The sequence below is a fragment of the Arachis ipaensis genome, chromosome B7 (genome assembly GCF_059453495.1).
Source record: "Arachis ipaensis isolate K30076 ecotype BB chromosome B7, ASM5945349v1, whole genome shotgun sequence".
NCBI classification, from domain to species: domain Eukaryota; kingdom Viridiplantae; phylum Streptophyta; class Magnoliopsida; order Fabales; family Fabaceae; genus Arachis; species Arachis ipaensis.
Genome location: NC_142442.1, coordinates 127623985 through 127695803, shown reverse-complemented (window position 1 = coordinate 127695803; position 71819 = coordinate 127623985). Strand labels below are relative to the sequence as shown.

Below are 71819 nucleotides of genomic sequence, written 5' to 3'. Positions count from 1 at the left end.
TTCAAGTTTATGTGGATGACATTGTGTTTAAATTGGCTAATGAAGCATTGTGTGCTGAATTTGAAAAATTAATGACTAGTGAGTTTGATATGAGTATGATGGAAAAACTCACATTCTTCCTAGGACTCCAAATCAAACAAACTACTAGTGAAATTTTTGTGCACCAAGATAAATATGCCAAGAAGTTAGTAAATAAATTTGGTTTAGAAAACTCCAAACCAATGAGTACACCTATGCATCCAAATTCCACACTTGAAAAGGATGAAATAGGGAAAGCTGTGGATGAAACAAGATATAGAGAAATGATAGGATCTCTCATGTATCTAACTTCCTTTAGACCGGACATTGTTCAAAGTGTTGGAGTGTGTTCTCGATTCCAATCTCATCCAAAAGAATCACAATTTTCTGCTGTAAAAAGGATCATTAGATACATTAATGGCACTGCTGATTTTGGACTTTGGTATCCCAAATCTGATGAATTTTGTGTAGTTAATTATTGTGATGCAGATTTTGTTGGAGACCGAGTTGATAGGAGAAGTACTTCAGAAATTTGTTGCTTTCTTGAGCAGTCCTTAAATGTGTGGTCTAGCAAGAAGCAAGCTACTGTTGCATTATCCACTGCCGAGGCTGAATACATAGCCGCTTCTTCTTATTGTTCACAACTTTTATGGCTTAAAACACAATTTACATATTACAAATTGCAAGTCAATATTATCCCTTTATTTTGTGATAACATGAGTGTAATAAACATCTCAAAAAATCTAGTTTTGCACTCAAGAACAAGCAAATGGAAGTGAGATTTCACTCCATTAGAGGACATGTGCAAAAGGGTATAATTGACATAAAATTTGTGAAATCTGAGGATCAATTGGCAAAATTTTTACAAAATCTCTGTGTGAAGATAGATTTTGTAAATTCAGAACTGTATTAGGGATTGTTGATATTGATTTTTGAACTAAATGTGATAAAATTGTTTTCTGGTTGTTTTTGTCTCTCAGGTCAATAGGAGATAAAACTGAACGAATGATGACTCCCTTTAGATTCCCTGAATTTCAGACCAAGTATTGGTTAAATAAATTAATCTGGGACAAGACTAAGTCTTTGGTGGTTCATTGTATTTTCTTAAAACCACCATTGGGTTCAAGAGGAATAAATTATATTTTATGAAATGGGCCTTATTGTTTGTTTTCATAATTCATATCAAAAGGGTATTTGCTTTTAGGGTTTTCATTCAAGTCAAATCAGTTTCAATTTTTTCAAACCTTTTTCTAACTTGTCCTTTCAACTACCTACTTTATTTTAAAATTCAAAATTCTTTGAAACACCTTTTCATATTATTTAAATAACATTTTGTGTTTTCAAAAAGAGAGAATTCAAAAGCATTTAAAGCAGTTACTCTCTAAAACCCTTATCTTCTCCAACCTCCTCTACTCCTACAACCGCATTCACCAAGTCACATAAAATGAGAAAGAAAATTTCCACCTGTAGAGGCTCTGGAACATATAGGGCTCCACAAAATCCTCCTTCCAAGGGTCAGGCACACACTCACATTCACATACACTCTCATTCTTCCTCACATTCCTCTCCTATACCCAAACATATGGCAAGGACCAAAACTACTTCTCGAAGATCCTCTTCGGCACCACATGAAGCAGGAACTTCTAGGGAAAATGCTGTGAAAGGAAAAATACCCATGATAGATGAAGAACCACCAACTTTTTCTCCTCCTCGTTCATCCTCTCGTCCTCAAGGATGTTCAACACCTTCTAGTCGCCCCTCCAAAGGTAACAGAAGACCTTTCTTTAACTTATTGAAAGAACCTGCTAATCCTAATCCAGTAGGTTTCAAATCTCAATTTAGTAACCGCCCTCACTCTCATTATGATCCTCTTCGCTTTTCTTCAAGTATGAATTTGAGTTTCATAAAGAAATTATTTTCAAATTCATCTTATGTGGCTGACCTAAAAGCTTTGGCCATAAAAGGAATTGATTTTGTTGAAAACTTTATTTACTTGGATTGAGAAAAACTCTTTAAGATTCGAAAGGCTGTTTACCCTGACTTAGTTAGAGAGTTTTATGCAAATATGTACTACAGTAAGGAATCTGTTTACTCATATGTAAAAGGCCACTAAATTTATTTAAATAACGAATCCATTAGTGAAATCCTTGATTATTATGATGATGGCGTTAATGCCTACATTTCCAAAAAATGGAATAATAATATGGGCATTTCACACAAGGATGTATTGGCTAACATATGTGAAAACTTATCACTCATGGATGGCGTTACCCCCAATCATAGAGTCTTAGGTCCAGTCAAATCCCCACTTCACTGTCTTATCCCTCACATATTCATGCCCCAAAGTAGTTCATTTCAAAAAGTTACCCTCTGTGATACCTTGGTCCTCTATGCTATACTTAACAAAACTGAAATCTCATTTGCTTACTTGATGATGCGCCATATGCATGACTATATCAAAAGCGATAAAAATATTTTTCTTTCATATGGCATATTTTTAACTTGCATCTTTGAGTATTTTGGTGTTGATCTGAGCAATAAGACCCAAGAAAATACAATTTTATATCTTAAGGGCGGTGGTGCAGTAAATCAATCAAAATAAAAGGACACAAATGCAGCAAAGGACATGGTTTTGAAAGAAAAAGAGGATGAAAGCATTTTTTCTCCATCTGGTGCAGGAACATCATCCTCTCACAAGTACTTAACGAATGGCATTGTCAAGGACGTCTTACAAGAATTTGTGAATCTCACTAAATAGATGATCAACTCGAGCCAACAAGCTAAGAAACTAGAAATTCAAAATGAGAACTCCTTTTGAAAGTCTCAAAGTCAAGTTAAAGTGCTAATCAAATACATAGATTCCTTGGAAGATGATCAAGCAATGTCCGAGCAAGAAGAAGATCTCATTGGAATCGAGGATGAGGGATTTGATGTCTAGCTCCTATTTGATGCTGCAGCTGTTTAAAAATTTGTTGTTATGAATTCTGATATTTAGATTTATTGTTTGAATACTGTTCACTGTTGGATGATTGTAATAGTCGTAGGTACTTAACATTGACACTAACACAATTACCCGTTTTGCACTTATGGTTTGTATATTAAACTATTTTTTTGTGCAAGTTTACCCTCCTTGATAACAAAAGGGGGAGTAAGTGCTGTGAACATGAATTGAGATTGTTATGATGCTTTGAGGCAGGCTGTAGTAACTGTTTTGAAATCATTATTTGCAGCTCTGATTGTGAATATTGATTATACTTGCTTATTGATCATAGCTCTATTTGGTATCTAATATTTTGATTAAGTATCTCTAATTAATGTTTGTTTTAAGGTTGTTTGATGATGCTTTTTTGAACAGATAAATAGCCCTGTAAATATTAGCTAATGATCAAACAAGTTCTCTCATATATAAAAGTGTTTGTAAATTTTTGGATGTTTGGCATTATTTCTATGTAAAGTTTGTTGATTTCAGGTTGAGAAATACAAGCATTCAGGAGAAGCCTAGTGATTAAATGAAAGGAGGAGTTTCACATCAAAGTAAATATCAAAGGGAAGTTCCTAAAACTCTTATTTCTTTTTTAGTTTATTTCATAATGTTTGTCATTAAGGGAGATATTGTTGAGTTAGAAGAACTAACAACATATTATAGATGATGACTAAATATTATTATTGGATTAAAAGTCAATTATGTGTGTGATTAGTTTGTTTAGTGTGTAGGAAATTAATTTAATCACACTGGCCAAAGAAACAAGAAAACAGGCCCAACAAACTAATGAAGTCCAACATTAGTTCAGTTTAAAACAAAACACTCATATCATCATTGTTTAATCCAAAGAATGAGTGCCTGAACTACAAGAATGAAGGAAAGAAAGAATTGGCCCAAGAACAAGCAAATGGACCAAACTAAGGATCCAAGCGGATTCACTTAGTTGCTAACTAAGAAATTGAAATTCATTCCCATCTGAACTAAACACTAAAGCAAAGCAAGAAAAAGAAAGCTCTGAGCTAGGAAAGAAATCAAGAAACCAAAAGGGGGTTACAAATTCAATCAAAGAAGAAAGAAGTCAAAGAGGCTAGGGCTAAAAGCAAACATCACTTCTGAAGCATCATCAGAGACATATTTTCACATTTATACTTCATTGAAACTTGGTGAAGAAATCTTCTCCTTGCAAACACAGAAGTGGAAAGTTGAAGATGTTGAAGATGGTGACACTTTGCTGTGAATCAATGTTCAAGAATCAAACTTGGAGTCAAAGCAAGAATGAAGGGTTCAGATTCAAGAAGCAATTTTGAAAAAGGATGAAAGAGAAGATAGAATGTATGGATGAATGTATGATTCAATCATTGCTTCTGCTCTATCTCTCCTCTGTGACATTGCCGCTGCTACTGATTTTTGGGAGAAGAAGTCCAATGTGCTAAAGAAAAGTTTCAATCATTGGAAGCTTTACTCCTCCATTAAAGGGGTAAACGGCCAAGGGTTGGAGTAAGGAGTGAGAGCACTAAGTTTGGGTTCCTATAGCTTACACAGCTATTACCATTCTTCTCGTTCATGGTTCTCGTTGAATATCTTGTTTTCTTAGTCTAGTCTTTCTTTGTTTTCAATGGTAAATGGCATAATAGTGAGGTATGTAAGAAAAAGCCATTGAGTAAAAAAAGGCAAGAGAGTTAGACTTTGAGAAAAGATCAATGTTTATTTCAGAAATCTTTTGTAAATTTTTCTGTTTGTTGTCATGATCCTGAGGAGATTCTCTTGCACGTTGGGTGAGCACTTTGTTGTTCAAAGCTAGGGTGAGTTTCTAGTTAAATCTGGTTTGGGTTAGAAATTGGATTTGTCCTAGATAGGATTGGATAGAATCCTAGAAAAAATTGGTGAATGTAATCTTGTTCAAAGATAGTGAAATTCCATCATAGTTGTGATGGAGACTGGATGTAGGCTACATTGCACTAAGTAGCTGAACCGGGATATATGGCCGTATCACTTCTTCTTCTCTACTCTGTTTCTGGTTTTCCTATTCAGGAGACAAAATAAAATAATCTCCTTCTTATTCTATCCAGCTAGACTTCACAGCTATATGCGTTGCTCGTATTTCAGTTTTGGCTCCTCTTTCGACAAGAGACAAAATAAAATAACCTCTTATTTTTCACCTGAGGCAACACTACATAATCCAGAAGTTCTATCCAATTTCAAGATTATTCAAACAAAGTAAAAGGAGACCAAGATTCATCCCTCCTTCTCTTACCCACTAATATTCATCAACTATATTTATTAAAATATTATTCTTTTTTTTATATATTTTTTGTTATACATAAAATAACCTATATATTAGACTTTTATAAATTTTCAAAATTTAAACATGAAATTATAAATTATAAAATCAATTGATATACAATAATATTAAACAGAATCATTACAAACATACTTGAATTATTTTAATACTTTATAATTTTATATATATATATATATATATATATATATATATATGATTGTAGAATATTATTCAACGACAAGAAATGTTTTTAGTGATGTACACTTTTTATAAGTCAAACTTTTTTTTAACTTAAATATTACTTTTGTATTTATTTGTTAATCTTTTTCTTCAAATCTAACTTATTTATCAAAATCAAATAGGATAAAAAATTATCCTTTTTTATATTTTATCAAAAAATTCTCCTTGAGTAAATATTTTAATATATATAATAAACTGTCAAAATTAATTATATTATATTATTATTATTATTATTATAATTATTATTGAATTATACTATAGAATTTATTATAATATAATATATAAAATCCAAAATTTCATTATTATTTTAATTATCTAAAAGATTGTGTACAAAAATTTTATACCATTAGCATGTATTAAGCGGGGTATAAATCTAGTTACTGTAATTTATTGGGTATAATGATAAAACTAAGATTTTATAGAAATATATAAACGCTGTTACTTTGCTTAAGCCTTAAAATGACACGTTTAAGTCTAAATAATTGTTACATTTCAAATAATTTTTATCAAAGTAATTTTTTTATAGGTCTCAGCATCTCTTCTAGAACATAATTATTATTGCACAATATTATAGAATTTACCAAAGCATAAATAAACAATAGTTGTTGACAAATTAAATCAGATAAGAATAACAAAAAGGATAATACGCATCATATTTAATTTTCCAGCCATATAAGAGGTTTGAACAATTTGATATATATATATTTTTTTTGAACAAGAGAGTTCAACATAATAAATGGAGTAATAACAACAACTTAATATTCATTTGAATTATTTGATCTTAGATTCGTTTCATCAATTGAATATAACCAAACAGCTTGATTCAAACGAGAATCCAATTGAAATAAAGCAAAACGAACATGAGTTGAGATGTGAATACAACAATAAGGAAATTAAAACAAGAAGAATGCAATCATTGCGAGACGAAAATGGCAACTATGAAAGAGATAGCGATGGCAATGATCGGAAGAGATGAGAATGACAAAATTTTGGTGAATCAGTGATCTGAGAGAGACATGAACCATAATGTTAGTTTAATAGTTTTAACAAATATATTTTCTACTTCAGTAGTTAAAAGGAGGCATTATATACTTCAAAGCATGGGTTCAAGTTCCATGTTATGCATTTAAAATTTATTTTCTTTTGTTCTTTCAATTTTTTTAAATAATTTTTCTATCTATTATTATATAAAAATACTTTGGTTTATTTAAAATTTATTTTCTTTTGTTCTTTTATTTTTTTTTATAATTTTTTTATCTATTATTATATAAAAATACTTTGGTTTTTGTTCGGTAGGTCGGGTACCGGACAGTTCGGGTTGGTACTTCGATTGATGAGAGGGGGAATCACCTGGTTCTGGGTTGCTGGGTTGAAGGGAGCGCAGCCGACGTCCCGAGCTCTTCGTATGGAGATGGGGAGGGAGGGGGGGAGGGGGTCACCTGCAAGGACACTTCGACGCTCTAGTCAGTCAAGTGTACAGGTGAAAAAGGGTTGAATGATATGTGACGTATCTTGGGGGAAGGGTAGGACCTTCCCCATATATACCATGTTAAAGGTGGGTAGGCAATGACAGGCCCACTTTCTTCGATACTTCCTTCGCACAGCTGTAGCAAAGCTGTCAGGGACGCGTGTCCGGGTCGGCAACTGGGCGCTTCGATCCTGACCGTCCGGGTCGGGTGGTGCTCGGGTCGGGACGGCCCGCTAGTGGTTTGAGTCAGGCCGTAACAGTGCCCCAACGCGCCAGCGATGATCGTGAAGGTGGTTGGTGGCGCGTTATCTCTTATTCCGTGTGTTGTCACCAGGTCGGCCGCCCGTGGGGGGACGTGCCTCTTGCGCGCGTGTCTGTTTGTTTCTGAGGCGGCCGTTTGTCGCCTCATTCCTCGCGGAGCATTAAATGCTCATAATGGGTTGGAAAACCCTGTGTGCAATGACCATTTTGCCCCCAGGCCCTTCGCGCTTCTTGAGTGGCAGTTTTAAACAGTTCTGCATTTCGTTCCCTTCTCATATTCTTACTCCAACCATTTCCACCATCTTCTCCTTCTGGATTCTCAGAGTGTCATTTCTGCATTCTTGCGCATTCGCTCTTCCTCCTCTTCCTTCGAATCTTCATAATCAGTTCAGGTAAGCATTCTTTTTGTCCTTTGCTTCATGTTTATTGTTTGGTCTTCTGTGTGCCTGCTGTTTGCTTGGTTTTGCATTCTGTTTGCTTGGTTTTGTATGATAGATGGCTTTTTAGTGTCAAGTAGGTGCGTTAGGGGGGTTACCATTCCAGGGTAGGCTTTGTTTGGATTTAGCTTTTAGCCATGCTTGATCTTAGCTATTGAATAGGACAAATATAGTTTCTGGGTTTTTTCCAGACTCCTGACCTCATAGACTAACGGAGTGGTACCCCACTGTAGGTATGCCTCGCATCGTTTCTCGGGCCTCTCCCTCCGCCGCAAATTACGACCTCTACGCCTGGGTGACTTCCGACGTGAAGGACTCGCCAAATCAGATGGAAGAGGGGGAGCTAACGGAGTTTTGCCAAGGCGAGTACTTGTGTGAAGGGACAGACGAGGAAGCTAATTATGACGTCTTTGTTCCTGCCCCCAATGAACGGCTATATGAGCTTAACTTCCATTCCCCTCGAGTCCCCGATTGGATCTGGTTTTATAAATACATGTTCACCCAGGTGGGGGTTCGTATCCCGTTTTCTCCTTTTCAAATGGCGCTTCTTAACGAGATCTCTGTGGCGCCGTCACAACTGCATCCGAACAGTTGGGCTTCTATCCGCTGTTTTGAGATGGTGTGCGAATATCTGGAGTTGCCGGTATCTGTTGATGTCTTCCTTTTTTTCTTCAACCCCACGAATCCTTCAAAGGAGGGAAAAGCGAGAAAAGGATTCATGTCCTTCCGATCTGCCCAGGGTCGGAGGATCTTCGAGTTGTTCGAGGACTCTTATCATGGGTTTAAAGATAAATATTTTAAGGTGCATCCGGTCAAAGGTCGTCACCCCTTTTGGTTGTCGTTAGAAGGGGAGAGCCTCATTTCGACGTACTGGAGTTTTGGGGCGGGATCCAACACATTCATTAAGGTGTCGTATAAGGGGATGTCTGCTGTGGACAAGAGGGTCGCCGACGTGTTGTTGGCAGTTTTTGGGAAGAATCATGTGAATCCCCACCTCTTGATGGGTGACCGGGAGGTCGCTAGGAATTATGTTTGTGAGTTGTTTTGCCTTGTGTTTTTGCGTTTTTTATTCATTTGCTTGGCTGTGCCGGTTTCACGATTAACTTTTTTACTTGTTTGTTGCAGTGGAGATGTCTGCTTCCGTGACAGGGCTTGAGGACTTGTTCAAGACTTTCTTGGCAGACAACAATGAGGAGAAAACGGAGAAGGTTGACGGGAAACCGGAGGGCCCTTCTGAGGATAAAGATCAGGCGACGCCGTCTCCCCGTGACGCCGAGATGACGGATAAGAATTCTGACGGGGCGCACATCTCTCCAATCCGTGAGGAGACGGTCGTCCCCGAGCACTCGACCTCCGCTCAGCAAGAGGATGACGATTTGAAGCTTATCCCCACCCCCAAAAGGCAGAGGGCATCCTCCAGCCCGGAAGGAGCTCTCACCGTGATGGAGAGAAACTTCGATGCTGGGGCTTTTATAGACTCCCAACTGATCCCTGGCACAGAAGATCACTTTCTCGGTACCAAGCGTGTGGGACAGGCGAGGTAGATGTACCGAACGCTTCTCCGCGGAGCTGTCATAGCTCGGAAGGCTGAGTTCGAGTTGTCGGGGATGCAGTCACTGCGCAGGAAGCTCGAAACTGCTGCCAAGGCCAACAATGAATTCAAAGCCCCAGTTGAAACACTTCAGGGGCAGTTGTCTGAGGCGGGGAAAAAGCTTAAGGTTGCTGAGGAGAAAACTGCATCCGCCGAGGAGAAGCTGAAGGACTCCGATGACACCGTGTCCCGTTTAACCGAGCGAAAGATGACTCTGGAAAGCCAACTTAATGCCACGCAAGGCCAGGTGGTGGCTTTGGAGAAAGAGCGTGACGTGGCCGTCTCGTCGGCTAAAGCCGCTCAAGCTGAGGTTGAGGAGCTTAAGAAGAAGCATAAGGTGACCAGAGAGCAGGGAAAGAACGTGATCTTCATGACTGAGGAGGCCCTTAAGGCACAGGTGAAGATCGTGGTTCCCGATTTCGACACGTCGGCAATTGGAGTTTTTAAGACGATCAAGGATGGCAAGATTGTTGACATGCCCAAAAAATGAGCTCTTGTACCTTATGTTTTTGTATGGATTTGCGATTTTGTTGTAGAACTTTTGAAGCTTTCTTCGTTATATATTAAGAGTCGCTTGGTCGGCTTGTGATTATTGTCTTTTGCCTCTGATAGTATTTTCATTTTGTTTTGTTAACGTTTTGTCGGTATGAGCTTTCCGCCCGTGTTTATTTACCGTTGTGTTGGCAATTTGGCGAAGCCAGGTCGTGGCCTCTTGTTATCGTTGCAGCCGTTTGTTATGGCTTCAATTTAGATGGCTCCCGGGGTGATCAGTCCCGGGGTGCCGTATCGAGGTTCCGTTTAATGCGTCGTGGAACTTGTTGTCGTGTGATGTGTAGGTAGAGAAAGAAAAGACAATAGAAGTAAAATTGGTAGAAATGACAAGTAAACATTAACCGGTAATTAAACGAGTTTGTTACCATGGCAAATAGAAAGGTAAGTGATTAAGTTCGCTAGATCGCCTGGTCGGCATGCTTGAGCTAGGGGTAAAACCTTCCCAGGTTACCCGCATTCCAGGTTCTCGGGACCTCCCTTCCATCAAGTTTCTCCAATTTGTAGGTGCCCTTGCCAATCGCTTCTTTGACCCTGTAGAGGCCTTCCCAGTTCGCCGCTAGTTTGCCTTCTCCCTGGGTCGGTAGGCCGATATTATTGCGCTGTAAGACGAGGTCGTTTTGCTCAAACTCCCTCTTGAGCACTTTGGTGTTGTAGCGCAGTGCCATTCTTTGCTTTAGTGCTACTTCTGACAGGTGGGCCTTCTCCCTGGTCTCATCTACTAGGTCCTTCTCTACAGCTTCTTCCACCCCCTTGAGAAGTAACCGTGGGCTCGACTCGCCGATTTCTACGAGTATCATTGCGTCTACCCCGTATGTCAGGCGGAAAGGGGTTTCTTCCGTGGCGGACTGCTCGGTTGTACGGTAGGACCAGAGGACTGAGGCGAGCTCATCAGCCCATGCTCCTTTCTTGTTGTCTAGCCGCTTCTTGAGGCCTAGCAAGATCACCTTATTTGCGGACTCAACTTGTCCATTTGTCTGGGGGTGTTCTACTGAGGAAAATTTTTGTTTGATGCCCAGGCTGGCAAGGAATTCTACAAACTTCTTACCGGTGAATTGCGTCCTGTTGTCTGAGATGACGAGTTCCGGGATGCCGAACCGAGTTATCACCTGCCTCCACATGAACTTTCTACAATTGGACGAGGAGATAGTGGCCAGTGGCTCAGCTTCTATCCATTTGGTGTAATAGTCGACGACGACTATGAGATACTTGACTTGCCCTGGGCCAACCGGAAAAGGTCCCAAGAGGTCGACTCCCTGCTGTGCGAAGGGCCGGGAGGATGTCATCAAGCTCAGTTCGGTGGCCGGTGCTCTGTGAAAGTTAGCGTTCTCTTGGCACTTAACGCATTTTTTTACGAACTCCTTGGAGTCCTCCATCATTGATGGCCAGTAATATCCAGCTCGGATGAGCTTCCTTGCTAGGGCTTTGCCCCCGATGTGGTGACCACAGCACCCTTCGTGGACTTCTCTGAGTACGTAGTCCGTCTGGTCGGGGTGTAGGCACTTTAGCAAGGGTTGACTAAGTCCCTTTTTAAACAGTTGGCCTTGTATGATCGTATATTTGGTAGCCTCCCTTCTCAATGCTTTAGATTTCTTCTCACCTACAGGGATTTTGCCGTTCTGCAAGAAATCAGTGATGGAGTCCATCCAGGAGGGGCTTATCTTGGTCAGGTGGAGGGTGACTGCTGGTTCTTTCGTGATGCCTTGAATGAGGGATCGATTGCCGGTTCCAGGTTTCGTGCTTGCTAGCTTGGATAGGAGATCTGCTCGTGTGTTCCTTTCCCTCGGAACGTGTTGGACCGTGACCTCCTCAAAGTGTTTGCTCAGTTCTTTGACCCTTTTCAAGTACTTCTGCAAAAGCGAGTCCCTGGCTTGGTAGCTTCCGTTTACTTGCGACGTGACGATCTATGAGTCATTGCATACTTCTAGCCTCGTAGCTCCGACTTCCCCAGCTAAGATCAAGCCGCCTAGAAGGGCTTCATATTCTGCTTGGTTGTTCGATATAAGAAACTCGAACTTGACCGATTGTTCGTAGATGACTCCGGCTGGGCTTTCCAAGATGATCCCGGCGCCACCGAACGTCTGGTTGGAGGCTCCGTCTACATGGAGCTTCCACCGTGTGTCCATGTCCTCGGTTGGGTCTCCAGTTACTTCCACTAGGAAGTCTGCCATTGCTTGCGCCTTAATTGCATGTCGAGGCTTATATATTAAATCGTACTGGGATAGCTCGATGGCCCAGGTCATCATCCTTCCCGCTAGGTCGGGTTTTTGGAGCACTTGACGAATTCCCTGGTCCATTCTTACTACCACTTGGTGACCCTGGAAGTATTGCCGTAGTTTGCGGGAAGAGGTTATGAGCGCTAGTGCCAGTTTCTCCAACTTGCTGTACCTAAGTTCTGCTCCTTGCAACGCTTTACTCAAAAAGTAGATCGGTTGTTGAACTTTCCCTTTTTCCCGCACCAAGACCGCTGCCAGCGCTTCCTCTATTATAGCTAGGTACAGGTAGAGCGGTTCTCCAATCACAGGCTTACCGAGCACAGGTGGTGTTGCAAGGATCCTTTTGAAATGGTTGAACGCTTCTTCGCATGCCGGGGTCCATTCAAATGCTATTCCCTTTCTCATTAGGTTGAAGAAAGGTAGGGCCTTTGCCGCCGATGCCCCAAGAAAGCGAGATAGCGCGGTGAGCTTCCCGCCAGTCTCTGGACGTCTTTGACACAGCCCGGGCTCTTCATTTGGAGTATTGCCTGGCATTTTTCAGGATTGGCTTCCACCCCCTTTGGGTTATCATAAATCCTAGGAACTTCCCGGCTTCCATGGCAAAGGCGCACTTGAGAGGGTTGAGCCTCATGCCGTGTCGTCGGAGGGCCGCGAACACGTTTCCCAGGTCGCTTAGGAGGTCTTTGGTTCGGGTGGTCTTAGCGAGGATGTCGTCCACGTAGACTTCCACCGTTTTGCCAATGATGTCGCTGAATATCTTGTTCATCAACCTTTGGTATGTGGCCCCCGCGTTCTTCAGGCCAAAGGGCATTACCTTGTAGCAATAGATTCCTCCTGGTGTTATGAATGCTGTTTTTTCTTCGTCTGGCCGGTGCATCGGTATCTGATTGTAGCCGGAATAAGCATCCATGAAGCTCAAATACCGGTACCCCATCGCCGCGTCGACGAGTGCATCAATGTTGGGTAGGGGGTAGCAATCCTTGGGGCATGCTTTGTTGAGATCGGAATAATCCACGCACATCCTCCATTTCCCATTGTGTTTTCTTACCAGGACTACGTTCGACAGCCAGGTCGAGTAGTCAAGTTCCCGGATAAATCCTGCCTCGAGGAGGCTGGCCGTCTGCTTGGCCACCTCTTCTGCCCTTTCCTGTGACATCTTCCTCCTCCTCTGGGCCACCGGTCTGGCCTCTGGCTTGACGGCCAAATGGTGTGACATGTGTTGGGGGTCTATCCCTGGCATGTCGTCCGGTGTCCAGGAAAATAGGTTACCATTGGCCCTGATCATTTCAATTAAAGGTTCTTTCAGCTCGTGAGGAAGGTTTCTGTTCACGAAGGTGAACTTCTCCTCCGTGTCGCCGACTCTAGACTTTTCCAGGTTTCCTTCTGGTTCGGGTCTCGGCTTGTCGCTGACTCTGGCATCCAAGTCGGCGAGGAACACTCCTGATGCTTCTTTGGATTTCTTTCTTAACGAGATGCTGGCGTTGTCGCAAGCGACTGCCGTTTCCAGGTATCCCCTTACAGACCCTACTGATCCTTCTTCAGTTATGAACTTCATTATCAGCATCCTTGTGCTGATGACTGCCCCTAGGTCGTTGATGGTTTTCCTCCCTAGGATGATGTTGTAGGCCGTGGAGTCTCGTAGGATCACGAACTCTGCCATTACCATTCTTCTCCCTTGGCCTTGTCCCACAGAGGTCAGTAGAGAGATTATCTCGTCCGGCTTGATGAAGTGGTCGCCGAGCCCTACCACACCGTGCTGGTGGGTTTTTAAGTCGGCGTCTCGTAGGCCTAAGGCGTCGAACACATTGCAGAACATGATGTTCGAATCTGCCCCGTATCTACAAGGATCCGCTTGATGAGTCTGGTTCCCACTCTGGTCGTAATGACCATGGGAGGGCTTTCTGCGACCTCATCAAACCATTGGTTTTTCGGACCGAATGAAATGGATGGAAGTTTCTTAGGGCTTCGCGCAGAGGATGTGGAAACCGCCAGGACTTTGGTGTCTTTCTTATGTGCTGATTTCGACCTAGGTGCCGCGTTTCTTGCTGTTACTACGTTCACTATGGTAAGGCCATGGTCGTTGTCCTCCGGCTCTTGGCGTCGCTTTGCTGCTCGAGCCTTGTCTTCACCCTCGTGGTCACGATTCCGTCTCCTCGGCTCCCTAATGAGGTAGGAAAACTCGGCTAGCTTTTCATCCCTTGTGGTAGTCACAATAGAGGCTCTTGTTCCCCCCCTGTTCGTTCCTTCAAAGGTCGGGGCTTCGATAAGATCCCCTTCTCGGCTATTTGTTGGTAAACTTCCATAATCGGCGCGGTGAGGGGAGTGTAATTAGTGAACTTCCCGACTCGAGGAAACGGTTTGGGCGTCTTACTCGGACCGCCGTCCCTGTCGTGTTCCTTTTGTCTCTCTCCATTCCCGTGATGCCGTTTATTGGCAGCCACGACCTGGCTGACTTCTTCGTCGTTAATGTACCTCCCTGGCTACACATTGGATCTCCTGCATTGTCCACACCGGCTTCGTGGTGAGGTGCTTTCTGAAGTCCTCGTTTAGAAGTCCGTTCGTCAAGCACAAACTTGCAACCGAATCCGTCAGCCCGTCGATCTCCAAGCACTCATCATTGAATTGGTCTAGGTATTTCTTGGTCGGCTCGCCGGATCTCTGGGTCACTCCAAGTAGATTGATTGGGTGTTTTGCCTTTGCGATTCTGGTTGTGAATTGGGCTAGGAAGGCGCGGCTGATGTCCGAGAACCTGGTCACCGAGCCCTATGGGAGGTTATTGAACCACCGTATTGCCGGTCCCGCTAAGGTGACCGGGAAAGCGCGTCACCTTACCTCGTCTCCCACTCCCTTCAGGTTCATTCTGGCTTCGAAAGCCGTAAGGTGCTCCTGCGGGTCTTGGGTTCCGTCGTACCTCATGTCCGTTGGCTTGTCAAAGTGTTTTGGCAGCCGGACCTCGAGGATGGAACGATGGAATGGGGTTGCGCCCATTATCACTGGTCCCCGCGTTCTGGTTGTTCTTCCCTCGTCGTCCTCCCGACGAGCGTCCTCGCGGTTTCGCTCTGTGGTACGCATGTCGTGCCTGGTGTATATGAGAGGGTCGTGGTGTCTTCTCGCACGTCCTCCCTCCCTGGCGCTCTCGGGCTCAGATTGTGGGATAGCTGTTCTTCGGGAGCGGCTTCTCGAGACGGAGCGGGAGTAGCTCGATTCGGGAGTTTGTTGACGATGTTCTCGGTCTGCCAGCCGGCGCTCTAGGTCTTGCATCCTGTGGCGTAGTTCTTGCATTATTCTGGTGCTGTTGTCGGGAGATCGTGTGGTTCGTCTTGGAAGGGACCTCGTGCGATGCCCGGGAGAAGCCGCGGAGGCTTCCCCTCTGCGCTCGTTCTCGCGGCCTATTCCTCCTGGGCCCAGTACAACGTCCATTCAGGCGATTATTCCCACAGGCGGCGCCAATGTTCGGTAGGTCGGGTACCGGACGGTTCGGGTTGGTACTTCGATTGATTATTCCCATTATCACAGGCCCACTTTCTTCGATGCTTCCTTCGCACAGCTGTAGCAAAGCTGTCAGGGACGCGTGTCTGGGTCGGCAACTGGACGCCTCGATCCTGACCGTCCGGGTCGGGTGGTGCTCGGGTCGGACCGGCCAGCTAGTAGTTTGGGCCAAGCCGTAACAGTTTTTATAATAATTTTTAATTGAATGTAATAAGAAAATATATACATAAAAATAAATTAGATTAAATTTTATTTTGTATAATTTTAAAATCAAAATATATTAAGTGAATTATTTATTAATATAAATATATCTTATATATTATATTCATTAATTTATTTTAAATACATATATTTAAAGTATTAGAAAAATAAATTTATATTATTTATGTTATATCTTTTATAATAAGAATAAAAATTCAATTTTTTGTAATTCTTCTATCTATTATTATATAAAAATATTTTTGTTTTTATAATAATTTCTAATGGAATGTAATAAGAAAATATATACATAAAAATAAATTAGATTAAATTTTATTTTTTATAATATTAAAATCAAAATATATTAAGTAAATTATTTATTAATATGAATATATCTTATATATTATATTCATTAATTTATTTTAAATACATATATTAAAAGTATTAGAGAAACAAATTTATATTATTTATGTTATATATTTTATAATAAGAATAAAAATTAAAATTTTATGAAAAAAAAACTTTGATATAAATAGTTTTTTTAAAATTAATTTTAGTTTAAAATAATATTAAAATATACAATTATTTTTTTTATTAAAACTTTCAGTTTTAATATGACACTTTTAATTTTTTTATTTCCAGTCCCCTCTTTATAAGATTTCTAGATCCGCCACTGATAAAGGGGTTAATCGCTAAAAAAAAAAGACAGTGTGGGAGTGTGTGATGTAGGCATCTAAAAATAGTTTTAGGGTCGCTTGGTTGGGACATGGTTGGAGAAAGTATGCCTAACATTTTTCTTGCACTATTTCCATTTTTTCCACAATTATTTTTTTTTTACAATTTAGGTCATCCATTCCCACCTATCATGCGTTTTACCACAATCCAAAAATCTAAGCCTGTAAGCCTTGAAAATGTTTTTTCCCCTGGTTGGTTTAAGATTAGTTTCAAATTAACATTTGTAGGTTTTTGAGTCTATAAATGGCATAAATTAGAAAGAAAATACATAAATTAATTATGACAGAAGTGTGCCTTCGGATAAGACTGACATTGGTTTTAATTGTGCTCTTCGTGATGCCACCGGCAGGTGGGTGAAGGGAGCTGCCGACTACATCCCAGCTGAGTTTGTTTACGGGACCGAACTCTGCGCGATTTTGGAGGGGTCTTTCTCTTGCGAAGGAGTGTGCCTGCCATCAGCTAGTGTGAGACTGACTACTTGGATGCATTTCTCGTGGTGACGTCCCACCTTTATGAGGTGTCTTTGGTAGAGGATGCTAACTACTCGTGCAAATTAGAAATTTGCTTCAGCTGAGTTGGAAAGTTCAGTTTAGCATTATCTGAAGAGAATCTGATAGCTCTAAAAATAAGCCCCATTATTGACTAGGCTACAATTGAGAAAATTGGGCCAACTCATGAAATTGAACCAGTGCAAACAGCAAGCCCAAACCAATGAGAATCAGAAAAGTCTCATCTTAAATGAAGGACTTTGTTAGTAAGTGAAAAATAGGGTGCAAAATAGGGGGATATTTCTCAAAGCCGAGAGGAAAGGAATCAATTCTATGACGTAAGGAATGTATTGTGATTTTGTTCTCAAAGAGTTCATCCCTGACACGAAAAGGGAATTATCTTTGACACTCTCTATTCTATCTATTTTCATTTTCATTCAGTAATAATAATAATTTATACACGTCTTCTTCTACAACCTAAATAATTACATTTCTATATTACTCTGCATTAGCCATTGGTTGCCTAACATTTGGTGCTCTCGTTAAGAGGAAACATGGCTTCCGATAAATTCTAGCAGCAGGAAATCGTTGCTCTGCAATAGAATCATGTGGAGGTTATAAGTCACGTCTCCATGATGGCATCACGTATGGACAGACTAGAGGACTCGGTGAGAGAAATTCGAAGCGTGCTGTCTGAAGCACTAAAACTGAAGTAAGTGACTCCGATCTATGATAAAGGCTCTTCACATCCTCGACACCAACAACAATTCTACCAACTTAGAGGTACAAAAGTTGATTTACCCATTTTTGATGGGGATAGTAATGTGAATGAATGGGTTTTTAAAGTGAAATAATATTTTGAATGGTTTGTGGTACCTGAGGAGATGAGACTAACTAAGAATGAGTTTCTTCCATTCGTTGGGAGGTCAATAATAATATTGCATATACTTGGAAGTCTTTTTTGGATGCATTACTTGTCAGGTTTGGACAAAATCAGTACTATGATCCCAAGGCTGCCCTTAAAGAGTTGAAGCAAATCGGTACCATAGTAGAGTATCAAGGACAGTTTGAAGATCTTACCAATCAGGTTACTGGACTCAGTGAGGATTGGGGGTGTCATTATTCATTGCTGGCCTTTAAGAGTACCTGAAATGTGAATTATTGTTAGCTAAGCTGACGTCGTATATTCATGCAGTTTCATTAGCAAAGATATATGAGCAAAAGTATACAGTCAATTCAAATCTGAAATCTATCATTCACACATCACAAAATCTCACCAAACCTATCCAAACTAGCTCCAATAATCCCTTCCTAAATCGATACCCGACAAACAAGCCATGCAACCTTAGTCCTATTTCTTTCTCCAACATACAGCCAAACACTAATACTAGAAATTCCACATCAAACCCCTCTTTAAGAAATTATCAGCTGCTGAAATTAAGATGAAGAGAGACAAAGGCCTCTGTTACTATTGTGAGGAAAAGTGGTCACCAGGACATAAATGTAAAACTTCTTATTACTTGTTGGTTGGAGAGGAAGAAATGCACGAGATCTTGAAAGAACCCGAACCTGAATTGATTCAACCTCTGGGTGTGCAGAGGCGCCGGTTGTAGTGGATGCCGTGTAACCAGAAATTAGTTTGAATGCCATAGTAGGTTAATACCAACCTACCACCTTTCGCATGAAGGGCACGTACAATGGGCAATTGGTTATGGTGTTGATTGACGAGGATGTTCCCATAATTTTGTGAAAGCAAGTGCGGTGGAGAGACTCCACTTTTCGATTTAGCAGATCACACCACTTCAGGTACTAGTAGGCAATGGAGATGTGATTGGTTGTAAGGCGTATTGCGAGAATATTCCCTTGGTAATGTAGGGGTATCAATTCTACATTAATACTTTTGTGTTGGATCTTCAAGGGGCTGATATAGTTCTCAAAGTTTAGTGGCTGATGTGCTTCGGCTATGTTACCCCACATTATGGATTGCTTATTATGGAATTTGTGATGAACATAACGTTGTGGTAAAGTGATGCGTGAGCATATTTCTTATATTTTCTTAGTAAATTTGCTTGTGAAATTATTGAATTAAATTAATATTTAGGTGTTTTAAGCCACCATGAATGCTACTGAGTTATTTTACAATTTGACTTATTACAGGTGGCATTCGGGCGAGTTTGACAGAATTCGTGTAGAAGAAAAGGAAGAAAGTGGATGATGCTGTCAACTCTGACCTCCTCGCACTTCAATGTGCATAACTTGAGATACAAGGGTCGAATTAACCTGGTCCTAGCGGTATTAAAAAGCCAACTTCTAGAGCTTTCCAACGATATATAATAGTCTATATACTTTTCTTCTGGAATCAAGGCGCCAAACGCCACTAAGGTGGTGCCAAACTTCATCCAACCCAAGTTTGGTGCCAAGACTCATAATACGCCATATTTGATGCAGCCTTGGTGGGCCCAAACTTGATCCAGCTCAAATTTGGCACCAAGAACTCATAAAGCTCTTATTAGATGCGGTCATAGTGGCACTAAACTTGGAATTCTCAAGTTTGGTGCCAGACTCCTGCCCTAGAAGACCTCCGCGTGATCTTTTTAATTCCGTTTGATTTAATTAGGTTTAGAATTTAACTTTTAAATTAAGAAAAGATATTTAAATTTTAGAAAAATATATTTTACATTAATTAGGATTAGATATAAAAGGAGAAGATATCTTGACCTCTTCCTCTTCTTTTCCTCTTTCGCACTTTACACTTTTCTCTGCTAGGGTTTATTTCCTCCATGAGCAACTAAACCTCCATTGTTAAGGTTAGGAGCTCTGTTTATTTGGGTGGATTAATACTATTATTTTCTACTTCTGATTAATGCATTGATTTACATTCAAGAATTAGTTTTGTTCATCATCCTACGGGTTAGACTATATTGGAAAATAACTCTTTTCTAACTTGAATTCTTGTTGATTCTTAGAAAAGCTACATCATTTGAATTATAAGCTTGAAACTAAATTCTCATGAACCTCTGATTATTTGAATTTAATGTGATATGTGACATATAATCATATCATCGTTGAGTCTTTAGGGTTTTGTGTGGCTTTAAATTAGGTTTTGAACTTAAACCCTCTAATGAGATTAAGTGACCAAGGAATTGGTAGTTAATTGAGTTAGAGGGGGATTAAATTACCAAGGAATTGGAGTCTAATAACTTAAAGTTGCTGTGAATTGAATCTTTGCATGATCAAGGTAGTTAATAAGAATTGTTAATCTGGAAGTCTAAATATCTCTGAAATCTTAACTGTCCTCTCACATACTTTTCATACCAATTTTACTGTCTGCTTCCTAAATCTTCTGATTTATTGTTTAATGCAAATTGAATCCCAAAACACAATTTTCTGCTCGTCTAACTAAGTGAGTCATTCGACTATTGTTGCTTGGTCCATCAATCCTCGTGGGATCGACCCTCACTCACCTGAGGTACTACTTGGTACGACCCAGTGCACTTGCCGGTTAGTTTGTGGATTATAAATTCTATACCAAGTTTTTCGCGCCGTTGCCGGGGGATTGACTATGATTGACAACTAACCGTTGTTTGATTTCTTAGATTTGGCATTCTTAATTTTAGTTTTTATTTGTTCTTGTTCTCTAATTTTTTTTGAAAATTTAGTGTTATTTTATTTAAAATTTTTCTTGTAATTTCTGAATTTAAGTTTGGTGTTCTCTTAATTGTTTTATTTTTTCCTAGTTATATTTTTATTTACTTTTGAAATTTTGTGTTCTATTTTGCTTATTAGTTGTTTGAATTTTCTGTTTAATTTATTCAGTTATTTTATTTTATTTCTTTTACACATGTTACCTCACTGGGAATTCTTTCCACTCTGATGTAGAGATTTTCACCTTTTTTTATTTTCTGTTTGTTTATGAGCAGGAACAAGAACAAAGAACCTCTTCTAGACTTTGATCCTGAGATTGAAAGAATCTTGAGAAGGCCTTTACAGCAGGCTAAAGCTTACAAAGCCAGTGAAAATCTCAAGGATAATTTTGAGAAGGAAGTTAAAGAGCTCATTATGGATCGCAACAACAACAATGTTATTAATCCTCATGTTCTCAATGGTCCTAATATTGCTGAGCAACCTAGAAGGACATTCGGGTCATACACTGCTCCTAGTCCTAATTTCTATGGGAATAGTATTGTTGTACCTCCTGTGATTGTTAACAACTTTGAGTTGAAGCCTCAGCTCATTACTTTGGTACAATAAAATTGCCAGTTTCATGGACTCCCGCAGGAAGACCCAAACTTGTTTATTTCTAATTTTTTGCAGATCTGTGACCTGTAAAGATCAATGGTGTTCAGCCTGATTTTATAAGTTGCTCCTTTTTCTGTTTGCTGTACGGGACAGAGCCAAGCAGTGGCTTGATACACAGCCCAAGGAGAGCTTGGATACCTGGAATAAGTTAGTCAACAGGTTTTTGACCAAATTCTTTCCACATCAGAGGCTGACTAAGTTGATGATGGATGTTCAAACCTTCAAGCAGAGAGAGGGTGAGTCTCTCTATGAAGCCTGGGAGAGGTACAAGTTGATGCTCAGAAAGTGTCCTCCTGATATGTTCTCAGACTAGATTCAGTTGTAGATATTTTATGATAGAGTCTCTGAGACCGCCAAAATGTCTCTAGATAATTCTGCAGGCGGATCCCTTCACATGAAGATTCCTGAAGATGCTACTAAGTTGATTGAGATGGTTGCCAACAACCAATATTTATATTCTTCTGAGAGGACCTCTGTGAAGAAAGGAGTCATGGAATTAGACGCTTTAGATGTGATTCTTGCTCAGAATAAAACCATGTCTCAACAGATAAATGCCATTACTCAACACTTGGGTGGACTACAAGTTTCAGCTATTAATATCCAAGATGCTTCCTATGACATGAGTGGTGGATTCCCTCAAGGTGGGCCTTATAATTATAGTCAATTTTTCTCTGAACAAGTTAATTATGTGGGGAATTCCTCTAGACCCCCCAATAATGATCCTTTTTCCAAGACTTATAATCGAAGGTGGAGGAATCACCCAAATTTTGGATGGAAAAATTAACCACAGAGGCACTAGAGCTTCAATAACAATCAGGGTCATCAGAATAATTTCAATCAGAGTAATTTCAACAACAACAATGCACTTTCTCATTTTTAGAAATCTTCTGACTTAGAATCTATAGTTGTAGAGCTCTCCAAGAGTACTCTTAGTTTCATACAGGAAACCAGAACTTCACTTATGAACTTGGAGTTTTAGATGGGCCAAATAGGCACAAAAGTTGCTAAGATTGATCAGAGGACCACTAATACCCTTCCTAGTAACACAATTCCAAATCCAAGAGAGGAGTTCAAGGTTATCACATTGGTAAGTGGACCAATGACAGGTAAGGAAGCACAAGTTACTCAGGGACTAGTTGAAAAAGAAGCTCCAGAGAAGACTGAGGATGCTGTAGCACATGCCCCTCCAAGGCATCCGGATAACCCTTTTTCAATTGATCTTGAGAAATATCCGGCATTGCCTAAGGCACTAGAGTACAAGCCAAAGATGCTATATCCTCAGAGGCTTCAAAAGGAGACTAAGGACAGGTAGTTTTCAAAGTTTTTGGAAGTTTTTTGAAAGTTACAAATCAATATTCCTTTTACTGAGGTCTTGGAGCAAATTCCTCTCTATGTCAAGTTCATGAAAGAATTACTTTCCAAGAAGAGGACTTTAAAGAGAGATGAGACAGTGATCATGACCAAGGAATGTAATGTCATCATTCAGAGCAAATTGCCAAGAAAGATGCAGGATCCGGGAAGCTTTCAAATACCATGTACCATTGGAAGCACAACCTTTGAAAAAGCCTTGTGTGATCTAGGAGCAAGCATCAATTTAATGTCCTTGTCTGTAATGCAGAAGTTACAAATCAAAGAGGCACAACCAACAAGGATAGCATTACAAATGGCAGACAAATCTCTGAAACATGCTCATGAAATAGTAGAGAATATCTTGGTCAAAGTGGATAAGTTCTTCCTCCCAGTTAGTGACGGACCTAGAATATTTTAAGAGATGGGGAAAATATATATATATATTAAAATAAATTTTGTTGAACATTGCTAATTATATTAAAAATATAATAGAGATATAAAAATTAAAAAGATTTAATGAATATTTTCATTCTTAAAATACTATTCATTATATATAATTTATAAAAAAAATATTTCTAAAATTTGAACTTAAAATATTTTAATTAAATTATAGATAATTTGTCATCCTGACTAATTTTATTTTTATTTATTTTTATATACATTTAATAATAAAAGACTGAATCAATTGACACGTTAATACCTATTAATACACTAGCATTTATAATTTAAAACTATAATTATATTTAAATGCCATAAGAAAATAAACCGATATATGAAAAATATGTTTATATCAAATAATAAAAATTTAATTTACAATTATTTTTCTCTCTTTCTTTTTAAGATAATTAATTTTTTATATATATTTTTTAATTTAATTTTGATATACTATTAGATTAAAAAATTTATGCATCTATTTAATTATGTATTGTAATTAAGAATACCTTTTATATTCATTACATAAATAATTATCTAAAAGAATAAATATAATTAAATGACTATGTAAAAAAATATACATATTTTAATATATCAAAATTAACTTCTATGCTTTTAAACAATTGTTCTACTACTCGTTATAATTTTCAAATATTAATTACCTCATATTCAATTAGGAAGTTTATTTGTTATAATATTTATGATATAAAATACTTTTTAATCCAAAATAGTTATTACAAGTAAAATTATTTAAGAGATAAATTAAAAAGTATTATATAATTTTAAAATAAATAATATTAATTAATAGATAACTATTTTTTTATCACAATTAATTTTTTTAAGACAAAAAAATACTAAAAATTTTACTTTATATTTAAAAAATTGAGATTTAGTTTGGTAATTATATAACTAGTTGATTAGATTTAAAAAATTATATTATCACTATTTTTTAATTTTTGTATTGAGTTAATTTATTTAATTATTTTTAATTTTGATATTAAATCAAATTTAACAAAATAAATATTGTTACATACGTTAAATTAAATTCAAAAAATTATTTTTAACATGAATCTCAAAATAAAATTTTATAAATTATTGTGGGACAAAAATATAATTATATTGAGATAAATATATTAATTTATATAGAATTATTACTTTTTTTTCTTAAATTTAGTGGGGACAAGTGCCTCCTCCTCCTAAATTTAGGTCTGTCCCTGTTTCCATTAGACTTTGTAATTCTTGACATGAGGAGGATGAAAACGCTTCTATCATCATAGGAAGATCATTCCTAGCCACAGGGAGAGCTCTAATTGATGTAGAAGAGGGTGAATTAGGGCTTAGAGTGCATAATGAGCAAATGGTCTTCCATATCTTCAAAAATATGCATTCATCAGGTGAAGAGGAGAGGTGCATTCAAACTGAGCTTATTAATCCAAACCATCAAGAAACCCCTGATGATGCACAACAAGATCTTTAGTTCAAGCCTCCTTTGGTGACAATCAAAAAAATTCTCCCTGACATCAAACCTAAATTTGGTGTTAGGAATACATCATCCACCAAGGAGGAGGTTCCCAAGAAGAAAGTACCCAGAGGATGGAGAAACAAAAAAAATCCCCATTGAAGGTTTCTCCCCAGGAATGAAGGTGGTGTTGACTAGCAATCTAATATTGACTTATACAGTAAATAGAATAATCTCTTGAGCATGTTGAGCTACATTATGGGGACTCAGGGAGAAAATTCCCAGTGAGAGGGGAGGAGTTGAAATACTATGATCAATTGCCGCCTTAACAAGAAATCAACTGTCAAGCTAGTGACGTTAAAAAAGCGCTTGTTGGGAGGCAAGCCAATAATCCATATCTTTAGATTTTCTATTTATTTTGATTTCATTTAGTTTGTTTTAATTTTTTATAGTTTTTCTTCTTTTTAAGTGTGTTTTAATCATGCAGAGTGTTTAAAACAGGAACAGGTGCAATCAGAAGGAATTTCAGACCACCCTGGAGAGGAATACATTTGGCCAAGGTGGTGCCAAACTTGAGAGTCTCAAGTTTGGTGCCAACATGCACGCATTCCTCGGAGAACTTTGCTGGAATGGTGGTGCCAAACTTGGAAATTTGGAGTTTGGTGCCACATATGCATCATTGAGAGAATTTCTTGCGGAGTGGGTGGCGCCAAACTTGGTGTTCCTCAGGTTTGGGGCCCAAAAAAAATAAAAAATAAAAAACTTTTAAATTTTAATCTTTCTTGCGTTGTTATCATTCCCTTCTTCTTTTGCAATATTTTTATTTTTACTCCTTCATGCGCTTTTTATGTCCCTCCCCATTTTTAGTTTTTCTTTGCTTGGGGACAAGCAAACTTTTAAGTTTGGTGTTGTAGAGCACACTCTCTGTTTATCTTATCATCAATGGTACCAAAAAGAGGTGAATCATCTTGAAAAAGGAGCATAGCCTGAGAAATGAGATGGCCACCAGGATAACCGAGGTGGTTGAGTTCCTTTCATTCTATTTTCCTTTCTGCTCTTATTTTGTTATCTTCTATTTTTTGTTGCTTGTCTTTATCTATTGTTGTCTTTATCTGTTGCATGATCTGCAATACTTTCAATTCTTAGGTTTTAGTTTGATTTAGTTTCTATTCTTAATTTGAAAGGATGTCTCATGTACCACACCGCTCATTGAGCTTGAATAAAAAAAAAAGAAGTGATGTATTGTATGAGAAATTGAGTTTATATTTAAGAGTAGTCTTATTTGCTTAGATGTGGTGGTGTTTATCTGTGACTTTGAATGCATAATATAAACAGTGCATATTTGAATTTGGATCAAAGGATGTTGATGCATGATGAATAGAAATTTAGAGAACTATTATGAATTCTCTAAATTAAACAAGAAATTAATCCTTGAAGTAAAAGAAACAGCAAAAAGAAAAAAAATAAAAGGCAAGGCCCAAGACTTTGAGCATCAATGGCTAGAAAGGTTAAGAATGATCAAAAGCTCAAAAGAGTTATTTTCCTAGCCATATGCTTATTGTGTGAATGTGTCAAGAAACTCTTGAGACAGAGTACTTAGAGTCAAAGTCAAGTGCAATAAAGAGTATGCCAAAGGCTCTGAGCACCACTGACTGAAAAAACTCAATAGAAAAGATTCGAACTCAAAGAGTTCCCCAGTCAAGTGCTTGTGGTGTTTATATATCAAGCAAAGCTTGAGACAAAACATTTAGAGTCACGGCTAGGCTCAATGTGCAAAGCACCAAAGAAAAGACAAGAAAATGTTGTGTTCAAGGATTAATCCGAAGTAAAAATCAAGAGAATTTATAATATTATCTGGATTCTAATTCTGAATAAAATTAACATTACTAAGCTTCAAAGGATAGTGAGATGCCGAAACTATTCATGGTCACAATGTTGTTAACCCCACTCAAAAAATAGACAGGAGCTTAATTAAAAAACTAACTCTCATGCAAATTCACATTTCAAGTTTATATTGTTTTCGGTTGCTTGAGGACAAGCAACAATTGAAGTTTGGAGTTGTGATGCGTTAGCATCTTTCTTATCTTTTCTTAGTGAATTTGCATGTGAAATTATTGATTAAATCAAGATTTAGGTGTTTTAAGCCAACATGAATGATACTTTGAGTTTTTTTACAATTTGACTTATTACAGGTGGCATTTCGGGCGAGTTTGATAGAGTTCGTGTAGAGAAAAGGAAGACAGAGGACGATGTTGTCAACCCTAACTTTCTTGCACTCCAATGAGCATAACTTGAGTTACAGAGGTCCAATTGATGCGGTTCTAGTGGCATTAGAAAGCCAACTTCCAAGTCTTTCCAACAATATATAATAGTATATACTTTTCTTCTGAAATCATGGCGACAAATGTCACTAAGGTTGCGCCAAACTTCATCCAACCCAAGTTTGGCGCCATGACTCATGATACGCCATATTTGATGTGGTCTTGGTGGCGCCAAACTTAATCCAGCTCAAGTTTGGTGCCAGAAACTCATAAAGCTCTTATTGGATGCGGTCATAGTGGTGCCAAACTTGAAATTCTCAAGTTTGGCGCCATACTCCTGCCCTAGAAGACTTCCGTGTGATCTTTTTATTCTATTTGATTTAACTAGGTTTAGAATTTAATTTTCAAATTAAGAAAAGATATTTTAAGTTTTAGAAAAATATATTTTACATTAATTAGGATTAGATATAAAAGGAGAAGATATCTTAACCTCTTCCTCTTCTTCTCCTCTTCCACATTTTACACTTTTCTCTACTAGGGTTTATTTCCTCCATGAGCAACTAAATCTCCATTGTTAAGGTTAGGAGGTCTGTTTATTTGGATGGATTAATATTATTATTTTCTACTTCTAATTAATGCATTGATTTACATTCAAGAATTAGTTTCGTTCTTCATCCTACAGATTAGAGTACATTGAAAAATAACTCTTTTCTAACTTGAATTCTTGTTTATTCTTGGAAAAGCTACATCTCTTGAATTATAAGCTTGAAACCAAATTCTCATGAACCTTTGATTATCTGAATTTAATATGATACGTGCCATATAGTCATATCATCTTTGGGTAATTAGGGTTTTGTGTGGCTTTAAACTTAGGTTTGAACTTAAACCCTCTATTGAGATTAAGTGAAGGAATTGGCGGTTAATTATGTTAGAGGAGGATTAATTAACAAGGAATTAGAGTCTAATCACTTAAATTTGCTGTGAATTGAATCTTTGCATGATCAAGGTAATTAATAAGAATTGTTAATTAATCCGGACATCTCTGAAACCTTAACTGTCCTCTTACATACTTTTCACACCAATTTTACTGTCTACTTCCTAAATCTCTTAATTTATTGTTTAATGCAAATTGAATCCCAAAACACAATTTTCTGCTCGTCTGACTAAGTGAATCATTTGACTATTATTGCTTGGTCCATCAATCTTCGTGGGATCGACCCTCACTCACCTGAGGTACTACTTGGTACGACCCGGTGCACTTGCCGGTTAGTTTGTATATTATAAATTCTGCACCATAAAGTTCCAGGGTGAACGGTTACTTCAAGCTGACACTATGAATAACAAAATGTTTCAACAAATGCTTTCATCGGAGGTTTTTACCACTCTCTACCATCTTAAGGTGGTGATAGAAGACAAGGAAGGAGACACTCCAGTATAGCCAGAACTACAATGAGTTTTAGAAGAGTTTGAAGAGGTTTTTGACGAACCAACTCAGCTGCCACCCAACCGGCACATAAACCATGCTATCATCCTACTGCCGGCTTCATAACTGGTGTGTGTTCAACCTTATCGGTACCCTCATTTCCAGAAGGAGGAAATTGAACGTTTGGTAGCAGAAATGCTCGAGGCAGGAGTAATCCGGGAGAGTCAAAGTGTATTTTCCAGCCCTGTTTTACTAGTTAAGAAGAAGGACGGGAGCTGGAGATTCTGTGTTGATTATAGAGCATTAAACGCTATTACTATTCAGGATAAGTTTCCCATTCCGACCATTGATGAGATACTTAATAAAATCTTTGGTGCAGAATACTTCTCTAAGATTGATTTGAGATCTGGTTACCACCAAATCCGAATGAATGAGGACTTGGTTCACATGACGTCTTTCCGCACCCACCTTTCAAGCTACTATGAATAAGGTTTTTTAGCCTTATTTGAGGAAGTTTATTGCTGTTTTTTTTTTTTTTTTTTTTTTTGTGATATTCTTGTCTATAGGCTATAGCAAGACTTGGGAGGGCCACTTGCACCATCTCGGGCTTACCCTCACTTTCCTATCCTAGCACCAGCTGTTCGCTAAGAGATCAAAGTGCCTCTCTGGTCAAAGGCAAGTGGAGTATTTGGGCCATATTTTTGGGGCAGATGGAGTGAAAGTTGACCCGTTTAAAATAGAAGCAATTCAAGTACGGCCAAAGCCAAGTTCTCTCAAACAACTTAGGGGCTTTTTTAGGTTAATGGGATATTATCGTAAGTTTGTAGCTAAGTATGCCCAAGTTGCTCATCCCTTTTACTGAGTTACTCAAGAAAAATAATTTTCATTGGGGCGAAGAGGCAGATAGAGCCTCGAGAAGTTGAAGGCTGCAATGATTCATACCCCAATCCTAGTGTTACCAGATTTTTCCAAGCCTTTTACGGTAGAGACGGATGCATCCCATAAGGGCATTGGTGCAGTGTTAACGCAGAATGAACATCTCCTAGCCTATTTTAGTAAGAAACTAACACGGAAAATAAGTCTTGCTTCAGCTTATATCAGGGAGTTTTATGCAATTACGCAATATGTGGCTAAGTGGCGCCACTATTTATTGGAAAAGAAGTTTATTATAAAAGCTTACTATCAGGGGGTTAAAGGAACTAATGTCGTAGGTGGTTTTGACACCGGAGCAACAATATTGCTTAGCAAAGTTGTTGGGCTATGAGTTCAATATTGAATACAGGGCTGGAAGATTGAATCAGGTTGTTGATGCCCTCTCCTGTCACCCTAACTCAGAGTCTCAATTTGTATTCCGCAGCCTCACTACAGTTCAAACAGATCTATTGGAATCTCTCAAGAGGGCTAATGCTCACTACCCTATCATGGTACAATTACATCAGCAACTTAAAGAAGGCAAGCTTAGCGGGAATTATTGGGAACGGGATGGACTACTCATATATCGGGGAAAGCTCTGGGTTCTTGATTATAATGGGTTACAAGAATTACTCCTACATGAATTTCACAAGTCAGTACGTAGGAGTCTTGGCGGACTACTCAAAACGTATAAATCAATGGCCGAATTATTCTTTTGGCCTGGAATGCGGATTGTTGTCCAGAAATTTGTTGAACAATGTTGGGATTGTTACCAAGTATGTTCTTGCACGTCCTCAGGGACTATTACAACTGCTCCCAGTGCCAGAATAGCCGTGGGTGGAGATCTCTCTCGATTTCATTGTGTAATTACCGAAATTTACTGGGTATATTGTGATATTAGTGGTGGTGGACAGATTTACTAAGGCGGGACATTTTACTACTCTTAAACCAGGGTTTATAGCGAAGGATGCAGCCAAGGCATTCATTAATTCTGTGGTCAAGTTACATGAATTTCTGGTTACTATGGTTTCGGATAGAGACCCTATTTTCCTAAGCAAGTTTTGAAAAATCTTGTTCGAGTTTAATGGTACCAAGCTTAGCTACAACACTGTCTATCAGACCGAGGTAGTCAATCGCACATTGGAGCAATATCTCAGAATCTTCACGCACTCTTACCCGAATCAGTGGTCCTCTTTTCTCGCGTGGGCTAAACTCTTTACAATAGCTCTCACCACTCCTCTCTTAATATGTCACCACATGAGGCACTCTATGAGTTTCCGATGAGAACCCTGCCTGGATACTACCCGGGGACCGCCACGGTCCTTGCCGTGGATGAATTTTTAAAGGTGCGCGAAATACTACATCGAGAATTGCGTTATTCCTTTCAATGTGCGCAAGAAAAAATGAAGAAACAAGCAGATCAACACCGCCGGGAGAAAAGCTTCGAGATTGGGGATTGAATTTTATTGAAAGTTCGCCCCTATCGTCAGAAATTCCTAACCCATAATAGCCACAACAAATTACAGAAGTGTTTCTACGATCCATTCCAGGTTACTTAGAAGATTGGAAAAGTAGCGTATCGTTTAGCCTTGCCGGCTAGCTGTGTCTTGCACCTGGTGTTCCATGTCACGGTGTTGAAGCAGTTCCACAGGGAGCCTCCAGTTGAGCCAGTCACGGTACCGGATCTCACATCATCGCTGCAACTGCGTCTAGTCGCCATCCTCAGTAGTCGTTCCATGGCTTCTAATAAGGGTGTGCAAACTCAAGTCTTGGTGGATTGGGGAGAGGCTTCCAGGGATGAGACCATGTGGGAAGACTTAGAGGAGTTGACAATGTTGTTTCCTGAGATCAACTTTGGGGACAAGGTTGTGTTGGAGGGTGGGATAGTTGATAGCTCTACAATAAGCCCCATTATTGATCAGGCTGCAATTGAGGAAATTGGACCAACTTATGAAATTGAACCAGTGCAAACAGCACAGCCCAAACCAATGAGAACCAGAAAAGCTCCATCTTGAATGAAGAACTTTGTTAGTAAATGAAAAATAGGGTAAAAAATAAGGGATTATTTCTCAAGGCTGGCCTAAAGAATTAGTTAGAAGGATTTTATAAAGGAGAGGAATCAATTCTGTTACATAAGGAATGTATTGTGATTTTGTTCTCAAGGAGTTCATCCCTGACTCCGAAAAGGGAATTATTTTTGACACTCGATTCCATCTATTTCCATTTCCATTCAATAATAATAATCTATACACTTCTTCTACAACCTGAATCATTACATTTTCTATATTACTCTGCATTAGCCATTGATTGTCTAACAGAATCAAATTCTGTGGCAGACGCTTTAGCCAAGATGGGTGCTTACAACCTTGCTGGGGCTGAGGAGTGGCTGGATCTGCCGTTGGAGCTATGTGAGATCTTGAACAGGGAAGCCTCCATGGCGTGCTGACCCTGTTCCGTGTTTCTTGTTTTTTGCTCTTTTTCCTTTCCATTTTAGCTGAAACTCTACCCAAAAAAATTTATAAAATTAGAATTTAAGGATAAGCTGGGTGATTGTAATGGTTTAAAAAATTCAGACGAGTGTCAACCTAAAAATTAAGAGGGAAAGTCTAATATTGATACACTTCAGTAGGTAAATAAGCACTGACATGAAAAGAATATGTAGCAGAAGCAGACACGAAAATTTCAATACGAATGCTTCAAGGGGCATGCAGTACAATTTCAATTACATGTTTAAGACCTACATGAAAATCAAAATTTGAATGACCATCATTAAATACTGCATGTGCATGCCAGAATAACATAGTATTATTTACGGAAGTAATCAAATGAATCAATAATTTTATATTCATTTTTATTATTCAATTTCTAATATAATTGCTACTTAAAAATAGGAAGTTATATAATCTTGAACATGAAAATTAGTATATAGCTTTCAAAGTGACAGGTAAATCAGTTTCTCCTTTAAAAAAAAGGCATATGGAGAATCAAACATCACCAGCTGAAGTGCAACAATAAAGTTCGATCAGCATGGAAAATATCTATATTGGGAATGTTAGACACAATTCGTTCAATGGGAACAAGGTCAACAAAAGTAAAACCTTCATTCAAAAATCAATATTCTACTCAATCCTAAAATTGTCACCCAACCTTGCAAGAGGACTAGGACCAAACATCAAAATTACATAAATAAACTAGTAAAACATACCGAAGCTACGTTTGTCAGTAACCATAATGTTTTCCAACTTTTTGGCGTCCTCAGTCATGCCGTGAGCATTGTAAGCCTGCATTAAGCAAGCAAAAGTAATGCTATCAGGTTCACAATTTCTTTCCTTCATTACCCGGAAAAATTCACCCATCTTTTCTAAGTCGCCAGCTTGGCCATAGGCACTAATAACACTATTAAAGAAGGGAGTATCTAATACTACATCAGAATTTTCTACATGCCTCATGATTGAGTCAACTTTGTCAATAAGCCCAGCTTTGCTATATGCATTGACAAGAGAGCAATAAGTTACAGTGTTAGGCTTCACACCTAGATGCTTCATCCTGTTGAAGTGTTTATCCATCTTCTCAATTTCTCCAGCTTTTCCAAACACATCAATAACCGTATTATATGTTACAATTGTAGGAGAGAAAAATCTCCGTTTCATAAAATCCATAACAGACTGCATCTTCTCATACATACCTGCTTTCCCGTAGGACTTTATCATCATATTGAATGTCTTTAAGTCTGCTTTAACGCCCATTAGCTGAAATTCATCATACCATTTCTCCATCTTGTCAATTTTCCTACCTTCTCCGTATGCTCCTATAATAGAGTTCAGTGTGAAAACATCTGGTTGGCAATTGCCACTTTCAACCATATCCGCCAGTGAGTTTTCCATGTGTTCAAACATGCCAGCCTTACCATACCCATCAATTATGGTATTATATGTGACATTGTTACATTCAATGCCTACATAAGACATCTCCGAAAGAACATGACCAATTAAATCAAAACGTTGAAATTTTGTGCAGCTGCTGATAAGAATAGAATATGTATATATATCCGGTTCACAGTCAACAACTGATTTCATATCTTCAACAGTACGAAATGCCTGATGAAGGGAACCACTTAGACCGTAAGCACCTACCAGAGCGGTATAGACATCAACAGTAGGTCTAAGCCCTTCCGACAACATTATCTCAAAGATCTGACCAGCCTCTTCAGGTTTCCTGCACTTGCCAAGCATCATCAATATTTTTGCATATGTTTGACATCTAGGTTCATACCAATGTTGCCTACGAAGAAGTGCAAAAATCTGCAAAAAAGATGTCCATCAATTTTCAGAAAAGGCTAAAGCTAAACCCTAAACCCAATAAGTCCCTACAAGAATATAACTAAGAATATTCAAATTCTTTTAATATTTTTGTAACAAGGATTTCATTACAATTTTTTTTTTTATAAAATATTAGGACCTAATTACAAGCTTTTAAAGTATAGGAACCTACTCACAAATTTGGTAAAATTATAAAGACTTCCATATTAATTAAACCTTTAGATGATAATAATAATTACAGCAAGAAGAAAAGTATTAAAAACTTGAGCAAAAGAGATTGTGTCACATTGACTTTCTTTGTAATTAAGTAACATTACACATTTCATCCTTTGATTCTCATGGCTACATTAACTTCCTTACAGAGGAGATCAATGTCATGCTGACAGTAGAGTTAGTGACATATCACCTAAATCTCAAGGATAATGAATAATTTTATAAATCATGGAATGTTGTGTGTAACAACACATAATTCAAGAGAGATTAGTGAAATTTTCCCTAGGTTAAACTACCAGAATCATGAGCCCTATAAATTAATTAACACAACATGCTAAAATGGAGTACACCCACCGATCCTTCACAATTTTCTTTTATTTTATTTCTTGATAAAAGAAATTCATTAAGATGAAAGGTAATAATAAATGGAGGACAACGATTAGAACTCCAACAACTGACAAACAAAACAAAAGTAGAGCTATCCATAAGCATTGCTTTTGAATCTCTCATCATGTCGGAGATGGAAAATCCTGTTATCAAAATTAGAGGTATCTATAAAGTAGATGCCAATCATCTTATCCTATCCCATAAAACATGTTTGTCAGAAAATCTTAAAACCTACCAATTTACGAGAAGGGAGGGGAATGACAAGAAAGTGGCACATTTTGTCTCCCTTGCATCTCAGTCTCCAATTTCAAAGCTCCGTCCAAATTGGTGGACAAATAGGAACTAGCTAAATTTCTCTTCATTTTTCCCATCAAACTTATTGATCATCCAAATAAGAGAATGACATGTTCTATTCTCCTTCACTACTTGCCTTTCCCTTCTATTCCATTGAGAGTAGTCATGCCCTTCCATCATCTAGAAAACACCCACACATACCCTTATATGGTTAAGGAGATCTCCCCATAACTTGCCTAAGTACACAACAAGACACTAAACTTGCAAAACATTGGAGATATCATAAAACCAACCAAGAACATTCATCATCATGTGAACATCCTCATCATTGATCACAACATTTTTTATTTTTTATTTTTCACCATTGTTTGTTGTTAAAATTCATGGTTACTCGGCAGAAATATTAGAGTAACTAGACTAAAGAGAGAAAGATAATATATTGTGTTTAGATTGTGGTTTGTTACAATAGAAAAGACCAATATATATATAGAGGAGAGTAATAAATGTAAAGCACATATCAACTACTCTCCATTAATACACCATTTAAACTACTAACCACTATCTAACAATAGGATCACTTCTCATATTTCAGCACTCCCCCTCAAGCTTGAGCATGTAGATAACACGCACCAAGCTTGGAACATAAATAACTGATAGAAGATATTATGAGATATCAAAGGATAATCTCTTTTATGTTTAAATAAAACTCCCACCTCAAGCTAAAGCTTAATAAGTGAAAACTATATTGCCATTGGTTTAAATTGGAAGCTGGAATCTAACACAACACTATAAACATCACTTTATGCCATGAGGAAAACTAGAGGCCAAATGCACAACATACCGATGTGAGACGCTTGGAAGGTAGGTGACTTAGTCCCCTTCAATGTGACAGTGTTGAACAATCAACCAAATACAAGCAGAAAAATGTAGACATCTGAGAAGACCACGAGGCCAAGGGCATAGACAGAAATGCAGAAAACCGCAAAATATGAAAGATGTGACCAGCAGTGGAGTACGGAGACAGACACGGATGAACAGGGCAGTAGAGCCAGACCAAAAAGGGAAATGCAAAAGATGAAAAATTGTCAGATGTGAAAAAAACGACCACTTCTAGAAAGAGAACAACTAGGCAAGCAAGGCAGTGCAAGAAGCAGCAGAATACAGTAGCAGATGCGCCCTCACATTCTGGTGGAAGTGATGGAACTTGGAAGTGACTTGTTCATGAAAGAGAAGCAGCGTGTGGATTATCAGGCACGACATTTTTGACAGGGTTGGACATCTCTAGACAAGGAGAAGCTCATGATATGATCGTTGGTCAGATTGGATGATGGTGAATGGTGGCGGCAGCACCGGAGAAGTTCTGAAGGTGGTTAGATTGTTGGAAGGTGGATTTGGGCTGCGAGAGTAATAAATGTAAAACACCTATCAACTACGCTCCAGTAACGCACCATCTAAACTACTAATTATTATATAACATTAATATCACTTCTCATATTTCAACAATTACTTTTTTCAAATTTTCACCCTCTTAATAACATAATCTCATGAACGGTGAGATGCTCCACTCGCTCATTTGCAATCTCTACCCTGTGTTATTGATTTTAAGAGTATACTAGATACCCAATTGACATGTTAGCCTTTATGAATCAAGTTCGTCTAAATTCATGAAAGCTCCAAGTTTAATTGAAACCTCTTGTTTGATTGCCTTGCCTCTACCATGCAACATTGAACATAAAAATGGACCCTACATAATTTTTTGTTTAACTTGTCCCTAACATTTACAAACAGTTTCAATATCATCCTTCCGTTATACGAGGATGAGGTGGATGAAGGGAGAGTTAGAACTTAGAAAGGGTATTGTAGGAAACTTTCTTTCCTCTTAAAAGTTTCTGTCACATGTTTTATAGAAGTATGATTTTTGAAACAGTTTGTAAACGTTAGGAATGATTTTGACCCAAAAAAAAAAGTAAAAAGTTTATGGACCATTTTTATTTTCACCCTAATTTGGAAATAACTTTATACATAACACAGCAAAAAGCATCAAGCTAGAACCTACCTTGAGTGCAGCCTGCCATCGACACCCTTTGATGGCCTCATCCAAGGCTTCAAGAACAGCCTTGGGCCATAGCTGCCTGTGCTTCCATGACTTCCCTTTGTTTTCCACCCCTTTGATGGCAGCTTCCGTTCGCAGAATCCGTGATAGGTCCTTGTTGGAATCCTTTTGGATCCCAGAAGACAATGGTTTCAAGCCTCGCTTCATGAATTCAACACGAAGTGGGAACGGTGGATTTGGAGCGGTGTTGTGGCTGTGTTTAAGGAATTCCGTTGAATGCATGAAGGGGGATGTGGAGGAGACGGAAGAGGCCCATCTAAGGCAAGTGGAATCCACGAGATGAATCTCCATTGGAGATTGTGATTTCTGTGAGGCAGGTTGTGCTTGCGGGAATGAGAGGACGAGCACAACTTCTACTAAATTAAAATTCAAATGCATTTAGCAATCCCATTGATCCACATTTTGGCACCACATTCATGCGTTTTCCCACCATTTTTCCCTAGCAAATCATGACCATTACCCTTCATGCTCATGCATGTCAATTTTGATGTGTTCTGCAACAAAGCACTGATAGTCAATGGCCAAAATGATGCATGTCATATCTATATGGGAATGAAGCATGCATGACGTGACAAATCAATTGGATTCCACGAAGTGAGTTGATGTTAGGCTTCGTGCAGTTAATGCACAAGATGCTGAACTATAGATGATGCACACAGATTCTCATAATAACTTTGAGCATCAGCAATATTATATGCCCCTATCTGTATCTATAAGTACCAACCTTTAAATCATAATCATAAGCAAGTGCAGAGCACTTTTATGATTTCCATCAAAGTATCTATGTAAGCATTATTTATATCTTGCACCTTTTTTAGCCAATTCTTATGTCTAGCGTAGGAAGCGTATTTGGCTAATTCCTACTTCAAGGATTCTTAGGCACATATAGTCTTAAACTTTTAATTCCTCAAGCTTTTAAATGTCTTTCCAAGACATACAAGATTCATAATTTCACCATACAATTCGCATATCCTTCATTACTTAATATGAAACTCAAAGCTTAAAATTCATATTTCTCTTGATTACAACTCTTCCCTAGACTTTACGAAAACTACATTTATCAAAATTCTAATTTTAAATTACTTTTAGTTTCAACCAAGTTAACTTAATTACTCTAAGAAACTAAAAATTAGAATTCTTGATTCATAATTTCTAATTAACCATCATTTAATGATAACCTACGGATAATTCTTAGTGATTACTTGAATTGTTTACTAATTTACATTATTCTAAACTATTAAATTATCTTCTTTATTTTTAACTCTAATTACTTACATGACAACAACTCTAATGGTACTCATTAAAAAAATCTAGTTACATTTTCTAAGTCTAGTAATTAATCCAAAAGCCACCTAATCCAATTAGTTCTCTAGCCACACAAACCCATATTTCTGCTCTAATTAACCTATATAAATCCTAGTTGACCACTTGCAAAGCTTAAAAAAGCTTATTCCTAAGCTTAGAAGTTAGAACATTAATTACCCACTCTAACCGATATCAACATGTGTTAATAATCATCCCATGCATCATCATTTTAAGCTCAGTTAAACCATAAAAAGCTATTATCAACAACATCATCAACTCAATAATCACAATTAACCAAAAAATCCTACCTCAGAGCTTAATTTGATAGTCACAGAATTTCAGGGATAAAGGCAGTTAGCAGAAGCAGCAACAGCTCGGGCAGTTTCAGCGGTGACATGGACGTCGGCTACCACTACAACTCACGGAAGCAGCTCAAATAAGACAGAACAGAACCAGCGATGCAGCTCGAATCCGGTGAAATAGGGGCAGTGGAAGAGAGAAGGCAGAGGTGACGGCGTTGGAACAGGTTCAGAAGCAGAATCGGCAGTGGTTCCGGCAGCTTCAACGGCAGCAGTTCCAGCGGACAGGGACGGCAGGGCGTGGTAGCAGCAATGGCAGAGACGGAGGCAGAATGGTGGCTCTGAAAAAGCAAGCAACAGTGGCGGCAGCGGTTTCTCCCGGCGACTCTTCCTCTTTCTCGAGCTCGCCTCTCCTCGCTTCTCTTCTCAACCTCCCTTTCTCACGGTCTCACTTCTCCTCGCTATGAATAAATACATCGAGGCCTCTAAAATTGGGTTTAAATGAAATGAAAGGAAGATATTTTTGGAAAGGAAATAATGAATAAAGAGAATATACTTTTTTCAAATGTAGACGAGTTGAGGGATCGATTAAAGAGAATATACTTTAGACTCTCCTGTTTGAAACATGTGCCCTATAATCTTGAATTATTAGTTAATGAACACTAATTGGTTGAACTTCATTGCCTTTTCTTTTAAACCTGACTGATAAAGTATAACATGTTCATCATGCTCTTTTTTTTTTTTTTTTTTGCGTTTTCGTGTCAGTCTTTCACTTTTTATTTTAATATTTTTCCCACTCACCTAAATTGGCAATCTGCTCCTACTTGTATCATAAGATTCTATTCCAACCATTTTATATGGAAGTTTCATTAGGTTAGGTAATGCTTTGATCAAATCTTGATGCTGCATATCCTCATAACTTGTATTTAATTTTCTACTACTATTTCATCTTCCTTCATATCTTCTTCCATTGGGAATTTGTCTGTAAAATATTCAAGCACAAAGATGATCAGTTGGGTAACTGGAGATCCAACTGATAGCTTCTGTTTTTCATATTGGAACTTCCTCTCATTGAGCACGCACCGGGAGTGGACTTAGATAGGCTTCCTTCTGTATTAAGTGGTAAGCATTAGGAAAAGCCTGCCTTATGTATATGCAAATATTTTGTAAAGTTCGAATCATGCTGTTTTCATCTCGTACAGATATTGTATGCGAACTAATTATCTTTTATTAAACCAGTTTTAAAAGGAATGTCTATATTTATGTGCACTTAATGGGAAGAAAGATGCAGTGATGATATTCTGGATGTTAAATTCTTATTGGGTTGGTGCTTGATGGATTATTTCCCATTACACATGGTTCAGAAAATAAAGAGTTTGTGCTTCAAATGCTGAACACTTTGTTTTCATTAAGTTTTATAGATCGTGGTGACATGTAAGACGATTCCTATGCTGTCTCAGACTGTTGGTATTTCATCTGACCTGGATAATGTATGAAATTAGTATGACTAGAGTGGTTTGATTTTCACCAAATATAGAGATGCGGTTTTTTTTTCCCTCTAGGTTTACATACAGCATATGTGCTCATACTGTAATTTTTAAGAAACTTGGTTGGGGAGTGCGTACATGGAGGTCTTCCCTTGCATCTAAGTAGAGTGGAGAAATTTCACATTGACAGATCTTTGATTTCTTAAGTTAAAAAGGTCACTACCTTATTTTGTGTATGTCTTCTAATCCACATGACTTATGCTTATAAGCGCCTAATTGCTTAACAATTGATGCTTGATACTTGCAGATAATGTGTTTGATTGGATTGTCATAACTTCCCCGGAAGCTGGTTCAGTCTTTCTAGAGGCATGGAGGTAAGATTTTAGATCTTGTTTGAGTACTTTATGCGGAACTACTGGAATATTTTAAATGATTTTGAAAAAAAATTGCTCAAACATCAGGATAATATTTTTTCAACGATTCTCTTTATTGACTTGTATGGTTTGTTTATAGTCCTATGGCCGGAATACTTGAAATGCAATTTTGTTATGTTACATGTGAACCAAATGTCTATATGATCTCTAATCTAGTTTGTGCCTGAATTGTCATACTTGCAAATGTGAAATTGCCGCAAGATTTCTTCTTATATAAAACTGTTTGATGCATTTCGTAGTTGTACAGATAAATTATTATAGACAAAATTGCACAAGAAACAAAGGTTTCCTTTTATGTCATTCTTTACAGTATTATTCTTTTTATTTGCAATTTTACATCATTTTCTTTTGGTACTTTGTTTCTTAAATACTTTGCTTTTTAACAAATGATTGTCCTAGCCTTGTTTGTTGTCCTTAGAGCTGCTGGGATGCCTCATGTCAAAATAGGCGTTGTTGGTGCCGGCACTGCAAGCATTTTCAAGGAAGCTATGCAGTCTTCAAAGCAATTGCTTGATGTTGCCTTCGCACCATCAAAAGGTATCCGTGTGTATTCATGTAGGCTGAATTTGTATTATGCTCCCCATTTTTGCTTCTTTATCAAGCTGGATAACTAACTTAAGAAATATAAAGTAACATCTCAAAACTCGCAAGTATTTTGGGGTATTAGAGGAAAATGTGGGTAGTTCCAAGATATGCATCTTGATAGGGCAGGGCAGGAGATTGCTTTGCTTTGGTTCTGTGCTTCAGTGGTTCTTAGTGAAAGTGAATTGGGAGTCTAACCACACAGTAGATTAACATGTTGTTTAGTGTGAATCTGGAATTTTAAGCCGAGTCTTTTGGAAGTGAAACTTAATATGGATTTGATGATTTTCAGCGACAGGAAAGGTTTTGGCTACAGAACTTCCAAAGATTGGAAATAAAACAACTGTTCTATACCCTGCTTCTGAAAAGGCCAGCAATGAGATTGGTAATAGAGTTATTATTTTGCACCTTTCAAACTTGGGTTTTGTATAACATTCGCTATTTTGAAGCTAATTGATATGCTAATCATCTGTGTGATATTTATATAACCAGAGGAAGGACTTTCCAAGCGTGGATTTGAGGTGATTAGGATGAATATATACACAACGGTAAAAGATTTTAGCTTTCGTGCTGGTTTCCTTTTTTCTAAAAATATATACGGTCCAATACTTAAGTACTTCCTTGCAAGCACCACATGTTGAATGTGTGTTTTATGTCATTAATTAGATTTAATTATTATAATTGTAATATTTACTAATGTTAAAGTGATCTATTTCACAGCCTTCTTGGAAATTTACGACAGTTTGATTCTCACTTATTTGACAGGTGCCAGTTCAAAATGTAGACCAAATGGTTCTTAAGCAGGCACTTGCTGCCCCTGTTGTCACTGTAGCTTCACCATCTGCTATTCGGTTAGCCTTTGGTTTCTTCTTTCTCTTTTTTATTGTGAATTTTGATTCTTGAATTTTAAAAGAATTCATATTTACTTCAAATCTAGGAAATGATTAATTATTATGTTTGGATTTGGTATTTCAGTTCTTTGCTTGTTGGATATATGTATTGAACACGATGAATCCAATAAACTATTTCAACTTCCTAACTGGGTGCTGTCTTTGTCCCTTACTAGTTAAGCCTAATACTCATATTACAAGAATCCTGGAGTATTTGGCAAGTTGGCCGTCTTATTTTTAATTTTCTAAATAGAAATAAGTAGAATTTTGTTCTTAGCAAGTTCAGTCTTATTTATTTAGCACGTCACTCAGTTATTTTTCATTCTTCCTTTTATATATATATATAGAAAAGAGAAAACGAAATTTACTGGTTTTTGTCATCTGCTGCTACAGTGCTTGGAAGAATCTTCTTTCTGATTCAGAGTGGAACAATTCTGTTGCATGCATTGGCGAGACGACTGCTGCAATGGCAAGAAGATTAGGATTCAGAAATGTGTACTACCCAACACAACCAGGCCTGGAAGGGTAAATCGCAAATCCTCTATGTGCATTTCTCTTAAGTATTCAGTGCCTATTCTATGTGCTGAGTACAATTTTCCTGCCTGTCATCATGTAGAAGTTTTCTTTTTAACAAAGCTGATTTCTATTTCCACGTTTTATTTCTTTTTTGAATATATCAGGCTTTGGTAACATGGGAATGACTCCAGTTTCAATAAATCATTCTTATTATAATTCATTATATCAGGATTTTTAGTACGAACAGAATTCTGTTGCTCTCTGTGTTGCTTTAAAATCTTGTTAATACAATCCGTTTCTGAGAACCTTCCTCCTGCTGCAGCTGAAAGCATTCTTGAAGCACTAGGATCATATGATGAACTATTGAGGTAATCATCTGCACTTCGTAGCAACGGGAGATGTTTCCAGCGTTTTACTGCCAGAGAAATAACCTATATAGTGATTTTACTTTGGGAAGCATTTACTTCTCATGTATTTTAGGTTTATAGAGGATATCATCAGATGAGTGGTAAATAGTCTTCGTGATGTAAATACCGTCCATAATTTTATTAATTAATGTTGATTTAATGATCCTGTTGGCCGAATATGTGAGTTTCCACAGGACTGAAAAAAAAAAAAAGATTTAGTATCTAAATTCTAAACAACAAGACAAGTCATGCGGTTCACTAGGAATCTAGGATGAGATTTTATCTGATTTAAAGTTAATTAATGGATTACTTTATCCCCGTCTCCTCAAATTTAAACAATCCAAAAGATGTGCAAGTAAAATAATTCAACCGACAAAGAATAAAGTATGATCAAGAAAAATTAACCACATCAACATGAGTTAATTATCACACTACTTTCTAGTACAACAAAATGATGAACAACACATTCCACCAAAATACTATCAAATGTTTTGACATAACATTCACATTGTTTCTTTTTTTTTTCTTTTCTGTTTTTGGTTCAGAACATTCACATTGTTTCAAATAATACATAAGGAACTATGGTACATGCAATTGTTTCATATGAAATTAATAGTTAAAAATCGTTAGACGATAATTTTATTAAATTTGTCAAATTATTTAACGATTTTCAAATATTAATTTTACATGAAAATATCTATATGAGTTTTTATCTAAAATTATAACCTCTTGAAATAACACTTTTTCACAACAAAGATGACATGAAGATGCCACCATAAAATATAATTTAGAGAAATTCTTGGATTCTAACAATTTTTTTTTATATTATTTACTCCAGTACAAATACTAAATTATTTTTGATAAATAAATTTTATTAGTTTATATGTATAAATTCTGAAATATGTAAATGTAAATTATATTGATTTATGTATGTAAAATTTTGATAAATTAAGTATAAATTATATTCTTTTTGTGTGCAAAATGTTTATAAATATTGATCTAAATTATTGATGACAAAAAATGATTATATTTGGCGATGTAGCATTTCTCTATAATTTATATTGCTAAATGCCTAAATGCTAATAATTCCTACCGCGTGATTAAGTAAACTAGAGATGATGCCTAAATGGATCGGTGGAAGTGCTAATTGCTGTTGGCGGCTACTATTGTACAAACCGTAACAAGCTAAGTGGCCATACATATAATTAAATGGAAATTTGATCTTAAAACTGAAAAGGCCTCCAACTTAAGCGCACAGAAATAATGGAAAAAAGCATAAAGAATGTGACATGACTACTATAAAATAAGCGATAAGGACAATGATTTTTTTCGTTGGAGAAGAGGACAATTATTTTAGTTGCACGACAATGCAACCCCATTTCATTATCAAACTGAAAATAAAGCTTCAAACGCGAAAAGTAAAATGATTCACTTTATTTGTGGAAGACTATAACCATTAGGAGTTGCATGTCTTTTACTATGTCTTCACTCTTTATGTATGTGCCACTGTGTGGACTATTAGTAGTCTCTTTGAAATACAGAGCACCAAAGCATCTTCACCAACCAACATATGGTAATAGAATCCCTTCACTCAATTAATTGAATTCCTTGTTCTTTTTTTTTTTTCCCAAGCTACAATGGACATATATAGAAGGCCATCTGAATTTGTTTCATCTATATTATGTATAAGTGTTGGATGATCCGGGGAGGGAAAAAAAAGCAACTGATGTACAAGCATTCCACATTAACACAAGATACGGAGAAGGGCTGTATCCAAAATAAATAAATCAATCAAATTCATTATTTGTTTATAAATTATGGATCAATGATGTTTTACACATCAACAAGGGGATAATTACACTCTTCTTTGTAGTTGTGGAAACTTTAAAGATGAAAACTAAGAGGTGATGTTAGTGGGTCTGAAATGTCTGCTACTGCATAAGAAAATAACAGATGGATATTGCTGCTCTGTTTCTAAAGATAATTAAAGAGATTCTGATCGTGCTTTTTAGCATAAAGTGCTAGCTTTCTAAGTCTTCTATGAAACTATCCAGCTAATGAATTATTGATAACTTTCTACAACACACTTGAATTGTATTTCTAATACATGATTATGCTATTTTGCGATTTGCTTGCTGAGTCATAAGACAAATTATAAATTATAAATTACAATTACGAAATAAAAAAGTTTAGTATTAAGCAAATCTCATTTTAAGTAAGCAAAAATAAACATATTTTAATTATTTATATATTTATCTCATTTACGATATAAGTTTTGGTCTCCTAATATTTTGTTTTGTATTTCTATTTTGAGACATTTAGTAAATAAGTCTTTTCAATTTCATGTTATATATATTGGTTACTTCTACTTCCTTCTTATTGAACTAAAGGATAAACTACCAAAAATATACTTAAATAATTTTATTGTTGATAAAAATACACTTGAATTTTGTTATCGACAAAAATGTCCTTCAATAATTTTAAAATGCGATAAAAATATTCAACATTAAATATGTATTTCTCAAAAAATGCTTTAGAGATTGAATTTTGATGTAATTTTTTGCAAGTATGATTAGAAAAATGAGACATTATTATTCTTAAAATTCGATAATTTTTTGCTAAGTATATATTTTTTGTGATTTTTTAAAAGTATTTATTTTTTGCTAGTATATATTTTTTCAAAAAAATTATAAAACAATATATACTTAGTGAAATTCACCAAATTTTAAAGATAAAAATATCTCATTTTTCTAATCATGCTTGCAAAAAATTGCATCAAAATTCAATCTCTAAAACATTTTTTGAAAATACATATTTAATGTTTGACATTTTCGTCGCGTTTTTAAATTATTTGAGGATATTTTTATCAATAACAAAATTCGAGTGCATTTTTGTCAGCAACAAAATTCTTCAGATGTATTTTTGGTGGTTTGTCCTAAACTAAATATTTCATTCAAAATTAATAAACTCTTGGATGTGGACATGTGGTACTATTATAGACTATAATGCACGGATACGGGATACGACACGACATGGGATACGCCAATATATGAATTTTAAATTTTTATAGGATATGGGAACACGCATATATATAAATATAAAGTATTTTTTAGATAAATCGTAATGATATTTTGATATTTTATTGATAGTAAAATATAATTAATTTTCAAATTATTTTTAATATCTTATTTTAATTATATAAAATATTTTTTGTTTTAATAAATAATAATATATACTATTTCTAAATTTATTTAAGAATACATGTTAAAAATAAGATTAGATATGTTGACACGTGATAATACTTAAGTGTGTTTAAACGTGTTCGAAAAATAATTTTTTTTTATTAAGATATGGTTAGACACAAAAAATACCCGTACCGAACGAGTGTCGATAAATATCGTATTCAAAATGTATTCCACACACAAATACAATAACTTAACAAAATATCTATACTTTATAGATTATAGGGCTTGGTCTATATTTATCAAGAATAATAGATGTTTTCATCGAAGACCAAACAAAATATGGGAATGGTATTGTTCCAGCAGGAAACGATGTCAGATTACTACTATGTTGGTTAATTTATGAGTAGTTTACTTTAATTTTAGGGTAAATTATCATAAAATGTACCTGAATAATTTTGAATAATTTTGTAGTTGACAAAAAATGCATTTAAATTTTGTGATCAACAAAAAACTTTAAATAATGTAAAAATGCAATAAAAATGTTTTTAAAAAATTATTATTTTTGTTAGAGTATAATTATGATCAATTAGCATTATTTAGTATATCTGAATATTTATTATAGGATATTACGTTTTTATTGTTTTAATTCTTTTAGCACCTATAAATATCATTTCATATTATATCATTCTACACAACTTGAATACACAGAAATATTTTTTCTATTGGTCTCTCTTATCCTTTTTAATATGGTATCAAAGTCATGAGATACTCTTTGAAGAAGATATGTTGTTTTTCTTCTTGTGAAATCATTGTATTTTTCATACTTTTCTTCAGTGCCATTTGTTTTCCTCTCTTTTATCAATGCTTTGATGTTTTTTCACCTAATCGATTAACTCATTCACTACCTACTTATTCTCATGGAGAAATCATATGTTTTTCGTCACCTTCCGATAGTTTGTCATCTCTTCGCACTTTGTCACTTTTTAGCAATTTTTCGATAATTTGCCATCTTTTCGGTAGTTTTTTGGCAGTTGGTAACTCTTGCCGCAATTCCGTCTGTGCTTCTTTGTGGCAGTTTTGTTTGTGCCTTCTTGTGACAGTTTCATCTACACTTCCTTCCAGCAGTTCCGTCTGTACCCATTCTATCAGTTTATGCAATTTTTTTTTATTTCGTTGTTTTAAATAAGTTTCAAACACTTGAGTTTGAGAGAGAATATTAGAGTATAATTAGGATCAATTAGATCAATTAGCATTATTTAGTATATTTGAATATTTATTATAAGATATTACGTCTTTATTATTTCAATTCTTTTAACACTTATAAGTACCCTTCTATATTGTATCATTCTACAAAACCTGAATACACAAAAACATTTTTTCTATTGTTCTTTCTTACCCTTTCTAACAATTCTTTTAAATGACAAACGACTTTTGTATTTGACAAACTACTTACGCATTTGATTCAAAATTTTATAAGAATATTTAGATAATTATTTAATAAATACACACAAAAAATTGGATAAAATTTTGATCTATATATTTTTTTTCATTTTTTAAAAGTATTATTAGTTGTTAACAACAAGTCACAAAAAATATATATTTACTGAAAAATTACTAAATTTTAAAGATAAAAATATCTCATTTTTCTAATCATACTTACAAAAAATTATATCAAAATTCAATCTCTAAAGTATTTTTTGAGATTACATTAGATATTTTTGTCGCATTTTTAAATTATTTAAAGGCATTTTTATAACACATTTGAGTATATTTTTATCAATAACAAAAATATTTGATTACAATTTTGGTAATTTATCCTTAATTTTACTATAAAAGCTCCATGTTTTTATGGTCACAACTCACAAGATAGCATGATGTAGTGTAGTGGTTTTGCTTCTTTAATGCAAATGTGCTTATTCTTAATAAGGAATCTAATAGCTCTTGCACTGGCTATTATCATCATTAGATACCAAGCTCTTTTCAACAGAAATAGACAATGCGGCAACCTCAATTGTTGCGTGAGATAACAGCAATAATATATTATGATTACCATAAATTCCGTAATGATCATGCATGCTCCTCCTTTCTACCCTTAGCAGGAATAACTTCTTGAAACGGTTAAGAGCTAGGCACTCACCAAATCCTTGCAAATATTGTACTCTATATCCTTTGGTATTGGTTAATGAGGTAGAGAAAGATTACATTTTTCTTTTATGACTTTAGTTTTCTGCCATTTTCGTTTGATGGCTACGGGCTCATAGAAAAAATTTTGGGTTAAATACGATTTTGGTCTTTAAGTATAGGTCGAAAAATTTTTTTGTCTCTAACATTTTTTTATATAAAAAAGAACAATTTTAAAATTACATTAAACCTTAAAAATGATTTTGAATGCAAAAAAGGTTAAACACAAAAAAATTTTCGACTTATACATTAAGAGACAAAATCGTACTTAACCTAAAAATTTTGTATCTTTAGAAAACATAAATAATATTTACACTCTGCATTATTTATTTTGTCAGTTTGAAATTAATTTTTAATTTATTAATATTTTTAAAATTTATATTAAAATAATAATTAATATAATATTAATATAAAAGACAGTTAATTAATCAATTAATTTACTTTTAAAACACTTAAATTTCTCGGCTCATGGCTTTTGAGATTGATAACTGATCATTTGTCAGCAGAATTACCGCAGACTGCATCATTGGGGAAGCAAACAACAATTTGTAATGTCTAATGTGATAATAATGTCTCCAATGATTGCCATATATTTTTCCCAAATTACATTGGCTAATTGTTATTATGATTGGTCAAGCAATAATAATACTTAGTACTACTATTAGTCTATTAGTCTTGATTCTACTACTAATTTCGTTTACGTGAGAACTAATTACTAGCATTAGCAAGTACTACAACTTTTTACAGCTGGCGAATCTTATCCTATATCCGCAACTAGTCAATATTGATTAATGATTAATGATTTGTGATAAACAGAAATATCATAAACGTAATTAATTTCTTCACGAAAATGTTATACAATCTGGTGATGTTGGAACTACACCAGGAATAAATTTGACAAATTAAACAAGAGCAATGAAGTATAAGCCACTTGTCTGTCGAATCACGAGGTCAAATCTCAATTGAAAGAGGTTTACTGTATCTCACATAAAAATTATTAGAGTAAATTATCAATTCTTCTTCCCAAATATTAGAACGCCGACAAAAATGATCTCTATTTTTATTAACGATAAAAATACTCCTCAAATATTAAAAAATGTTACAAAAGTATTTAAGCGTAAAAAAAAAAGTTTATTTCGTTATAGAATTCGCTGAAGTGGCAAACAAATTTATTAATATGGCATCCGTTATATGTAATCCCGTTAAGTTTTTAATTCACTTCCAATTTTAAAACTCTAATTTTTTCTAGGATCAATTATCAATCAGCAAAAAAACTACTAGATTCCATTATATCAAAGCAACCAAACAACTCAACTAGACATGGTTCATTGTCATACTTTCGTTTTATCCTCGTTTATTTACAACACTCTGAGAGAGAGTGTTTGAGTAAGATGATATTGGCGACGAGTAATATCATTGTTGTTGTTGTCGTCGTTGCTGAATTGAGAAGGGAATGGCGAAAGACGAAGAGAGAGAGATAGACAGAGAAAGAGAGGGAGAGAGCAATGCAGAAAGAACTGTAGAAGAAGAGGCAACATCGTACTTGAGCAGAGAACTGTAAAAAAAATGTTGTTGCAGCACTTCGACGAGGAAGAAGATGTTGTCATTGTTGCAATTTCGGGAGAGTGACTGAGATCTATTGTTGTTGCAGTGGCTTCCGGGAGGTTTAGGGGAGGGGGAGGGATAGTGTAACGAAGATGTTGTTGTTCTTGTGACTGCTTTGAGGAGATTTGGGGAAGGGGAATAGAGCGACTGAGATGTTATTTGTTCTTATTGTAGTTGCTTTGTGGAGTGAGAGAGCGAAGGAAAACAAAGGAAAAGGAGGAAGAAAATGGGTATAACGGAATCCGTTTAACACTATAGCTAATTCCATTAACAGAGTAGACTTTTTTTATAGCTAAGTATTTTTATAGCATTTTTCAATATTTGAGGATTATTTTTGTCATTAACAAAAATAGAGATTATTTTTGTCAGCGTTCTAATAATTCAGTGGCAGAATTGATAGTTTATTCAAATTATTTTTTTTTTTTTGAAAGTAAAAGAGCTCAACACATTAGAGTGGGGCAAACAGTATCAAACAAAACAAACAGACATGCAACTCCCACAAACTTCTTGAACAATAAACAACATCCCCACGTCATCTCCAGCATAGCCATCAACAACCCTAGGGATGCACACCTCTCCACACGTCGCAGCTAAGGATGGTCATTGTGATGATATCTTCTACGCTTTTCTTTTGATTCTGAAATATCCTCCTATTCCGCTCCATCCAAATGTGCCAAATGATTGCACAGAAACACCTTAACCGCTGCTTTCGATATTCTTTTCTTTTCTTCTTTTCTAGGTAGTAGAATCGAGTTAACTCGAACAAACTCGCTGAAAGCGTGATTCGAGTTTGCAAGTTTGATTTTATCTCATTTTGAGTCAAAATGATGTCGTTTGACCTTAAAGAAAACTGTTATTCATCATCTAGCTCCGATGCTTTTAGCCTCGGTCTTCTTTGTGCTTCTCGACCTTTTTCTTCCTCCATCATTTTTCGTCGCTCACTCGTTTTGTTTTTACTTTGTGTTTCTGACTATTGTTCTACTCCTGATTTGAGATTTTAAGTTTTAATCATTGCTTTTGTTTTGTGGTTGGACTTTTATCGTTGATTCGAGCTTTGTTTTTGTTTTGTGTTTGTGTTCTATTTCATACTTGTTGTATAATTGTAAAAGATTTAAATATATTTATTTTAATTTGTACTATTATTTTAATTTATTATTTGCTATATGGTGAAATTTTTAATTTTAAATATTTGTATTTGAGTAAATATATATCTTATGTATGATATATATTTTTTTTAAAAATAAACTAATAATAAGTAAACTCATTTATGAGTTGAGTCTATGAGTTAAATGTACGTGAACTCCACGAATTTACTTGCACTTGCGAGTTTAACGGCCTTGATCATTATTGTTATATATAGGGTTTGTTCTTGCTTGATAATTGAGGTATAACTCGTCCTTTAACTATTTACTCTGAGCCTCTTTATCTCCGCTCCGAGCTTCTTGTCTAAAAGAGGTACACCTTGATGCAAAGAGAACAAAAAAGGGGAGAAGTATATGCAAAAGGCACTCCGACGCTCAAGTCAGTATTTTGTAAGCTTATTCTCAAGTGATATTCAACTTACCTCAAAATGAATTCCTCCTTTTCTTTTATATTGGGAGTTCATGATCGAGGTTGTCATCTACCGAATTATAGTGGTAACGTATGGAGATCATAACATTTTGATTTGTTGTTATAATTTTAATGGCCGACCTATAATGTATATATCGAGTTTTTCTTGACCGACTTATAATGGTTATATCATAGCCCCCAAGCTGAACCTGGTGATATTTTAATAAAACAGGTTGAGTTTTAAATAACGATGTATAACTCGGCATATACGTTATAGGTGTAGAGCCTCCAAGTCAAGATACTTTATTAAAATGTCTAAAGAGAGAAGATGGTAAAATAAAAGAAAAAATTAATGAAAAGTTATTAATAAAGCACTACATTGATTAGACACGGTTCGTTTTCCTATGGTATTTGAGCCGTTGGTTTGAATGAAGGGTGGAGATTAGGTTGAGGATTTTCAAACAGTTTCATATATTGTGTCAATTTATTTCATTTGGAATCACAAGTGTGTTTCATAAAGGTAGAGGCTTTGAACTCAACAGTTTCCAAAAGGGGTTAAAGTATGAGCAAAAGAGGTTAGTGCATGCTTTTCTGTTTCTTTTCCTTCTTCTACCTCTCTGAAAGTAATGGGTGTTGAAAAATTAACGAAACTGCAGAAGGAGGATGATGGGTCATATAACTGGGTTGGGGAGGATGTCAAAATTTGTTGTTCTTTGTTTATTCATGAAGAGAGTGTGAGTGAGATTGATAAGCAGAAAATAGTGAGGGAGGATTCTGGTATTCATGTTGTGTTGTTGCCATGTACAAGGGTAGAACATGTCTTTCATAAAAGAAATGATTTTGAGTTCTTTTATATGCATAGCTGTATTTTGCAAGAGTTGCGTGTGAAACTGCCTTTTACAAATTTTGAATGCTTTGTTTTGAGGCAATTGAACTGCGCTCCATCTCAATTTCATCCCAATGGGTGGGCGTTTTTTAGATGTTTTATAATGGAATATTTGGAAATGAAACCTACATTGAGCCTATTTTTCTCTTTATTTCAAGCAAAGGGAGTGTGGAAAAGAAGTTTGGGTGAACTTAAATAGTTCTCCAGATTTAGGAATTTTTAAACTGTATAAATCCTCTTTAAAGGATTTTAAAGAAATGTTTCTGAAAATCAAAAGTATTGAAGAGAAATTCTCGTTTTGGGTGAAAAATTTCTCCTTTACTGGTGTTCTCAACTAATGCATATGCTAGGGCCAGAAGAAATTAATAGCAAAGATGCATGTGTAATAGAGTTTTTGTTGAGTCATATAAAGAATGGCAAGTTGAATCTATTTATGAGATACTTTCATGGGAAGATGATAAGGAGTTTGTGGTGAGGTATTTTGGTAAGGGATTTAATAATGTAGTGGAAAAATGGCTTTTATGTTACCTTGAATAATTTAGTACTTGTTTATTGTAGGTGGCAAGTATCCGGGCATGACTGCGACGACCTTAAGTGCTCAGCTTAGAAGTAAAAATGTGGATAAGGAAGGGTCATCGTCTAACCCAGAGGGGGATGGAGAAGGCAAGGCGAATCAATCTATTTCAAAAAGGAAGCCTATGGTTTTCAAAAAGAGGAAAACCGAGCTAATTGTTGTCGATGATGATGTTGATGGGCTGGAAAGGGGGTCTCGCTGGAGGAGATGACTAATTTTGTGAGTAACCAAAAAAAGTTGCACTCTTTTTCGGAGGTGGGTGATGGGACATCCATTTGGGATAAGAACTTTCCCTTCTTGGTGGTGACCGATGAGGTTTTGTAGGCTTCGTCTGACACAAAGCTGGCTATGGACATTGGTGATGTTGCCATCGATTAATATATGCAGGTATTCGTATGATTTTTGTAGTTTTTTTATTTTGTGAAGAAAGGATTTTTGATGATATGTTGGTCAGATACTCGGCTTGCATTTGGCAAGTATTGGTCGAAGCCAAGAAAACAAGCACCAGAGATTGATGGAGAAAAATGACTCTGAGAATTTGAGAGTAGAAATTGCTGAGAATAAAAAATTGATATCGGAGTTGAAGGAAAAAGTTGTTTATAAAGAGGAGGAATTGAAAACTGCTAAGAATGCTTGTGAGAAGGATGCCGAGCTTTTGAAAAAGAAGAAGAATGATATGGAGGATATGAAGAATCAAATGATAGAGACAACTCTGAAAATGAAAAATTTGGAAAGAGGAAAAGAGGTTGAAATTTTAGATGTGTTTGCGGAAAGTTTTGAGAGAGCTGTTAGTCAAGCAAAGTTCTTGATTCCTAATCAAGACTAGAGTGCTATGGATCCGGTAAAAGTGGTGCACAAGGATATGCTTATTGATGATGATGGTGTTGTCCTTGTCAAGGAGGAGGGTGAGAATGGAGCGAAGAACTAGCTCTTTTGATTATGTTTTAGTTATTTTGAACTTGTTTTATTTTGTTAAGTATGATATAGACTTTGGTGGCTAGTTTGTAATATTTGAACTATTTGCATGATGTTAGTTGCATTATAAACAAAGTATTTAAAATACTTTAATGATGTGGAATGCCAATTTGAGATGTGTTCTAAATTTAGTCTTTTTGTAGATCTTGTTTGATTCGTTATTCCAATTTGAAGTTAAGACGACCTATTAGTCGGGACTGATAAGTTTTGTTGGAAATGAATTGTAAACGGAAAACTGAAAATGTCTGTTACATTGTAGTTTCATAATGAAACTTAATTGTTTAGTTGATATTTGAAAAGGTTCCGTTAAATTGACTCTTTCATAAAATATAGCTCAGGGAGTTTGAATAACCCTGAAAAATTAGTAACGATTTTATTGATTGATATAAGTTTTTATAGAATTTCATTCCAAAAATGTCACCATTAATGGATGAGATTATAATATGCGTGAAGCATTTGTTTGTAGTAAGATCGGAATGAGATATAAGTCATAAGTCTTGATAAAAAGATCTAGATCGGTAAAGGAGGAGAATATCGATTAATAACTCGGATATGAGAGAAAAAATTGAGTATATAATATTTGTGACCCTTGATTACAAAGGTGCAGATAGGCTTGCCTCGTTAAAATCTCTCCAAGCAAAACTCTTGTTGAAAAAAATCTTGTGAGTAGGAAAAAGAGTATAAGTCTGTCCCTGTCTTTTAACTATAATAGAGCTTTAAAGAGGAAGTATTCCAAGTATTAGGTAAAGTGGTACCATTTAGATATTATAAACGGTATGCGCCGTTTTCTAATATTTCAATGACTTGGAATGGTCCTTCCCAATTTGCTGCTAGTTTTCCTTGTGATGCAGGTCTTTGTGCCTGTTCAGTTTTTCTGAGTACCAGGTCGTTGACGTGAAAAGATCGGGGGTTGACTCTTTGGTTATATCGTCGAGTTATGTGTTATTGCATAGCTCGGTGATGTAGTGTCGCTTCACCTCGGATTTCCTCAATGGTATCTAAGTCAATTTGCCAAGCTTCATTTTGTAATTAAGAATCAAAGAATTGAGTTTGGAGGGATGATTGTGAGACCTCCAAGGGAATCATAGCCTCAGACCCATATACTAGTCAAAAGGCATTTCCTTTGTTGTTGAATGGACAATAGTGTTGTAACACCAAAGAATTTTTGGAATAAGCTCGGCCCAGTGCCCTTTAGCATCGTCTAGCTTTTTGCGTAAGGCATGCAAGATGACCTTATTGGCTGCTTCGGCTAAGCCATTTGTTTGTGGATGTTCCACTGAAGAAAAATGTTGTGTTATCTTCAGGTTTTGCCAAATTTCTGATCGGCAAACTGGCAACCATTGTTAGTGATAATGTGCCGACGTATACCGAATCTACATATGATATACTTCCAAACAAAGGAAATCATTTGTTGAGATATTATTTTAGCTAATGGTTGAGCTTCAATCCATTTGGAAAAATAATTGATAGCAACTACTAAAAATTTTACCTGACCTGGTGCTAATGAAAAAGGGACGAGGATATCAAACCCCCATTGGTAAAAAGGCCAACTTACTTTAAAATTATGCAAGATCCCAGCTAGAATATGCATAATTGGGGAGTGCTTTTGACAATTCAAATAAGCTTTGACTTTGGCATTGCAATCTTGCTGTAAGGTCAGCCAAAAGAATTCGGCACGAAGTATTTTTGAGAATAAGCTTCTTGTTCCCACATGTGTACAACAAATTCCTTCATGGGCTTCTGCTAGAGCTAGGTTGGTCTCTAACCTGGAAAGACATTTTAACAACGGATGAGAAAAACCTTGTCTATATAGAAGATTATTTAATATTGTAAAAAAGGATGCTTGTTATCTAAACTTTCGAACATTATTAATTTATGGTGGGATATCTCCAGTTTTGAGGTATTGGATATAGGGCCATCTCCAATCTTCTTCTTGAGTGACACTTAAAAGCTCGGTTAGATTGATACTTGGGGTGAGCAAGGTAGATTGATAAAGAATGGAAATGTGTGATTGTGTGCTTGCAAGTTTAGATAAAATGTCAGCTCGGTGATTGTGTTCCCTAGGTATGTGATGAATTTCAAACTTAGAGAAATTAGAAATGAGAGATTTTACCATAGCCAGGTATTTTTCTAGTAAAGGATCTTTAACTTCAAAGACATCGTTTACCTGTTGTACAACTAGTAAAGAGTCACAATATACCTTGAGTTCTGAGATATGTAGGTCAATTGCTAACCTTAAACCTGCAATTAGAGCTTCGTATTCTATCTGGTTGTTACTTGCTTTAAAAGAGAGGTGCAAAGAATGTTCAAGGGCAAATCCATTACCATCTTCAAGGAGGACGCTGGCACCACATCCTTGTGGATTAGATGCACCATCCACATAAAGAGTCCATTCCATAGAATACTGGTCCAAATTAGGGACAGTGAACTCAGTGACAAAGTCTGCTAAGTATTGTGATTTAATCGAACCTCTGCTTTGATATTTGATGTCAAATTTGGAAAGCTCATCTGACCATCTTATAAGTCAGCCAGCTAGCTCTAGTTTATTGAGAACTTGTCTTAGTGGTTGGTCAGTCCGGATATTGATGACGTGACTCTGAAAGTATGGTCGGAGTCGTCTAGCTGAGAATACCAAAGCGAGAGCTAGTTTCTCTATCTTTGGCTAACGAAGCTCGGCATGCTGCAGTGACTTGCTGACAAAGTAAATAGGTCGTTGTACTTTTTCTCTTTCTTAACAAGAACAAAACTTATAACCCAGTCAGTAATAGATAAGTACATGAATAGGCTTTTGTAAGATAGAGGATTTTGAAAAGGTAGTGTTCCGAGGGTTACCTGAAACTGAAAGTCGATCTCGGACGAGATCTTCTGTGGTGGTCGGAGCTGTTGTGTCCGACTTGCTGGACCTTGAGATGTTGCTGATCCTTGATCACCGGAGGGTGGTGGTACCTGCAAGAGACTCCGATGCTTAAGTTAGCACGGGCTTTAAGCAGGTTTTTGTGTAGAATCAGAGTATGAGTTATACCTGGGTGCTCCAGTGTATTTATAGTGGTGTGGGCTAACCTTTCTAGATAAGATAAGTTAGTTATCTTATCTTATCTTTGAATGAAGTTGTCTTATCTTTTAGGCTAACCGCCTTTGGAGTGGGCTGTGTCCCTCTGTCTGGGTCTACTTGGGCCTTTATAACAATTGGGCCGAGCTCTTTAAGGGAGAGGTCGGTGGCCATCCAACCTGAAGAGGTCAGTCGTTCCTGTCTGAAGTCAGCTCGGGTCGCATAGCTCGACCCATGGTATGAACAGTGCCCCTGCTTGGGCTCGATCTTACCCTTAAGGTCGTGTCTTTAGACTTCGACCCTTTGAGGAAGTCAAGCTCGAGCATTTTTGTCTTTTAGTCGGTCTCTGTATAACTCCTGCTGGACTCCTTGAATGCGAAGCGTTTTTCTTTTTTCCTTTTTAATTGCGGCGCGCGTTGCGCTTTCTTGGGAACGTGCGAGGTTTAAATGCTCATTAATTTCCCTTCGCCGTTTTCCTTTTTTCCTCTTTCATTTCTCATTTTTAAATTTCAAAGAATCACTTTACAGTTTCTTCTCTCCTTTCTCTTCATCTTTTCGTTCGTTGTGGTGCTTCGTTCTCTCGTTTTCATGCCCCCAAGCCTATTTTCTTTTACCTGAAAGCGATTGTTTGGCGCGTCGTCCGCTCGTCTTTAAGCAGTTGTCGTCTTCTCCTCCACAGGTTGGTTTTTCTTCCTTTCACTTTTCAACAGTCGTTCTTTCTGCATGCCATCACTTGTCGCGTATTTCTCAAAGTTTTAATTTTTGCTTGAGTTTTGATTTGAAAAGTTTGAGTCTTTCTTCGAAAGATTGCATCTTTGTGCCTGATTGTCGCTATGATGTGCGTCTTTTTGTATTTCTGGTAGTTTTTGCTTCCTTAGGGCTTTTTGGCTTTGCCGCTGTTCCTGCATCTCTTCATACAAAGCTTTCGTTTGAATTGTTTGGTAGAGAAAGGTTGTAGCTTTGATGATGAATTATTGGTAGAAGAGAAAGGTTTGTAGGTTTTTGGATTTTTGCGTGGTCTGTTTGACGATGATGGCTTTTTGCTTGTTTGTTGCCTCCAAAGGGTGCCCCTGGACTTTGGCGTGAGTCTTGGGGTTTTCCTTTTACTGTCGTATCTGACACTTGCTATTTACTTTTATTGTCCGGGTTGTTTCCTTTTTGCCCGGGTTGTTTGGTAGTAATCCAATTTTTCTTTTTCATTCTGTAGGGATAGTTGGCCTATATCTTCCCAAAAAAATATTGTCAAGATGTCTTCGAAAGTTCCCGCTGGTATGGCCGATTGGCTGGATTCAATAGTTCTTATGTGTGTGACTATAGCTGACCCCGAGTATTGTGTACGACTTAGGAGATTTCATAGGATTTGTACTAATAGGGATGATGAGAAGAACTATGAACTGGTGTCGCCTGACCCTGAGGAGAGGGTTTGTTTTTCTTCTTTAACTCAGGGAGAACGTCACTTTTCTATGCGTATGACTACTTTTTTAGTTAGCTGGGTATCACCATCCCTTTTTCTGCTTTTGAGACCGACCTGTTGTGGTCATGTAATGTGGCCCCTTCTCAACTCCATCTGAACTCATGGGGTTTCATAAATATTTTTCAGCTGTTGTGTCAAGAATTGGATGTCCGACCTACCCAAACTCTCTTTCTACACCTTTTCGTGTTGACCAAGCCTGGGGTAGCTAAGAAGAAAGCCTCTTGGATTTCTTTCTGAGCTACTCAAGAAAAGAAAGTGTTTTCGATGTATGACGAGTCCTTTCGCGACTTCAAGAACTATTACTTTAAGGTCCGAGCTGTTGAGGGAGCTCGGCCCTTCTTTTTATATGAAAATAATGAACCCACCTTTCCTTTATCGTGGAAAGAGAATGTAGTAGTAGTCAAGTATCCCTGGGAGAGTCTGAGTGAAGTAGAACAAGCCTTTGTAGGTGTGTTAAAGGAGAACTGGGGGGAGCACCATCACCTGGATACAAAGAAGTTTTTGGGAGATCCTTCCCTTCTCCGAGCTGAACTGGGTAGTGGCCGACTTCTTTTTAGCCTTTCTTTTCTTTGTTTGTTTGCCGATTTATCCCTTTCTTACTTGGTTTTGCTGGCTTCTTTTTCAGAAATGATGAAGGAGGATGATGGGTCATATAACTGGGTTGGGGAGGATGTCAAAATTTGTTGTTCTTTGTTTATTCATGAAGAGAGTGTGAGTGAGATTGATAAGCAGAAAATAGTGAGGGAGGATTCTGGTATTCATGTTGTGTTGTTGCCATGTACAAGGGTAGAACATGTCTTTCATAAAAGAAATGATTTTGAGTTCTTTTATATGCATAGCTGTATTTTGCAAGAGTTGCGTGTGAAACTGCCTTTTACAAATTTTGAATGCTTTGTTTTGAGGCAATTGAACTGCGCTCCATCTCAATTTCATCCCAATGGGTGGGCGTTTTTTAGATGTTTTATAATGGAATATTTGGAAATGAAACCTACATTGAGCCTATTTTTCTCTTTATTTCAAGCAAAGGGAGTGTGGAAAAGAAGTTTGGGTGAACTTAAATAGTTCTCCAGATTTAGGAATTTTTAAACTGTATAAATCCTCTTTAAAGGATTTTAAAGAAATGTTTCTGAAAATCAAAAGTATTGAAGAGAAATTCTCGTTTTGGGTGAAAAATTTCTCCTTTACTGGTGTTCTCAACTAATGCATATGCTAGGGCCAGAAGAAATTAATAGCAAAGATGCATGTGTAATAGAGTTTTTGTTGAGTCATATAAAGAATGGCAAGTTGAATCTATTTATGAGATACTTTCATGGGAAGATGATAAGGAGTTTGTGGTGAGGTATTTTGGTAAGGGATTTAATAATGTAGTGGAAAAATGGCTTTTATGTTACCTTGAATAATTTAGTACTTGTTTATTGTAGGTGGCAAGTATCCGGGCATGACTGCGACGACCTTAAGTGCTCAGCTTAGAAGTAAAAATGTGGATAAGGAAGGGTCATCGTCTAACCCAGAGGGGGATGGAGAAGGCAAGGCGAATCAATCTATTTCAAAAAGGAAGCCTATGGTTTTCAAAAAGAGGAAAACCGAGCTAATTGTTGTCGATGATGATGTTGATGGGCTGGAAAGGGGGTCTCGCTGGAGGAGATGACTAATTTTGTGAGTAACCAAAAAAAGTTGCACTCTTTTTCGGAGGTGGGTGATGGGACATCCATTTGGGATAAGAACTTTCCCTTCTTGGTGGTGACCGATGAGGTTTTGTAGGCTTCGTCTGACACAAAGCTGGCTATGGACATTGGTGATGTTGCCATCGATTAATATATGCAGGTATTCGTATGATTTTTGTAGTTTTTTTATTTTGTGAAGAAAGGATTTTTGATGATATGTTGGTCAGATACTCGGCTTGCATTTGGCGAGTATTGGTCGAAGCCAAGAAAACAAGCACCAGAGATTGATGGAGAAAAATGACTCTGAGAATTTGAGAGTAGAAATTGCTGAGAATAAAAAATTGATATCGGAGTTGAAGGAAAAAGTTGTTTATAAAGAGGAGGAATTGAAAACTGCTAAGAATGCTTGTGAGAAGGATGCCGAGCTTTTGAAAAAGAAGAAGAATGATATGGAGGATATGAAGAATCAAATGATAGAGACAACTCTGAAAATGAAAAATTTGGAAAGAGGAAAAGAGGTTGAAATTTTAGATGTGTTTGCGGAAAGTTTTGAGAGAGCTGTTAGTCAAGCAAAGTTCTTGATTCCTAATCAAGACTAGAGTGCTATGGATCCGGTAAAAGTGGTGCACAAGGATATGCTTATTGATGATGATGGTGTTGTCCTTGTCAAGGAGGAGGGTGAGAATGGAGCGAAGAACTAGCTCTTTTGATTATGTTTTAGTTATTTTGAACTTGTTTTATTTTGTTAAGTATGATATAGACTTTGGTGGCTAGTTTGTAATATTTGAACTATTTGCATGATGTTAGTTGCATTATAAACAAAGTATTTAAAATACTTTAATGATGTGGAATGCCAATTTGAGATGTGTTCTAAATTTAGTCTTTTTGTAGATCTTGTTTGATTCGTTATTCCAATTTGAAGTTAAGACGACCTATTAGTCGGGACTGATAAGTTTTGTTGGAAATGAATTGTAAACGGAAAACTGAAAATGTCTGTTACATTGTAGTTTCATAATGAAACTTAATTGTTTAGTTGATATTTGAAAAGGTTCCGTTAAATTGACTCTTTCATAAAATATAGCTCAGGGAGTTTGAATAACCCTGAAAAATTAGTAACGATTTTATTGATTGATATAAGTTTTTATAGAATTTCATTCCAAAAATGTCACCATTAATGGATGAGATTATAATATGCGTGAAGCATTTGTTTGTAGTAAGATCGGAATGAGATATAAGTCATAAGTCTTGATAAAAAGATCTAGATCGGTAAAGGAGGAGAATATCGATTAATAACTCGGATATGAGAGAAAAAATTGAGTATATAATATTTGTGACCCTTGATTACAAAGGTGCAGATAGGCTTGCCTCGTTAAAATCTCTCCAAGCAAAACTCTTGTTGAAAAAAATCTTGTGAGTAGGAAAAAGAGTATAAGTCTGTCCCTGTCTTTTAACTATAATAGAGCTTTAAAGAGGAAGTATTCCAAGTATTAGGTAAAGTGGTACCATTTAGATATTATAAACGGTATGCGCCGTTTTCTAATATTTCAATGACTTGGAATGGTCCTTCCCAATTTGCTGCTAGTTTTCCTTGTGATGCAGGTCTTTGTGCCTGTTCAGTTTTTCTGAGTACCAGGTCGTTGACGTGAAAAGATCGGGGGTTGACTCTTTGGTTATATCGTCGAGTTATGTGTTATTGCATAGCTCGGTGATGTAGTGTCGCTTCACCTCGGATTTCCTCAATGGTATCTAAGTCAATTTGCCAAGCTTCATTTTGTAATTAAGAATCAAAGAATTGAGTTTGGAGGGATGATTGTGAGACCTCCAAGGGAATCATAGCCTCAGACCCATATACTAGTCAAAAGGCATTTCCTTTGTTGTTGAATGGACAATAGTGTTGTAACACCAAAGAATTTTTGGAATAAGCTCGGCCCAGTGCCCTTTAGCATCGTCTAGCTTTTTGCGTAAGGCATGCAAGATGACCTTATTGGCTGCTTCGGCTAAGCCATTTGTTTGTGGATGTTCCACTGAAGAAAAATGTTGTGTTATCTTCAGGTTTTGCCAAATTTCTGATCGGCAAACTGGCAACCATTGTTAGTGATAATGTGCCGACGTATACCGAATCTACATATGATATACTTCCAAACAAAGGAAATCATTTGTTGAGATATTATTTTAGCTAATGGTTGAGCTTCAATCCATTTGGAAAAATAATTGATAGCAACTACTAAAAATTTTACCTGACCTGGTGCTAATGAAAAAGGGACGAGGATATCAAACCCCCATTGGTAAAAAGGCCAACTTACTTTAAAATTATGCAAGATCCCAGCTAGAATATGCATAATTGGGGAGTGCTTTTGACAATTCAAATAAGCTTTGACTTTGGCATTGCAATCTTGCTGTAAGGTCAGCCAAAAGAATTCGGCACGAAGTATTTTTGAGAATAAGCTTCTTGTTCCCACGTGTGTACAACAAATTCCTTCATGGGCTTCTGCTAGAGCTAGGTTGGTCTCTAACCTGGAAAGACATTTTAACAACGGATGAGAAAAACCTTGTCTATATAGAAGATTATTTAATATTGTAAAAAAGGATGCTTGTTATCTAAACTTTCGAACATTATTAATTTATGGTGGGATATCTCCAGTTTTGAGGTATTGGATATAGGGCCATCTCCAATCTTCTTCTTGAGTGACACTTAAAAGCTCGGTTAGATTGATACTTGGGGTGAGCAAGGTAGATTGATAAAGAATGGAAATGTGTGATTGTGTGCTTGCAAGTTTAGATAAAATGTCAGCTCGGTGATTGTGTTCCCTAGGTATGTGATGAATTTCAAACTTAGAGAAATTAGAAATGAGAGATTTTACCATAGCCAGGTATTTTTCTAGTAAAGGATCTTTAACTTCAAAGACATCGTTTACCTGTTGTACAACTAGTAAAGAGTCACAATATACCTTGAGTTCTGAGATATGTAGGTCAATTGCTAACCTTAAACCTGCAATTAGAGCTTCGTATTCTATCTGGTTGTTACTTGCTTTAAAAGAGAGGTGCAAAGAATGTTCAAGGGCAAATCCATTACCATCTTCAAGGAGGACGCTGGCACCACATCCTTGTGGATTAGATGCACCATCCACATAAAGAGTCCATTCCATAGAATACTGGTCCAAATTAGGGACAGTGAACTCAGTGACAAAGTCTGCTAAGTATTGTGATTTAATCGAACCTCTGCTTTGATATTTGATGTCAAATTTGGAAAGCTCATCTGACCATCTTATAAGTCAGCCAGCTAGCTCTAGTTTATTGAGAACTTGTCTTAGTGGTTGGTCAGTCCGGATATTGATGACGTGACTCTGAAAGTATGGTCGGAGTCGTCTAGCTGAGAATACCAAAGCGAGAGCTAGTTTCTCTATCTTTGGCTAACGAAGCTCGGCATGCTGCAGTGACTTGCTGACAAAGTAAATAGGTCGTTGTACTTTTTCTCTTTCTTAACAAGAACAAAACTTATAACCCAGTCAGTAATAGATAAGTACATGAATAGGCTTTTGTAAGATAGAGGATTTTGAAAAGGTAGTGTTCCGAGGGTTACCTGAAACTGAAAGTCGATCTCGGACGAGATCTTCTGTGGTGGTCGGAGCTGTTGTGTCCGACTTGCTGGACCTTGAGATGTTGCTGATCCTTGATCACCGGAGGGTGGTGGTACCTGCAAGAGACTCCGATGCTTAAGTTAGCACGGGCTTTAAGCAGGTTTTTGTGTAGAATCAGAGTATGAGTTATACCTGGGTGCTCCAGTGTATTTATAGTGGTGTGGGCTAACCTTTCTAGATAAGATAAGTTAGTTATCTTATCTTATCTTTGAATGAAGTTGTCTTATCTTTTAGGCTAACCGCCTTTGGAGTGGGCTGTGTCCCTCTGTCTGGGTCTACTTGGGCCTTTATAACAATTGGGCCGAGCTCTTTAAGGGAGAGGTCGGTGGCCATCCAACCTGAAGAGGTCAGTCGTTCCTGTCTGAAGTCAGCTCGGGTCGCATAGCTCGACCCATGGTATGAACAGTGCCCCTGCTTGGGCTCGATCTTACCCTTAAGGTCGTGTCTTTAGACTTCGACCCTTTGAGGAAGTCAAGCTCGAGCATTTTTGTCTTTTAGTCGGTCTCTGTATAACTCCTGCTGGACTCCTTGAATGCGAAGCGTTTTTCTTTTTTCCTTTTTAATTGCGGCGCGCGTTGCGCTTTCTTGGGAACGTGCGAGGTTTAAATGCTCATTAATTTCCCTTCGCCGTTTTCCTTTTTTCCTCTTTCATTTCTCATTTTTAAATTTCAAAGAATCACTTTACAGTTTCTTCTCTCCTTTCTCTTCATCTTTTCGTTCGTTGTGGTGCTTCGTTCTCTCGTTTTCATGCCCCCAAGCCTATTTTCTTTTACCTGAAAGCGATTGTTTGGCGCGTCGTCCGCTCGTCTTTAAGCAGTTGTCGTCTTCTCCTCCACAGGTTGGTTTTTCTTCCTTTCACTTTTCAACAGTCGTTCTTTCTGCATGCCATCACTTGTCGCGTATTTCTCAAAGTTTTAATTTTTGCTTGAGTTTTGATTTGAAAAGTTTGAGTCTTTCTTCGAAAGATTGCATCTTTGTGCCTGATTGTCGCTATGATGTGCGTCTTTTTGTATTTCTGGTAGTTTTTGCTTCCTTAGGGCTTTTTGGCTTTGCCGCTGTTCCTGCATCTCTTCATACAAAGCTTTCGTTTGAATTGTTTGGTAGAGAAAGGTTGTAGCTTTGATGATGAATTATTGGTAGAAGAGAAAGGTTTGTAGGTTTTTGGATTTTTGCGTGGTCTGTTTGACGATGATGGCTTTTTGCTTGTTTGTTGCCTCCAAAGGGTGCCCCTGGACTTTGGCGTGAGTCTTGGGGTTTTCCTTTTACTGTCGTATCTGACACTTGCTATTTACTTTTATTGTCCGGGTTGTTTCCTTTTTGCCCGGGTTGTTTGGTAGTAATCCAATTTTTCTTTTTCATTCTGTAGGGATAGTTGGCCTATATCTTCCCAAAAAAATATTGTCAAGATGTCTTCGAAAGTTCCCGCTGGTATGGCCGATTGGCTGGATTCAATAGTTCTTATGTGTGTGACTATAGCTGACCCCGAGTATTGTGTACGACTTAGGAGATTTCATAGGATTTGTACTAATAGGGATGATGAGAAGAACTATGAACTGGTGTCGCCTGACCCTGAGGAGAGGGTTTGTTTTTCTTCTTTAACTCAGGGAGAACGTCACTTTTCTATGCGTATGACTACTTTTTTAGTTAGCTGGGTATCACCATCCCTTTTTCTGCTTTTGAGACCGACCTGTTGTGGTCATGTAATGTGGCCCCTTCTCAACTCCATCTGAACTCATGGGGTTTCATAAATATTTTTCAGCTGTTGTGTCAAGAATTGGATGTCCGACCTACCCAAACTCTCTTTCTACACCTTTTCGTGTTGACCAAGCCTGGGGTAGCTAAGAAGAAAGCCTCTTGGATTTCTTTCTGAGCTACTCAAGAAAAGAAAGTGTTTTCGATGTATGACGAGTCCTTTCGCGACTTCAAGAACTATTACTTCAAGGTCCGAGCTGTTGAGGGAGCTCGGCCCTTCTTTTTATATGAAAATAATGAACCCACCTTTCCTTTATCGTGGAAAGAGAATGTAGTAGTAGTCAAGTATCCCTGGGAGAGTCTGAGTGAAGTAGAACAAGCCTTTGTAGGTGTGTTAAAGGAGAACTGGGGGGAGCACCATCACCTGGATACAAAGAAGTTTTTGGGAGATCCTTCCCTTCTCCGAGCTGAACTGGGTAGTGGCCGACTTCTTTTTAGCCTTTCTTTTCTTTGTTTGTTTGCCGATTTATCCCTTTCTTACTTGGTTTTGCTGGCTTCTTTTTCAGAAATGATGAAGTCTTCGGATTCCATGAAGGCCTTTCGTAGGGCAAAGAAGGCGATAGCTATAGAGAATCTGTCTGCAAAAACTCCTGCTGATGGGTCTTCCCAACTACCTCCAAGGAAGCCGACCTCGGGTGCTTCTGGGCCGAGGAAGGTCATTCCGACCCCTCAGGTCCGGACGGTTCCTTCTGACCCAGTTCAACCGATTTCCGGTGCTACCTCTTCTTCTACTGCTGGTCCTCCTCCGAAAAAGCAAAAGACTGTTGGTCCTTATAACTTGGATGCCCAGGATTTTGACGTCGTGGGGTTTGTTGATGAACAGATTGCTCCCTATGGCCAACTTCCAATGGATGATGTGTCCATCCTTCATCACTTGGATTTCATCACCAGCAATAGTGTTCGAATGGCCCATATGGGTGCGGCTTTGTTCTGTACGGTCCAGGATTCTCCGGTCCATGCAACTAAAGCCTTTATGAAGGATACCAAGTCCGAATTCAATAGAATCAAGGGTTTGAAGGATGAGTTTGACGCTAAGGTGGCAAAGTTGGAGCTGGATGTGGAGAGGGAGAAGTCTCGAGCTACTGCTACTGAGGCTGCTGCAAACCTGGCTGAGGAAGCGCGAAAAAGTATAAAGAGAGCTATACTCGCATTTATGGCGAGCTGTTGGAGGCCAGGGAAAGGATTCAGTCTGCCCAGGCTAATTATACCGAGTTTCAGGGTCACCTGGTGGGCAGTGTGACTGATGCTTATGAGAACTTGAAGGCCCAAGTCCGGGTTCTTGCCCCTGAACTCGACCTGACTCTCTTTATTCTGGATAATGTAATGGAGGATGGCAAGATTGTACCTGCCCCGGACGATGAAGATGAAGGTCCTCCCCCTGCATCGCCGGCCAAGCTACTGCCGCCTCGACTTCTTCAACTCCTTCGGCTGAGGTTGACCATCCCGAGTCTGATCCTGATGTTAAAATTCTGAACCAGGAGGATGGGACTGTGGATGCAACCCCTTTGAAGACCATTCCTCCTCCTTCAGCCCAGGATGCTGCTACCGGGGAGACTTTGAACCCCTTATGATCTCTGTGTATTTGTATAGTCCGGCTTGTGGACTTTTTGAACTTTAGTTTTTTGTAACTTTTTATATGGTTGAATCTCTTGACATTTAGTTGCTTCTATGCAACTTTATTTTGGAAAAACAAAACACTTTTAAACTCTGAGGCTGCCCCTTAGGTGGCCTTTTGAGTCTTTAATATTTTATTTTGATGGATATGTTTGTCTGATATGTTGACCATACCTTCGCACCCTTTGTGGGTTTTTATAGAGGGTTTCTATTTTTCTGTCCGACCTCTTTTTGGTCATTTCTTATTTTGTCTATTTTCTGTTTGGGCGGGGTGATCCTCGGAGCTAACTCGTCCGACAACTTTTTAGCGTTCTCGTAGAATCTTTTTAGTTTGTCCGAACGATTTTGATAGCCTTGTCGTGGAGTCGTGGCTTTTTTGGGCAGAGTTGTGTCCCTTTTAGCACACGTTTCTAAGCCTTAGGTTGTTTTCCTACCTTTTTTTTTTGCCTTTTTCCTTTCTTTGAGGTCGTTCCTGAGCCTCTTTGATTGCGCGACCTCTTTGTCTGAGCTTTTCAGTCATATTTCAACAACTTTTTAGGTAGTGTTCCAAGGGGAACCTTTTCTTTATAGTTTAGTTGGACGACTTTTTAGCACTTCCTTTGGTTTTGTGCGTTTTCTTTTTAAGTAGTGTCTTTTTTCAAACTTCGTACCTTTTAGCAAAGCATTCCTGGCCTTTCTTTGGCCTTTCTGAGATGTTTTCGTCCCTTTTTAGTGATCCTTTCAATGGTCCGGCTTCTCTGGCGGGCCTTCTGAAGTTATTTTTTGTAATCCATTTTTAGTCAGACCTCGTCAGGTCGCTTTTTACGGTTTACTTTTTATAACTTCTTGCATTAACTTGCTCTTACCGCTATCACCTTGCCGACCTCTTCGTAATCGGACGATGAATTTTCACCTTGCCGACCTCTTCATAATCAGACGATGAATTTAGTTTTCACCTTGCCGACTTCTTTATAATCGGTCGATGAATTTTTGCATTTTTGTGAGCTTAGATTAATGCGTCTTGGTAGGAAACTTTTTAGGGAATCTGAAAAACTTTATTCAAATAGGAATATAAACAGGAATATATACATATGAGTGCTTATCCTTCTAAGTCGGGCAATTTTGTAGATCTTGGCCTGGCGCCTCATTAAAAAACTTTTTCAGGAAAAAGAGTGCACCTTAACCTAAGATTTTTTTTTTATTAATTTCTAACTATAGTACCTTCTTAGGTTACAGGCATGCCATGACCTTGGCAGCTCTCGCCCTTCGAGGTCGGACACCTTGTAGTAACCTTTCCCTAGTACTTTGACAACTCGGTAGGGTCCTTTTCAGTTAGCTGCTAGCTTCCCTTCTCCTGATTGACCTGCTTCGATGTCATTTCGGATTAAGATGAGATCGTTGGTGGTGAAGCTTCGTTGGACTACCTTCTGGTTATACTTTAGAGCCATTCGACGCTTTAATGCCTCCTCCCTAATCCGAGCTCTTTCTCGGACTTCTGGAAGTAGGTCAAGCTCCTCTTTTTGAATTTGTGAGTTGGCCTCTTCATTGTAGAAGATCATTCTAGGATATCTTTCTTCTATTTCCACTGGGATCATTGCCTCCATCCCATAAGCGAGTCGAAAGGGTAATTCTCCTGTGGTGGAGTGTGGAGTTGTCCGATATGCCCATAGGACTTGTGGGAGCTCTTCAGCCCAAGTTTCCTTTGCGTCCCATAGTCTCCTTTTTAATCCAGCCAGTATGACTTTATTGGCAGCTTTTGCCTGTCCGTTGGCTTGTGGGTGTTCTACAGATGTGAATTAGTATTTTATTTTCAAGTCAGCTACCAAATTTCTAAAACCTGTGTTTGTGAACTGAATGCCATTATCTGTGGTGATGGAGTAAGGGACCCCAAACCTTGTGATAATGTTCCTATATAGAAATTTCTAACTTCTTTGGGCGGTAGCATTAGCTAAGGGCTCCGCCTCAATCCACTTTGTGAAATAGTCTATTCCCACAATGAGAAATTTGACTTGTCCTGACCCCTGGGGCAAGGGTCCAAGGAGGTCGAGCCCCCACTTTGCGAATGGCCAGGGCGACATAACACTAATGAGCTCCTCTGGTGGAGCGATAGAGAAGTTAGCATGCTTCTGACATGGTGGGCATGTTTTGACGAACTCTGTTGCTTCCTTTTCCAAGGTTGGCCAGAAAAAACCGGCTCGGAGTACCTTTTTAGAAAGAGCTCGTGCCCCCAGGTGGTTGCCACACATGCCACCATGTACTTCTTCCAAGACTTCCCTTGTATTAGAGGTCGGCACACATTTTAGGATGGGTGTTGAGATCCCTCTCCTATATAAGATGTCGCCTACTATGGTGTAGTACTGTACCTCTCGTATTAGCCTTTTTGCCTCCTTCTTATCTGTGGAAAGTATCTCTGATTTGAGGTAGTTGATTATGGGGGCCATCCATCCTTGATCCCGACCTGAAATGGTTAGGACATTTTCTTCTTCCGAGATCGGTGGACTTGGCAATGTTTCTTGGATGAGGCTTCTGTTATTGCCCCCTGGTTTGGTGCTGGCTAGTTTTGAGAGTGCATCAGCTCGAGTGTTCTGTTCTCGAGATATATGTTGGACCTCATATTCTCCGAATTGTCCGAGCTGGTCTCTGGTCTTGTCCAGATATTTTTTCATGGTAGGGTCCTTAGCTTGGTAGCTTCCATCTATTTATGAGGTAACTACTTGTGAATCGCTGAAGATGACAAGCTTTTGAACTCCTACCTCCCTAGCCAGCCTCAAACCAGCCAGTAATGCCTCATACTCAGCTTAATTATTTAAAGCAGGGAATTCGAACTTTAGTGAGAACTCGATTTGGGTTCCCTGATCACTTTTTATAATTACACCTGCGCCACTCCCGATTTTGTTTGAAGAGCCGTCCACGTAGAGATTCCATTTTATGGGGTTCCCAGGGCGTCAGTGTATTCTGCAATGAAGTCGGCCAGGTACTGTGATTTGATGGCTGTCCGAGCTTCATATCGAAGATCGAATTCGGATAATTCAATTGTCCACTGTAGGATTCTTCCAGCTAAGTCTGTTTTTTGTAGGATGCCTTTTATGGGTTGGTTGGTTCGTACTCTGATGGTATGAGCTTGAAAGTATGGTCGAAGTCGTTGGAAAGTGAGTATGAGGGCGTAGGCAGACTTTTCTATTTTTTGGTAGTTTAGTTCAGCTCCTTGTAGAGCCTTACTGATGAAGTAGATTGGTTGTTGCCCGCTCTCGTCCTCTTTGACCAATGCTGAGGCTATTGCCCAACTTCCTACGGCGAGGTATAGTATGAGTGCTTCTCCTTCCCGTGGTCGGGTAAGAATGGGTGGTTGCCCCAAGAATTTTTTGAAATCTTGGAATGCTTGCTCGCACTCTGCTATCCATTCAAACCTCTTTCCCTTCCTTAATGTTGCATAAAAGGGGAGAGATCTTATGGATGATCCGGCCAGAAATCTGGACAAAGCTGCCAGTTTGCCGTTGAGCTGTTGTACCTCTTTGATGCAAGTCAGACTTTTCATGTTGAGTATAGCCCGGCATTTATCTGGATTTGCCTCGATTCTTCTTTGGGTGAGCATGAAGCCTAAGAATTTGCCAGCCTCTACTGCGAAGGTGCACTTTGCGGGATTAAGTCGCATACCGTGCTTTCTGATGGTGTCGAACACTTTGGTGAGGTTGGACAACAATGATTCCTCACTTTGTGTTTTTACCAGCATGTCATCTACGTAAACCTCCATTAGCTTTCCAATATGGTCAGCAAAGACTTTGTTCATCAATCTTTGGTAGGTAGCCCCTGCGTTTTTGATCCCGAATGGCTTAACTATATAGCAATAGTTTGCCTTTGGGGTTAGGAACGAGGTCTTTTCTTGATCAGGTGGGTACATTGGGATTTGGTTATATCCTGAATAGGCATCCATGAAGGAGAACTACTTGTATTCGGAAGAGGCATCCACTAGAGTATCTATGTTTGGGAGCGGGTAGGGATCTTTTGGGCAGGCCTTATTGAGATCGGTGTAGTCAGTACACATTCTCCACTTGCCATTTGACTTCTTCACTAAGACAATGTTGGCTAGCCATAATGGGTATTTGACCTCCCTTATGAACCCTGCCTCTAGTAAAGCTTGCACTTGCTCTTCCACAGCTTGGGATCTTTTTGGCCCGAGCTTCCTGCGTTTCTGTTGCACGGGCCGAGATCTAGGGTATACTGCCAGCTTATGGCACATTAGCTTGGGATCTATGCCGGGCATATCCGCTGCCTTCCATGCAAAGAGATCGGCATTATCCCTTAGGAATTGTATCAGTGGCTCTTTTAAGTCTCTCTTTAAGGTTGCCCCGATATTTGTTGTTTTATCGTGGGCATCCCCGATCTGGACTTCTTTGATCTTGCCTTCGGGTCGCGGTCGAAGTTCCTCATGAGCACGTACTCTCCTGAGTTCGATAGTGTTGATTTCCTCCCCTTTGGGGTTGCCTTTAAGGTTTAGACTTTCATTGTAACAGCGTCGCGCAATCTTTTGGTCTCCCTTTATCGTGGCGATCCCTTCTGAAGTTGGAAATTTCTTGCACAGATGTGGAGTGGAGACTACTATGGCGAGCTGGTTTAGCGTTGTCCGACCTATTAGGACGTTATAGGCTGAGCTCACGTCGACTACTATGTAGTCTATGTTAAATGTCCTGGACCGAGTTCCTTTTCCAAAGGTTGTGTGCAGTGAGATATATCCAAGTAGTTGGATTGAAGTGTCTCCCAGTCCGAACAAGATATTCGGATATGCTCTGAGCTCTTTTTCTTGTAGGCCGAGCTTATCAAAGGCGGATTTGAACAAGATGTTTGCGGAACTTCCCTGGTCGATTAGTGTTCTGTGGAGGTTTGCGTTGGCCAGTATTATGGTAATGACCATGGGGTCATCATGCCCTGGGATGATGCCCACAACGTCTTCTTTGGTGAAGGTGATATGGGGGAGGTCGACCAACCTGTCTCCTTCTCCAACATGATACACCTCCTTAAGGTGTCTTTTACGTGACGACTTAGAGATCCCTCCTCCTGCGAATCCTCCATTGATCATGTGGACATGCCTTTCAGGGTATGATTGGGACGTTCAGCTCGTCCGATCTCTTCCTCCCTTCTTCTTTTCCTTGGCTCGTCTGCTTTATTAGCCAGAAATCGATCTAACCTCCCTTCTCGTGCTAGTTTTTCAATGACATTCTTTAGATCAAAGTAGTCGTTGGTGGAATGTCCATAGATTCGGTGGTATTCACAATACTCTGTCCGATTTCCTCTTCCTCTTTTATGTTTAATCGTACGAGGGGGCGGGATCTTTTTAGTGTTGCACATCTCTCGGTATACA

General features: G+C 37.7%; 3 protein-coding genes and 2 pseudogenes across 5 annotated transcripts; 3 read left to right on the top strand and 2 right to left on the bottom strand.

Annotated features, from left to right (window-relative positions):
- Positions 1–11732: 11732 nt before the first annotated feature.
- Positions 11733–13704, bottom strand: LOC148554076 (uncharacterized). Its single transcript, XM_088494971.1, has 3 exons — positions 13093–13704; positions 12629–12837; positions 11733–12534 (listed from the first exon to the last, which is right to left on the bottom strand). The coding sequence occupies exons 1-3, from the start codon at positions 13702–13704 to the stop codon at positions 11733–11735; spliced, it is 1623 nt and encodes a 540-aa protein (XP_088351097.1).
- A 17462-nt stretch (positions 13705–31166) lies between these two features.
- Positions 31167–38679, bottom strand: LOC107610202 (pentatricopeptide repeat-containing protein At3g53170). Of its 3 annotated transcripts, none has more exons than XR_015892304.1 (5): positions 38030–38679; positions 36360–36910; positions 32535–33391; positions 32296–32371; positions 31167–31592 (listed from the first exon to the last, which is right to left on the bottom strand). XR_015892304.1 is itself a non-coding variant. In XM_021106230.2 (5 exons), the coding sequence occupies exons 2-5, from the start codon at positions 36792–36794 to the stop codon at positions 31495–31497; spliced, it is 1527 nt and encodes a 508-aa protein (XP_020961889.1). In that variant the 5' UTR covers positions 36795–36910; positions 38030–38679; the 3' UTR covers positions 31167–31494. The 3 variants fall into 3 exon arrangements, 2 of the variants coding, with proteins under 2 accessions (XP_020961889.1, XP_016167793.1); XM_021106230.2 differs by having other exon boundaries at positions 32296–32673; positions 32776–33391; XM_016312307.3 differs by having other exon boundaries at positions 32296–33391.
- Positions 38353–41942, top strand: LOC107607647 (uroporphyrinogen-III synthase, chloroplastic-like). Its single transcript, XM_088494970.1, has 8 exons — positions 38353–38391; positions 39061–39142; positions 39815–39881; positions 40360–40478; positions 40816–40908; positions 41016–41071; positions 41289–41374; positions 41807–41942. The coding sequence occupies exons 1-8, from the start codon at positions 38353–38355 to the stop codon at positions 41940–41942; spliced, it is 678 nt and encodes a 225-aa protein (XP_088351096.1).
- A 9542-nt stretch (positions 41943–51484) lies between these two features.
- Positions 51485–53246, top strand: LOC148554075 (uncharacterized; annotated as a pseudogene).
- A 5197-nt stretch (positions 53247–58443) lies between these two features.
- Positions 58444–60181, top strand: LOC148554074 (uncharacterized; annotated as a pseudogene).
- Positions 60182–71819: the final 11638 nt, after the last annotated feature.

Bases quoted from the DNA above. Each gene is read 5' to 3' on its own strand.
- LOC148554076 (XM_088494971.1), bottom strand. From the start codon at position 13,704: ATGGCAGAGTTCGTGATCCTACGAGACTCCACGGCCTACAACATCATC. The intron at 12,838-13,092 runs GTAAGAAAACAC...TTTGGCCTGAAG, and splicing joins GGCTGTCGAACGTAGTCCTG to AACGCGGGGGCCACATACCA. The intron at 12,535-12,628 runs GTTCCTAGGATT...GCTGTGTCAAAG, and splicing joins TTTGCCATGGAAGCCGGGAA to ACGTCCAGAGACTGGCGGGA.
- LOC107610202 (XM_016312307.3), bottom strand. From the start codon at position 36,794: ATGCATTTGAATTTTAATTTAGTAGAAGTTGTGCTCGTCCTCTCATTC. The intron at 33,392-36,359 runs GTAGGTTCTAGC...TCTTTTTTGCAG, and splicing joins GATGGCAGGCTGCACTCAAG to ATTTTTGCACTTCTTCGTAG. The intron at 31,593-32,295 runs GTATGTTTTACT...TTTTTTGGGTAG, and splicing joins TACTGACAAACGTAGCTTCG to AGTTTCAGCTAAAATGGAAA.
- LOC107607647 (XM_088494970.1), top strand. From the start codon at position 38,353: ATGGTGGCTCTGAAAAAGCAAGCAACAGTGGCGGCAGCG. The intron at 38,392-39,060 runs GTTTCTCCCGGC...TCCAACTGATAG, and splicing joins AAGCAACAGTGGCGGCAGCG to CTTCTGTTTTTCATATTGGA. The intron at 39,882-40,359 runs GTAAGATTTTAG...TGTTGTCCTTAG, and splicing joins GTCTTTCTAGAGGCATGGAG to AGCTGCTGGGATGCCTCATG.